This window comes from Miscanthus floridulus, chromosome 6, assembly GCF_019320115.1.
Source record: "Miscanthus floridulus cultivar M001 chromosome 6, ASM1932011v1, whole genome shotgun sequence".
NCBI lineage: Eukaryota > Viridiplantae > Streptophyta > Magnoliopsida > Poales > Poaceae > Miscanthus > Miscanthus floridulus.
This window is the reverse complement of record NC_089585.1, coordinates 802,950-875,038: the sequence shown is the minus strand read 5'-3', so window position 1 is coordinate 875,038 and position 72,089 is coordinate 802,950. Positions and strand designations below refer to the sequence as shown.

Genomic DNA, 72,089 nt, shown 5'->3' with positions numbered 1-72,089 from the left:
GATCAGCTACCTCATGTAGTCTGAGCAAGAGATCCCTCTTATAGGTGCCTAGAGAGGTTTGGTTTTATCCATCACACCCAAAGGAGGCATCATCCATTGGCTGGGTGCTCGACCTAACACTTCTTTAATAGATCCATCTCAGTCTAGTTGGCATGGTGGAGCTCTTGCCTTATTAGGGCTGGCAAAACTCTTCTAGCAGACACTAACGATCACGGTTCTATAGAAATCTTGGATGTTACGATGACTGTAGAATCTAGAACTCACTTGGCCATGAGGCACTCTAGATAATTCTTTATGGCTAGGCAACCACCTCAGATCCCCATGCCTAACCAACCAGATATCCAAGATGGAGAGGAAACCTTGTCCGACATCTCCCCGGACACTGCGCCACCCAATGGAGAGACGGATGAGCAGAAGACTGCTAGGGAAAGGAAGAACAGAGCTCGATAGGCTCGGTGCAACCATGCCCAACACCCAGGGGGAGTGGCAGTGGTATCAATTGGCTTGTCGAGATGTCGACTGATGATGCTTGGCTACAGAGATTTCATATGAACAACGTCTACGGGATGAAGAAGCAGAACGACAGCGCCAAGACCGTGATGCCACTAGAGCCTCTGCATCATGCAACCTTGAGCCTGAGTTCATGGAAGTAGCTAGCCATAGGGTCTTCACTAGGCCCTACGCCAATGTCTACGCCCTGGTGGAAGAGATGGTGGCCATAGAAAACCCTACTCTAGATCAGCAATGGCTCGAAGTCTTTTTGGAATCCACAGCCCTTCAGATGTAGGCTACAAAAGAGACATCCCAAGCTAACCCTTCCCAAGGACCAGAGGCACGGGCACCAGCCCACTCTCATCTAGGACCATAGGGTAACCAAGGAGGAGAATAGCGAGTATCGGCCCACTCCTGTCTAGGGCCACAGGGTAACCAGAAAAGGAATCAGGGTGCCACATAATCGCCCTACCATGGGCACCAATACAGCAACAAGGAAGATAGAGGCTAGTCCGAGTATAGAGGGGCCAGCATCCCACCGAACAGGTTCCCATATTTCTCTAACAGACTACTCTCTGTCCAGCTTCCCTATAAATTTAAGCCGTCCCACCACACCAAGTACGATGGGAAGACAACCCAACCAATGGTTGCGCATCTACTCTCAGTCCATCGAATTGGCAGGTGGTGATGATGACATCAAAGTGTTATATTTTCCCATGGCACTCAACACTGTGCCTCTCGCTAGGTTTGATATACTACTAGCCCGCTCCATCAAAATTTTTGTGGCATCCTCACCCACCCAAGTACCCAAAATGAGCTTAGAACTTGTAAATAAAAACCAGACAAAACCTTGTAGCGGTAGTTTGAAAAGTTCTATGATGATAATCTAGATATCGATGAGAAATTTAAGCGTACAGTATAGAAGATGGTTGCATCTAAAGAACATACTCACAAACGATTCCCACGTGGCCAACAAGACAAAGGTTATGATCCCAGAAGTAATCCGGGTGGGTAATCTACCAAAAGGAGAGGACCCGACAACACCCTTGCTTCCATGGACAGGTCCAAGAAGTCTAATAAGAATAACAAGAAGTTCAAATACCTTAAGAATTTACCCTGCCCTTTCCACAAGAATTTCAAGCACTGGGTTTCTATGCCAAAAGCAACAAGGGCAAGGGTAAAGCTGATAGCAACAAAGATGGAGATGATAACGATGACCCTGGCTTTCAGTAGTTGAAAGCTCTAGTTTGGTTTTGGTGAATTGATGAACCCTAAGTGCTAACCTAGTTTATGAAAGTGATTATGAGATAGGTAGCACTATTCCAAGTGATGAAGCAACAATGAAGATCATGATGATGGTGATGCCATGGTGATGATCAAGTGCTAGGATTTAGAAAAAGAAGAAAGAGAAAAATAAAAAGCTCAAGGCAAAGGTGAAATTGATAGGAGTTTTTTATTTTGGTGATCAAGATACTTAGTGAGTGTGATCACATTTAGGATCGATAGCCATACTATTAAGAGGGGTGAAACTCGTATCGAAATACAATTATCAAAGTACCACTAGATGCTCTGACTCATTGCATATGCATTTAGGATCTAGTGGAGAGCCAACACCCTTGATAATGTTTGTGAAAATATGCTAACACACGTACATAAGGTGATACACTTGGTGTTTGGCACATTTGAGCAAGGGTGGAGAAGTTAGTAAACTAAAGGAGGTGATTGTCACTGTGAAACAGTGACTAGATGCAGGTCATGTAGTGACTGGACTCGGGGGAGCAGCGTCTGATCAATTTTAGATGATGTTGGTGCGCTCGGGCTCTGTTGTTGAAGTGACCAGACACTAGGTCAAAATGTGACTAGACGTGATAGTGATGAGTCCAGTCAGAAGAAGCTGAGGCTATGTAACCTAGGGTATTGCATCGGACGCTGAGCTAGGTCCGGTCGAGGTACACCGGACACGTCCGATCAAGAAAATGTGGCTCTGGATACTCTCTAGAAGTGATCGGACTCCACATTATTAGAGCGTCCGATCATTCCATCGGTGTGTATGGTCACTGGGTGTTGGTGCATAGGCGTGTGAGGACCTAACGCGGGCGTGGTGTGTTCGGTCATCTTGCCTGTGCGTCCGGTCATGACTTAGGGGTTGCGCTGAGTCACTTGACCGTTGAGATCGTGCAGATGTCGTTAAACATGGGGGACACGTGGATGATGATTAGTGACTAGACACTAGGGCTGGTGTGTTTGATCGATCTGACTGGCATGTCCGATCGCCCCGAGTTGGGCTACAGTGAGAGCCTAATGGCTCTATTTCGAGGGGATGCTTATATAAGGCATTTGGCCTGCTCTAGCTCACTCTCTTGGCCATGTGCATTGACATAGCGACCTTGTGAGCTTATCCAAAGCCCTCCCACTCATCTCCATCATTGATTCATCATCTTTGTGAGATTAGGAGTGAATCCAAGTGCATTACTTGAGTGTTTGCATCTAGAGGCACTTGGTGTTCATGTTTCGCTGTGGGATTCACTTATTACTCTTGGTGGTTGCTGCCACCTAGATGGCTTGGAGTAGCGAGGATCGTTGAACAAAGGTTGGTGATTGTCTTCAGCTCTAATTGTGGTGATTGTGAGGGGTTCTTGACCTTTCCTCGACGGAGAGCCAAAAGGTACTCTAGTGGATTGCTCGTGGCTTGTGTGATCCTCATCTTGTGTTGGTTGTGCGGCACCTTATTGAGGGTTTGGCATGTGATGCCAATTAGCGCGTGAACCTCTAAGTGAGTGAATTGCCACAACGAGGACTAGCTTGTCGGCAAGCAAGTGAACCTCGATAAAAAATCTTTGTGTCATCGTTTGATTCTAAGATGATTAGTCTTCATTGGCATTCATTCTTGTGATTGATTCATTCATTCCTTGACTCGGCTATATAACCATCTTGCTCTCTCTCTCTTTATATTACCACAAACTAGTTGTCAAGCTCTTTAGTGTAGCTAGTCATGAGAGCTTGTTAGTTTGGTTAGTGTGGCTCTTTAGTTAGTCTTTAAGAGCATACTAACTTAGTGTAGTGACATAGACATTGTGTGGATAGAGACTATAGAAACTAAAATTGTGGTAGGTGGCTTGCATTTTCAGTAGGCTAGTACAACACTCGCTTCGCCTCATATTTGTCTAACTGGTTTGCTAAGTGTTGTTGTAGAAATTTTTAATAGGCTATTCACGCCCCTCTAACCATTAGGACCTTTCAGCAGTCTAAGGGCCAAATCACAGTAATCTTCGTAGGCCTATTGACTTCATCAAACAAGCGCTCTAAGAAGTTGGCTCTTCAGGACATCATGGCAGGAGAGCCGTCAACACCAAAGTACCTTAATTGGTCCGAGTATCCGGCCTAGTTTTCCACAAAAGATCAATGGACTAGCATGACTAACACCGACCATTATCCACTCATCTTGGGTCCAGCAATCATCGCATGATAGTCCCCAAGGTCCTGATCGATGGTGACACATGATTGACCATAATATTTGCAGATACACTAAAGAAGATAGGCCTAGACTTTACCAGACTACTCACCCAAACTGACATCCTTTTCTATGGGATAGTACTTGGTGAGGCTGCTATGCCACTTGGACAGATCACGCTCCCAATAGCGTTTGGCACCCCAAATAATTTTCAAATAGAGTTCATCAACTTCGAGGTGGCTGGCTTTGAATCATCATACCATGCTATCTTCGGTCGACATGCTTTGGCCAAGTTCATGGCCATACCACATTACCTGTACCTCTTGCTCAAGATGCTAGGTCCCAATGGTGTACTCTCCTTTTGAGGCGACCTCAAGTGCTCATATGACTACGACATGGAAGCTGTCTATATCACAGCCAGAACGCAACAAGCCTATGAAGCATAGGAGATTGCCAACATTACACAATAGACTAAGCCAGAAGACATGGAGATTCTAACTAAGAAGGTGAGAATCATTGCACCACCCTCTAAGACAGATACAATCAAGATTGATCTAGGTACTGGTGATCCCTCCAAGATGGCTATCATCAGCGTCCACCTCTCTAAAGAATAGGAACTCGCGCTCAGCAACGTTCTCAGGAAAAATAAGGATATCTTCGCGTGGAAGCCGGCTGATATGCCGGGTGTTCCAAGAAAGTTGGCTGAGCACAAATTGGATTTAAATCTCGACTTAAAGCCAGTCAAGCAACGTCTATGATGGTTTTCACCAGATAAGAAAGCAGCAATCGAGAAAGAAATCACCAAGCTATTGGTAGTCAAGTTCATTAGGGAAATTCTTCACGCTGACTGGCTAGCCAATCCTATACTCGTCTAGAAGAAGAACTCAAAAGAGTGGCGCATGTGCATCAATTACACAGATCTCAACAAACACTGCCCGAAGGATCCCTTTGACTTACCTCGCATCGATTAGATCATAGACTCTTCTATCCTTCTATGATTGCTACTCAGGTTACCATCAGATTGCCCTCCGAAAAGAAGATTAAAGCAAGACATCCTTCATCACTCTGTTTGGTGCCTACTATTACATGACCATATCCTTCGGGTTAAAAAACACCGGCGCAACCTATCAGCGGGCTATCTAGGCGTGCCTAAGCGAACAAATCAGTCATAATGTAGAAGCCTACATGGATGATGTCATCGTCAAGACCAAGGACCCTTCTACTCTGATCGCAGACTTGAAGCAAACCTTTGATAGTCTTTGTAAGTATAAGTGGAAACTTAACCCAACAAAGTGTGTGTTTGGAGTTCCTTCCGGACAACTACTGGGTGTCCTCATGAGCCATCAGGGTATCATAGCTAGCACAAAACATATTTAAGCAATCACTCAGATAACTCAACCTCACTGCATCAAAGATGTTTAGAAACTGATAGGGTGCATGGCTGCCCTAATCGTTTCATCTCGCAACTCGAGGAGAAAGGTTTACCCTTCTTCAAATTGTTGAAAAAATTGGGCAAGTTTGAGTGGATAGCTAAAGCTGACAAAGCCTTCTAGAAGCTAAAAGAGTACCTATCCACCTTTCCAGTACTTACCCCACCTGAGAAGCATGAACCAATTTTACTCTACATTGTAGCTACTACTATGGTAGTTAGCATGACAATAGTCGTGGAGCGAGCTGAAGAAGAGCACGTATATAAGGTAAAATGACCCATCTATTATATTAGCGAGGTGCTATCAGAATCCAAGGCCAAGTACCCACATGTGCAAAAACTCCTCTATGCCCTCTTGAACACTTCATGCAAGCTACACCACTACTTTGATGAACACAAGGTAATAGTGGTATCCGACTTCCCACTTGGTGACATCCTATGCAATTGGGACATAATAAGACGCATATCCAAGTGGTCAGTTGAACTCAGAGCCCAGAACATTGAGTTTGTCTCCCGCAAGGCTATCAAATCTCAAGTCTTGGACTGATTTCATAGCCGAGTGGACCAAAGCCCAGCAGCCTACTCTAACAGTTATCCTTGACCATTGGAAGATGTATTTTGATGGTTCCCTCAAGCTAGGAGGCACAGGCATTGGTGTTGTCTTCATATCTCCAAATGGAAAGCAGCTTAAATATGTCTTACAAATACTTTAGCCTACTACCAACAATGAAGCTAAGTATGAGGCCCTCCTTCACGACCTCCGAGTAGCAGTCTCACTTGTCAACAAGCGTTTGCTCGTCTATGGCGACTACTCGGTGGTCATCAACTAGGTCAACAAGGACTGGGACTGTACCAAGGAGACCATGGACGCTTACTACTTAGAAGTCCGCAAAATTGAGAAACACTTCCAAGGTCTAGAAATCCTTCATGTTATGCGAGACCTTAATGTTGCGGCTGATGTTTTGGACAAATTGGGATCAGATAGAGCCCAGGTACCCCTGATGTGTTTGTTCAGGAACTCCAAGTCCCTTCGATCAAACAAAAAGCCTCCACATCCACCGATACTCTGACTCCTAATGTCTAGGTACTAGTGGTTAACCCGGCATGGATGTAAGTATTTATTGATTACATCTGAAACCATAAGTTACCCAACAACAAGGTAGAAGCAGAGCAGATCATGCATAGAAGCAAGAATTATGTCTTAGTCGAGGACAGGATCTACTGACAGGGTGCGTCATCTGGTGTTCTACTCAAATGCATTACACCTAAAGAAGGGCACAATATCTTGGAGGAAATCCACTCTGGGTGTTGTGGTAATCATGCAGCCTCTAGGACTTTAGTCGGCAAGGCTTTTAGATCTAGGTACTATTGGCCTACAACACTAAAAGACGCAGAAGAGTTAGTACGACACTGCAAGGGATGTTAGTTTTTTGCCACACAAACCCACATCCTAGCTCACAACCTTATCCGCATCCCTCCATCTTGGCCTTTTTCATGCTGGGGGCTCAACATGGTTGGACCTCACAAACGAGCACCGGGTGGTTTCGAGTACATCTACGTGGCTATTGACAAGTTCACTAAGTGGATAGAGTACAAGCCACTCGTCAAGTTTAACGCTATAAAGGCAGTTGAATTCATGCAAGACATTATGAACCGGTTCGGTATGCCCAATTGGATCATTACAGATCTTGTCTCACCCTTTACAGCTATCGAGTTTAGAAGTTGGGCTCAAGATTGCAGCATCACATCGACTATGCTTCCGTAGCTCATTCTTAAGCAAACGGCCAAGTAGAGTGAGCTAACGGGCTACTTTTAGTTGGACTAAAGCCTAGGCTAATCGATGAGCTTAAAGACTACGATGGCAAGTGCATATACGAGTTACCCAAGGTAGTTTGGGGACTGCGTACTTAGCAAAGTAGAGTGACAGGGTACTCCCTCTTTTTTCTAGTTTATGGCTCAGAAGCCATCTTGCCAGTAGATTTGATATGAAACCCTCTCAGGGTTGAACAGTACAATAAAGGCAAAGCAGACAAAACCTGGTGGCTAGAAATTGACAGTGTCAAAGAAATCAAGCTTAACGCACTCTTTCAATCTGCCACGTACCTACAAGGCCTACGACGTCACTATGATAAGAACGTGTGCCCCTGCACCTTTCAAGTCAGAGACTTAGTCCTCAAGCGTATCCAAAATACCTAGGGACGACACAAGCTACTTAGCCCTTGGGAAGGCCCCTTTATCGTCTCTAAAGTTACTCGGCTAGGCTCCTTCGAGTTAATCATAGAGGATGGTAATCCCATGCCTAACTCCTAGAACATCGATCAGCTATAGGGATTTTATGCTTAAGTAGTTGTCTTGTTTAAGAAAATTTAGTATTCTAGCTTCTGGACTTAAGATTCTTTATTATTAATACAAAGTCAACGTTCTTTGCTAGATGAATCTATCTTCTTCAACCTTTATTACATCATATACAAGACATACAACTGACTAATTGTGCGGCTACACAACTCTCAATATGATAAATTTACTTGACATGCAGTTCTTATTCTGTATACTGAGTATTGGGCTATATTATACGAGATATGCCTCCAACCCGGAATGGCTTACATCTCCTTGGTTGGGAAGCCAATTACAGACATTTAGTCTAAGCTATTGCATGTTGTCCTTGGGTAGGGTGATTCCTAGAAGCAAGTAACCTAATTCATTGGCTATGAGACGGGATCCTAATAGCAAACAATCGTTATAAGGGTTCCTTGAACAAGTGACTTCGAACCCTTACATCGATGAAAGGGGCTAATATGATTCTAATCATAGCGACTACATTGATCACTCTTTACTTGGCTATTCAGTCTTATGTGCCCTTCTAAAAAACTCCACAAGACAAATTTATAGCCTAAGTAGACTACAATCTTACTTAAAAGATTACCAAGTCTAACCAAGTTGAAAAACTTGTCTTTGGAAGTTTAAGTACCCTAGCAAGACATATTACTTACATGCTAAGTTTTCATTCAACTAGCAGCCTACACAAGTAAAATAACATTGTTTCTTACAATGTGCCTACCCGGCACACATGCTTAACAAGTTTTCTTCAAACTTACATAGCCTATTCATTAGGCTTCCCTAGAGCATGTTCCGCTCTGACTATGCTCTCTCCTGCTGGGCCTTCATATCAGCACCTGATTTCAAAGCCTGCATTAGATCATGATCAGCTCCCCTCTTTATCAGCTTAGCTCGAGCGAGTTCTTCACTCGCTCGTTCAGTTACCTCTTTAGATTGGTTGTGCTAGGTTCTTAGGGCTTCATTCAGCTCCTTCACCTCGCCTTCCAACAACCAGGGTTCTGATCTACTCTTCTACAAAAAGGACCATAAATCGTCATCATCATGATCACCTGACTACTACATGTCATGAACTACAGAGAAGTATAGTTCTTTTTACCTTTAAGCTTTGTATCAAAGAGCTCGGCCTTCTCTATCATTTTGAACAAAGAGTCAAAGGCATCATTTTTCCTTGTTTTGGCGGCCACTTTTTGCTGCTTGGCTTCACCAATCTGAGAACGAAGAGGGTCTCTTCATGGCACTTCTATGTAGATTTCCACTCCACCTCCCTCGTGGCCTGCTCCTCCCTTAGCTTGGTGAGCTCTGGCTAGATCTTTTGGACCTCGACAGAGGCTTTTCAGATCCACTCCCTGAGCATATTACTATTTTTGGAATGAGAATTTGGAAGTTATTTACAGCAGGAAATGACAAAATGTGTTTACTTACCCACAACTGGTCATCGAAGATAGGAGCCTAGTTCAGTAGCCCGGACCATGACTTCATCAACCCGGCAAGCTCCATGCTATATGCCTGGAGCTAGGTACCCGATCCAATAACCAAGATGACATCATCCTCCTTCGCTTGTTGGGTGCTCATCATCTGCATTTTTGGGGTAGGAGCACTCGGTGCAGCAAGTGCTTGGGTCAGCCCTTGCGCTCCGCACTTCAGTCTCCAGCAATAGCCTCCGTGGGCTTCGGCCCCGATAGTTGGTGTGCTTCATCACCCATAGACACCGCTACCTAGTGGCTGTGGCACCTCCACACTCTCTGTCGTACTCGGCTGCGCAGGTTGCTTTGCATCACCTTCGGCGAACATTGGCCCCTGCACTAGGGGCATTTTAGTGGACTTGTGTGGAGACATAGGCCCACTTGTCTGGCCTTCTTCCACCCAGTCACCATCTGTACGCAGGCTCTCTTCAACCTAGGGCTTTTCATTTTGTGCCCGGGTACTCAGTGCCCTTTTTACCCTGATACGAGTAGCAGTCAAGTGATATCCTAGGAATGAAGTAACATACAGATGAAACTTCAACACTTACTTGGCACTGGACTTCTTCTTTAGGGTAGGCCTTCCTAGTGATATACCACTAAGTGATCCACCCAACTCTAGGCTTGATACAGATGCTAACAGCACTGAGTCCTCCTAATGACTCCTGCCAAAAGCAAATAAACTTCATCAAGTATACCTGTCGGTGCAAAAAGCGACCAACAAGTAAATATTTGTAGTTTTGTTGTACGTTGTGATCGGATGTGGCCTAGCACTCAATGACACAAGATTTATGCTAGTTTAGGCAATGTGCCCTACGTCCAGTTTCAGTCGGTCGATGACTTTATTCTTGAGCCTAGGTGCTTGAAGTTTGCTATGGAGTTACAAACGAATAGGAATGAGAAGGGGGTGTTAGAGGACCGGTCAGACTCTAAACTGAGTGGCTGAGAGTAATGGGGGCTCTAACGTATGCTAAGTATTGGAGCATATGCTCTATGTGTCTCTAAAGCTTGTTGAGCTATTGTGTTCTTGAGTCATCGAGAGAGTCTTTGAGAGAGAGAGCCAGCATCGTTTTTTAGGAGAGAGCGCATCTCCTTTTATAGTTGAAAGGGATAGCCTTACAAGTCAGAGAAAAAGAGAGAAAGTGTATATGTGTGCTGCCTAGTCTTGTTGCTTACGCCATCAGGTACGGGATGGCTGCTAGCGCCACAATACTATTTATGCTCAGACATGTCAGGCAGGCTCTACCGTGTTTGCCTAGTACGACAAACTGTCGGTGCCCCCAATACTGTTTGTGGTCTGACGCAGTCTAGAAGGTTGTATAGTGTCTATCTATCATGACCTAGGAGGCACCGTCTTGTAGGTGCGCAGGGTATGGCAGGGTACGGTCCTTGGTATTACGGTTGACTTGAGTGCCTTACCTTATCTGCTCCGCCTGCTCCCTAGGTCCACACTAGTGGGCATCCCCGTTCAGTCGTTCCCTAGTCGTCCCCGACCATGTTCGGTCGGGAAAGAGTAGCGAGCAAAGGTCCATTGTATCCTTGGTCAGAGAAAGGGGTCGGGTGTGGTAGAACTCGTGACCCAGAGGTCGGCCGAGGCAGAGCCTGTGAACCAGATGTCAGGCGAGTGCGGGGCCTGCCCCTAGAGGTTGGAGGTGTCGATCGAGGACCGGATCGTGGTCTTGGCCTGTTATTATGTATCGGGGCTGGCCCAGGCATGTGCTGTCATTACGCCGTCTGCTAGGCCGAGTTTTATAGGAAGTGGGTCCATTGGAGACCCTAGGTTTATGAACTCGACAGGAGCCCCCATGCCCCTTTGGGACTTCTATGAAGTCATGAAGGGGCTATATTGGAACTTCAATGTTTTCCCCCTTGGTTTGTTGTACCATGTAGGGTAATCAAGTAGGATTTAGGCACCCAGCCTCTATGTGGAGGACTAACAAAGGGGATACGGGCACCCAGCCTTCGTGGGGAGGACTAGCGAAGGCCATGGAGGTGCACCGGAGGGATATTAGCACCCAGCCCCTGAGGAAGGGACTAGCCAAGGCCACGGAGGCACGCCATGCAAACATAGGTGCTCAGCCCCTAAGGAGGAGACTCATTGGTAATCCATTTTCCATTTGGTGCGCACAAGCGCATCCGGTGGGTCTAGCCCCTGAGCCTGTGGCCGACTAGGGAGTCGGTCAGAGGCTAAGCACCTTGGTACTCTTTTTTGGGGTTGCGGACTCTTATGTCTCTTCTAATCGAGGTCTTTGCCTGTGTCTATTCTGACTGCAACCTATGTAGGTCAGGCTGGACTCTCGAGTCGAGGTCAGGTGGCCTGAGCCCTTGAGCCCCAGTTGGGCTTGGTAGGGGTAAGTCAAGTTTCATGCATCACCCCATCCATGGTTTCCTGCGTACTGGAGGGGTTGAGCTAACATTGCTTGCCTCGATGGCTCAAGTGATGCGCTCGGTGAGCTCACTAATGGGTATGTCCGAGTAGGAATCTAGGTTCATCATTCGTAATGGGGTCAGCATAGCCTTTATGTGGCATTCCACTACTCCTTAACCCACCTCTTGGTAGATGGCCAAGCTATTCTAGAGATCGACTCAGGTGGCCCGCTGGCCTCCCCTCGATGGAGATTCTGTAGACATGGCTTGAGGTCAGGATCAAACGAGAAGGTTGAGATAATCCATATTCACTTCTAAGTGGATCGAGCAAAGGCTACTTGGGCTCATCTACTGTTTTCTCCTCTAGCTCTATTTGATGCAAGGTGGACTCGAGCCCTTCACAAGCTGGCCTTCAAACCATAGTCGGTCGCTGCTCATATCGAATGAGACGACTACCGCTTCATGACACGTGACGCGAAGCATTGTGATGCAACAATTGCATATGCAATGCTTGGATGTATGGGATGAATGTATGGATGAATGTATGAATGCATGCATAAGAATGGATGAATGTATGAATGCATGCATGAGAATGGATGAATGAATGATCATGCACTGGAAAAGTAGAATGGGGGTTGGTAAAGTTATCTCGATGGCTCGAGTGATGGGTTTGGGGAGCTCTTATCAGATATGTTCGAGTAGAATCTAGGTCCATAGTTCATGACGGAGTCGGCATAACCTGCATGAGGCATCCCACAACTCCTTACCTGTCTCTCGGTAGTCCGCTTGAGCCGTCCGATCGACTTGGGTGACCAGTTGGCCTCTCCTCGATGGAGATTCCATTGGTGGGCCCCTCCAAACCCTACCTAGGAAGGCAAAGGGTCATTTGTGTGTGGTTGTGTCCTCGTTTCCCATGCCCGGGTTGTGGTAGTGGTAGGCCCCGCCCAAGGCGATGTTTCATCGGGCAGGTTCGCGTCTCGTCAGCTAGGGCCACGAACCCAAGGGGTTGGGCAAGGCGGAGCCCGTGACCCAGAGGTCAGGCGAGGCAGAGCTCACAACCCAGATGTCGAGCGAGTGCAGGGGCCTACCCCCATAGGTCGGAGGTGCCAGTCAAGGACCAGATCATAATCTTGACCTATTATAATGTATCTAGGGCCAACCTAGGCGTGTGCTATTATTAAGCCGCCTACTAGGGCTAAGTTTTATAGGGAAGCAAGTCCATTGAGGACCTCAGGTTTATGAACCCAACAATACCTATATCAAGAATTCAGTAACAAAATTTTACTCATAAAAGAATACTCACCGCCTAATAGAAAACAAGGTGTCTTCCTCCTCTGCTTTCGGTTGTTCTTCTACAGTCTCATCTGCAGTAGCTATTCACAAATTGGATTTAGCACAAGGTAACATTTAGACTATATGGAGATAGTTCAGACATCTTTTACCTAGTCTTAGTGTGTAGGCTCGATGGGACCTTTTGGGCACTGTTCCACTCCTAGCGGCAACATCAGCCTCTAATGACCGTTTCCTGCCAATGGCTCCCTACCTGGCACTCAGGATTGCCTGGACTATGACAATGTATGGGCTCTCTTCATACTCAACCTTGGCTTCCTGGTCCATAGGGATGACAGAGGTGGTGCTCCCTCCGACTGCTCCTCCAAATGCCATGATGTTTTCACCAACTCCTCTAGAATCGAGATGAGGATGGGCAGGAAAATCATTAAAATTCCACCCCAACTCCTGCAATCAACATACATAAGTTAGTTTCCCATAGTATTAAGATATTTACAAATCACAATGCCAATATACTTATAGCGGCTGGCGGATTCTAATGATCATGCTTTGGGTACTAGTATGGTATCACCTGTACCGACACAAGCACGTTCTAAATTCTCTCTAGAACTTCACCCTTCGTCAGTTCATCTATGGTCACCCAGGTAGGGCCCTCCATCCTGGTGTACTCAAACCATAGTGGATCCCCTCTTGCAGAGGCTATACTCGGCGCCTAATGAAACTAGCAACTACTCTGACTCCACTAAGGCCTTGGTCCTTCATGGCTCGGATTTGCTTGAGGAAAGGATGAATGCCCTCAAGTTCTGTCACACTCAGCGTCTCCTTATCCCAATGGTTGTTGGGCACTAGTGCGGTGTTGCTATGCACCTCTAGGGGGGCACATGTTCCTCGCATAAAACCACTTGGCCCTTCAGTTCTTTACAGAATCCACTAGGTTATAGTGGACATACTTGTTCTTCCTCCCCACAGCGAAATTGAATACCAGCACCCCCCCCCAAACACTTGGGCTTGGGCGTCCGGGTGTGGTTTCAATTTGAAAAAGTAGCAAAACAGAGTGATAGACGAGGGAATGTCAAGGAAACTTTCACAGAGATGAACAAAAATTGAAAGATGCAGGATGGAGTTAGGGTTTAGATGATTTAGGGTAATGCCATAATAATGCAAAAACCCATACAAAAGGGAACAAGCAGGCAACCCTAACCCATGCTAGATGAATGGTACGAAGAGAACAATCTCACCCGGCTCTAGATTGGGAATACAATGCTCCATAGGCACCTTCCATTCTGTAAGTCTCTGCTTCGGTAGATAGCCCTATTCATGGAGCTTCAAGAGATGCTTTGGCTTCGTTAGCGGCGCTGGCCAGATCTAGGCAGCGGTGGCCATCTCTGGCACCTCCAACGCCCTCTTCTCGACGACTTTCTTGGCGGCGACGCTTAGGTTCTTGCTCTTAGCCATAAAGCAGAGCTTTTTTATAGATCTAGGGTTTCAAGATGCGCAATTGGTAGCGCTCACAGTGGCTTGGGGGCTTAGGCAGAATGCAAATGGAGTAGAGGTAGATGATGCACAGGAATGGTTCCATTTTTATAGGGTTTTTATCATGATGTGGCCCGATAATCACACCAATGGGCATGGCGTTTTAGTTTCCCTTCCATTTTAATGCGGCTGCACGGTTGATACGATGGTTGCACGCCTTTTTAGGATTTTCAATGCGTACAATTTGTTTAGACTTATCCTTTGGAATTTTTCTTTTTGGGTACTGGCCATGCTACGACCGTTATCTACATGGCCACATCACGAAGTACCTAGCTGATTGATGCAGTACTCAGACAATTGCTTGACAGTATGTATTAAAAAGCGTAGTACCCACATGAAGATTTTTATTCAACAACTGTTCAACGGATACAAAGTTGCACACTTTGCAAGATTCAAGACCACTCAGAATAATGAGTGACTATTTATTTAGATAGCTACATGTATTGGATATAAGATTTTTTTAGTCAATAACAAAGATAACACCTACTCAGATAAAATAGGGTACTCATACTCTAAGTGCTTCTTAGTAGGTACTTTCGTACCCGATGCACCTGGATCCAAGAGGAGAAGAGTAATGCATCTGGGTAGATAATAGAAGTGCAGTGTGTCCTAGCCTAGAACCTTGGGTAGACTATCTGGCTATGAACATTTGTTGGCCGACTACCCTTGCGAGCATAGCTACTATAAGAGGAATCCTGTAGGCTAGTATGCAGCATGAGCTATTTGCACATCTTGCCACCTAGCCGACGCCATTTGTACACATTTGGGTCCGGGTATGACCCTTCATGGATAGACACCGACATGCACCCTAGAAGAACTGACATGGGACTGCTGGACATGCCACCCTACCGGTCATCACAAGACTTCTTCTAGTTATAGTTCCAGACTCATCTACTATGCACAACTACGGGTTTAGCCTACTTCTAAACCTTCTCATAAGAATTCTTCTAGTCACTACAACTCTTGGTTATACCAACTAAGTATTCCTAGGGGCTGGTCTACTTTGCTCACTACCATATTTGCAAGCTTCAAACACTGAGCTACTTCGCTTCTTCAACAACCGAGGTTCAAGTGCTCACCAGGAGGGGTTTTATAAGCACCTCGGTGTTGTCTATGAACTAGGTTCATGCAGAATGCATAGACAAGCTACTAACTCCTACATAAGTTCATGTGCTACACTACAAGGTTATAGTGCATCCCACTACACCTTTTTAGTGTACAGACAGCCTTTTCTCAGCACATGTGAAGTCATGGTACACCCGGTATCACCTTTGATGGCATATTCTCACGAATATCCTAAACATCTTTGGACCAACTGTACTAAAGTCTTGCATGTGACTTTGACATGTCTTACCTACTTCTGTACAAGCAGACAAGACAATAATTTTCACTGACACTCTTATTCTCGAGTATATTTTTTTAGATCCTTATCTCGAGTACAAGTACTTGAACATAGGCTTAGGGGGCTACTAGGGTACATATCCTCTACTAATGTTTTTTTCTTTTAAACCCTCTAACTCATTGTTTTGCAAACAGCAAGAGGCTCGAAGGCTACACTCAATGAGTGCACTTTTCAGAAAAGTGCACGTCACCCAGAGGCTTTACAGAGCACTTCATGGCTTCACTCACGAAAACACTCGGACTATGCTTGTTTCTACCTGGCAAGATCAGGATGAACAAGAAGGATTCCGAGTTCAACCATGACACGCTCGATGCTTGACGGACCAGGGTCCTAGGGGTTCCCCATGGGGGTACTACTTGGATGGGCCCTAGGATGGCCCATGATTTGTTGAAGGATGCAAGACAAGATGGCGTGGACTTCAAGCTATTCTAGATTGACTTAGTCAGCTTACTATGAAAGCTAGATTCTATAATAGGACTAGGACACTTCTCTTGTAACTGACTAGGACTAGATACGTGTCCTTACTTTATCCCCTATATAAAGAGAGGTATGGTGCATCCTCTGGTAACCCTAACAATTATACAATCAATCCAACACAAAAGGCCACATGTCGACTGGACGTAAAGGCTATTACTCGACAAGAGGGCCCAAACTAGTATAAATCGTTCATCTCTTTGCATTTATCGTCAAGTTCTGCGTACGCCGAAGCCCTCCGAACACCATCCTAGGTACCCCCGTGACGGGTTGCCGGTCATCAAACACCGACAATTACTCTCCTATACTTCCTATTCCATGCATATGTGCAAGCTTTCAAATCCAAACCCTTAGCACATATATAGGGGAGCTAATGCTACCAATTCAGGTTTATGAAACTTGTCCATATCCTTTACACATAGTAAAATACTTGGGCAAGAACCATGAATCCAAGAAAATTTCATTGAATATCTTTGAGAAAAAGTTGTCATCAATTATCAAAAAGGGGGAGATTGAAAGCCCTAATTTAGTTTTAGATAATTGATGAAACCTAGGACTAACCTTTGATCTAAGTGTATGAATTAGACAAGATAGTCCAATTCAAGTGGTGAAGCTAGATGATGATCATGGTGAAGGTGATGGCCACAAAAAGATGGATCAAGTGCTTCATATTTGGAAAAGAAGAAAGAGAAAAACAAAAATGGACTCAAGGCAAAGGTATAATGATAGGAGCCATTTTTTTGCACTCAAGACACCATAGAGGGTGTAAGTGATTTAGGATCGATAGTCGTACTATAAAGAGGGTAAATATTTGGCTAAGCTGGTTATTGAGTGCCACTAGATGACATGACTCTTGCATATGTATTAGGGACCTAGTGTGCTAACAACCCTTGTAAAATGCTTTGAAAAATGCTAACACACGAGCACTCAAGTTCTACACTTTATGGTTAGTAACTTAGAAGCAAGGGTGAAGTGGCTATGGAAATAGAAAAAGAAAAAGGAGGAGACAATAGTGACCAGACTCTAGCGCCGGGGTGACCGGACTCACCCTGGGTGTGATCGGACGCAGGCTAGGGCATGCGACCAGACGCACTGGGGCAGCGTTAGGTCACGCATGACACACACTGACAGTAGGGGCATGGTGCTCGGCCTGTGTCCAGAGGTGATCGAACTCGGAGCCGTGTCCGGTCGATGTCGACCTGACGTGTCCGGTCCAAGAAAAACCTCTCGGTGTAGTTTCTAGAGTCGACCTGACTCCATGTTGTTGGAGCGTCCGTTCGTTTGGCTGCGTGTCTAGTCTTGGCGTGTTGACTATGAAGGCAAGAGCGAGCGAACACTGGTTCACCAGCGTTCGATCGGTGACCGGTGCGCCCGGTCATCGGTTGACTAACAACGCTGACCGTTTTCGACCATTGGCGATCGACGTACGAGGTTCAAAGCACTGACACGTGGATGGCCAAGGTTGACCGAACGCTGGGGTGCATCCAGGGTGTGAGTCTGGTCACGCGCTAAAGCTCCAACGGCTCTCTGAGTCTTGGGGCCTCTATAAATAGAAGTGCTTCGGTGTAGGCTCACTCTCTTGGACATTTTCACCTATGATACATCCTTGTGAGTCTAAGCAAACACCTCTCACTCATCTCCATCATTGATTCATCATCATAGTGTGATTAGGAGTGATTCCAAGTGCATTTGTTTGAGTGATTGCATCTAGTGGCACATGTAGATCGTTGTGGCTACAAAGTTCTTGTTACTCTTGGTGGTTGCCGCCACCTAGACAGCTTGGAGCAACGGAGGAGCTTTGGCACGTGTTGGTGATTGTTCGTGGCCAGGTTCCGGTGATCGTGAGGGGTCTTGTACCTTCCCAGGAGGAGAGCCTAAAGGGAACTCTAGTGAATTGCTCATGTCATTGAGTTACCTCACTCGCAGGTAGGTTCTTGCGGTGCCATTTGTTGGCTAGGTGTGTGATACTTCATTAGCCGCCGAACCATCAAGTGTTGGTTGACACAACGGGGACTAGCGTGCCTGCAAGCACGTGTGAACCTCGGGAGAAAAATCTTGTGTCCCTTATGTGATTGGATTTCTTCCGGTGATTAGATTGTCTTCATATTATGATTGGTTCATTCCTCGCCACGGCGGTATAATAACTTCTACTCACTCCCTTACATTTCTGGCAAACTAGTTGCCAAGCTCTTTAGTGTAGTTAGTCTTTGAGAGCTTGTTAGTTTAGTTAGTGTGACTCTTTAGTTAGTCTTTGAGAGCACACTAACTTAGTGAGTAGTGATTTAGCTTTTGTGTGTGTCTAGTGATCATAGCAACTAGAATAGTTAGGATAGGTGGCTTGCAACCCTTGTAGAGCTAGAGTAAAATTGCATTACGTCATTTGTTGTACTAATCAATTGCTCTAGTGCTTTGTAGAGTTTTTAAATAGGCTATTCACCCCCTCTAGCCCTTTTCACCGGTAGAAAAAGTGCCCTTGATGTAGTGAAGAATGTGCTTGGCAAGGGCAAAGTGCGGCTCCTCGGGGTTGTCCATGAAGAGGCACAACATGACAACAGCTAATCTGTCTGTCACTCCATGGGCTAGGCTTGATTCCAGTCTGCTGCTATTGGGCCTAGTCCAAGTTCCAACGCTTCACGCGATCTCACGGACTGAAATCTTGGAGATGCTTGGCACCGGAGTTTACAAGGTAAGTCCAAGTCGTTGAAGTTGGGCTTGGGCTGGGAGATGGAGAGCTGCTGCAAATTAGGACGCAAATTGAGGCTCAGGACAAAACCGGAATGGAAAGCCCCCTGCGCCTCTCTTGGGCCCATGACATGTTTTTCGAGGCCCATTTTATTGATCTACCTCTATATGGGCTTATTTCCGGCGTGCATGCTTCTCTTGGGCTAGATAATCACAGTGCCTACAATCTCTTTAGTCTTTATACACAGACACTGGAAAAGAACCGGCTGGACTTTTTCTACATTCTCATGTAGTTGTATGAACTCTGAAATTGATCATCTGGATCCTTCATTTCTTTCAAGTGGTACATTGAAGGCCTCAGATGATCAATTTGAGAGTTTAATCGGTTTATGGACCCAAATGTGAATATGAAAATGTTTAGAGACCCACGATGCACTTTACTCTAGATTAAATTTAGCTCAAAAGATAGATAGCACTAACAAGGACAACTGAATACAATTGCGTACAGTACCTGCTAGCTAGCTGGACACGGACTAACCGACATGCATCAAGATGCAAGATTTATGAGCAACAATGCTGCACAAGAAAATACTTTCTATATCCCAAAGTATAAGGACGTTTTGACTTTTCTAGATTCGTAGCTTTTATTATGTACCTAGGCACAGCTATAATCTATAAAAGCTTAAAATATCTTATAATTTAAAATGGATGGAGCAAAACAACAATTGTATGGTTTTTTTATACCAAATGAAAGTGAGTGGTTGGGGCCAATCAGCAGGCTGCTTCCCTCGGTTTTACCTGCTCCTGCCATTATTTAGGCCTCGTTTAAATTCACGGGCGTAAAGTTTTGAGGTGTCGTATAGGAGTGTTAGGATACTAATAAGAAATAATAAATTACAGAATTCGTCAATAATTAGCGAGACTGAATTTATTAAGCCTAATTAATCCGTCATCAGCACATGTGTTACGGTAGTACCACATTGTCAAATCATAGACTAATTAGGCTTAAAAGATTAGTCTCGTAAATTAGTCATAAATTGTGTAATTAGTTATTTTTAGTCTATATTTAATATTCTATACATATGTCTAAATATTCGATGGGACAGTGAGTAAACTTTAGGATGAGAAACTAAACAAGGACTTAATGTCATTTTTTTTGTGGAGCAAATTAAAGGGGCTGATGTTCACCTTTTTGTTCTATACTATACTATTTACTAGTTTTTTGGAATCATCGTCTCGTTGCTGCTACTGTCTTTTTGACTTTTTGTTGTGGCTCAAGTGAAATTTCCCCCAAATAATTTAAACGTTGTGTCGTGGGTAGGGATGAAAATGGTACGAATATTTTCCGACCGTATTCGAAACCGAATCCGTTTAGAGGGGTTAAGATTTGTCCGTATCCGAGTCCGGATATCCAACATCGATACCGTATCCGTATCCGAATACCCAAATCATATATTTATGATGTCGATATCCAATCGTATCTTATCCGACATAGTTGACACTATCCGTATTCGAATCCGAATCCGGACAGAAATATGAAAATAAATGTAATATTGGTGATATCCGTCCGTATCCGATCCGTTTTCATCCCTGGTCGTGGGCATGACCACATCCCGAACGTTTTCAAAGACAGACACCCTAAACTGTCTCGGACAACTGCGATCCAAAATATAAGACTCATTTGTCTTTTGTGTAGCGCTATAGATAAATGGTTCAATACCTATTTTTTTTTGTCTTCTCCAACAACGAGACACAAAAGACAACCCTTTCTGCAAATGGGTCTTCAGAAGAGATACTTAGATTTAGGTTATGGCTCCCCTAACACTTAAAATAGATCTTACATATAAGTACTCTGTTAAAGGCTATAATACTAATGTTAGAGATCCATTTTAAATTTAAATTCCGTAACAAGTCTCCTGTTAAAAACAGCCTTATCCAGCTCTGACCTCGGCGTTTGGAAAAGAAACGGTTTGTCGACTAATTGACACAACACGACAATCATGGAGCCAAGCCAAACAAAGAGAATCTGCTGGCTAGGAATTGAAGAATGCAGCATGTTCTGCAAGCCGGCTGCGACGACTGTGCAGTGTGTACGGGCGTACGAGTCGGCAACTGTGTGATGACAGGTGTATACTGTACTGTAGAAGAGAGTTTCTGTCCCGCCCTAAAGATGAAAACGGATCGGATACGGACGGATATCACCGATATTACATTTGTTTTCATATTTCTGTCCGGATTCAGATTCGAATACAGATAGTGTTAACTATGTCGGATAGGATACGATTGGATATCGACATCATAAATATGCGATTTCAGTATTCGGATACGAATACGATATCGGATGTTGAATATCCGGATTCGGATACGGACAGATCTCAACCTCTCTAAACGGATTCAGTTTCGAATTCAGTCAGAAAATATCCATACCGTTTTCATTCATAGTCACACCTATACCTAATGCAGTATTTATTTATTTATTAATAAAGAGCGAGAGCGTTGCAAGCGGAGAGACGCCGTACGGACTCGATGGCGTGGGGTGGGGGCGGCTCCACTGCTTCTCTTGTGCCGTAGTTATTAATTAATACTCCAATGGACGGACGATGCTCCCAAGAGGCATCCATTATGGCCCCGACCGCTTCACTGAAAAAAAAAATTTATTATGTGAGATTAAAAAAACAAATTAATAAGTACGGACTATAACGGGCCTATATTGCAAGTGGCCATCGACTTACTCGACGACGACGACGACGACGACGACCTCTTCTTCGGCCGTCGCCATCAGGACACAGGCGCCCGTCCGAGATCGGAGGGGGGAACCTTACCTTGGGCTGCCGCGACGCGGTGGCCGGAGCAGCGGCCCAAGACAGCCAACTTGTTCGTCGTCGTCTTCTCAGCACGAGCAGCGTGCACGGGGCCTGCCCCACTCCCTGCTCTACACGTGGTGCTCCAGGCCCGGGCGCCACGCCACGTCACCTTCCGCATACCCGTTGTTGGAGTGCACCCGGCACACCCACCATTGCCTTGCCTTGTTTATATATATATATATATATATATAGAACTATTATCCTGTAGCTGGCTACAGAATAACTTATTCTGTAGCCACTTTGAGTTATGATAATTACTATATTAATTTACGAGATTATAGTAACTCCTTACTAAGTGATTTAATATAACATTATGGTAAATATCCCCATATGTTATAGTAACCCAACTATCGTAAATATGTATTGATATTATGGTAAATTAGTATATAAAATTATAGTAAATGAAGGTGGCTACAGAATAACTTATTTTGTAGCCGGCTACTGAATAGCCTCTCCCTATATATACATATATATATATATGTATATATATATATATTGCTACTGAATAACTTATATATATATATATATATATATATATATATATATATATTGCTACTGAATAACTTATATGTATATATATATATGAATAGCCGGCTACTGAATAACTTATTTTGTATTTATATATATATATATGCTAGTACTAATGTACTCCTGCTTGCTTATTAATTTACTAACTATTGCTGTGTTTGTTGTCGAAAATGCATCCACGGTGCACCACCGTGTGGTCGTTGGGGTTGGCGTGATGCAGGTAGCGAGCCACTTGGTATTTTTTTTGCTGCCACTGGTACGCGACAAACCAACCTCGTTGTTATCCAGATACAATCAATCAAGCGGCTCTCGTAGGTTTTCCTTAAAGTATGAAAACATAGCGCACCCACATGTATTTATATATGACAGTTAGTTTACATGCACTTGTATTTACTCCCTTCGTTATCACCCAAGTGTACACATCTACATGTCTGACGGTTCGATTCTTGAGTGATAGCAAGGTCCAGGAACACCGGTGTCATGTAAACACAATCACGATGGCATACATCGTTTTAGCACATACGTACATGTGCCATCTATCTAGGTTATTACCCATGACTGGGTATTTAATAAAAATGTAAAATGTATGCAACATCACTATGTTGATATGGAACACATCTTCTTATACCGAAACACATAATTCTATACTGTGTTAGTAGTCTCAAAGTGATGCTAAGATCTGTGATTGCTTTTTTCGTATATGGATCCTGCAAAGACACGTTAGAACTTCGGTATTGGCCACAACTATCAGTCTAACACAGCGGTAATGCAGATCCATTCACGTTAATCTTGCGGAATATTTTGATTCCGGACTCTGCCGACCCAGTGACTGCCCAGTCAACCGCCAATTAGTACTAGTTTTATTTATTTATGGCAGCACCCACCTGTGTAGATTCCGGGAGCCCCCGAGCAGAAATCCCCCGGCGGGAGAGGGATCCGGGCCCACTCCAGTTGTCGACAGAGGCAGCCATGGCATTATCTTATTCCGGTTCACCGCTACCTTCCCGACGGGCCGCGGCGGCACACATTTGATTCGCCCTCCACCCTCCCCCACATGGCACCGCGTCTCACCCCTCCACCACTCCCTCCCCCCGTCCTCCTCCCGTATCGCCGTCGCCTCCTGCGCCTCCTCTTCCTCCGCCGCCGCCGTCGCCGATAGCCGCCGCTGCCTGTCCTAGCTCGCCGCCGTCCGATCACACTAGCACCGCCAGGCGCCAGCACCAGCCAACAGCAGCAGCAGCAAGGTCCCCACCCATCCCATGGACATGGACCTCGACCCCTCCCCGGCCTCCGCCCACGGGGACGGCGGCGGCTGCGCCGACGCCTGGCCCTTCGACTCGCTCACCACGTCCATGCTCTTCTCCTCCGTCTCCGCCTCCCCGCAGCTCCCGCCGCTGCCGGCCAACTCCTCCTCCTGGCTCACCCCGCCCTCGCCGCTCTGGCTCTTCGAGGACCGCCACATGCTCCCGCTCGACGCCCCCGCCGCCGCGCCGGAGGCAGCAGTCGCCGCCGCCGTCGTCGAGGAGGTCCAGCGGCCACGCTCCGGTGAGCCTTCCTTTCTGCTCCTACTATCTTACTATCCACCTACTGCGCTTCCTTGCCATAAATCGTCTCGTCTCATCTTTCTTCCTGGATCGCACGCACAATTTCGATTTCGCTGCAGAGAGGGGGAAAAAAACACTCACCCGCCAGCCAAAGGGATCCAATTCAGGTCTCTCCGGGAGATTCCAATCCCCCTGAGATTTTGTGCTCCACTTCTTTGTGCGATTTTGGTTTGATTAGATTTGCGGAAAGTTGGAATCTTGCTCCTATTCTTGTCACCAATACGCTAGCACTAACCTTATCTATCAGTCTATCATCAGCTTCCCAGCTTGACGTTTGACTTTGGCATGCCACTCCTCTTTTTTTCTAAAAACAATCTTACTAATATATATATAATAAATTTACCTTCATTTCTCGTATGCCTTAGGCTTGCGAGTTATGGATGGAACAGAATCTTTGCGTCGCGCTCCTGCCATTGCGTTCAAAAAAAAAAAAAGAATCTTTGCGTCGCAAGAATACGGATAGGATGCTGGAAAGTTACCCGCGTCAACAATACGACTGCGTTTGTCTAGATAGTGCCGCGGCGACTCAAAAACCTCCCTTTCTTCCCGACCCTCGGTGGGGTCATGCTTCGTTTTTAACGCTAATCATTGTCAAGATTTGTTGATGGCAAATTGGACTCCACTACAAGGGGGAGGCTGTACTTGATTATATTTACTGTGCATACAGAAAGTGCCCTCTTTGCTGTGCTATTGTTGCCTGAGTCATTCGGTACTTTATGGTATATATAATGTGTGGACTTCTTTGCTCTGTCTCCTAGTGCTCGTGTGCTGTCTCTAAAGCTAGCTCGTGCTGTATTTACTAGATTTATTGGTGGGTTATGACGCCATGGGCCGTATGCTAGATTGCATGTATTGGAAGTGGAAGCAGTTGGATAACGCCTTGCTTGTCTCATTATATTGCTTATGGTTATTATAGTTAAATTAAATTACGACAATGAGATCAACTTTACTTATGTGCCAAATAAACTAGGACATCATTACTGCATGGGCTCTACACTCTCTTTTTGTTATGTGTCGAAGCATTGATGTTACTTAACTCTATTGAAAGCATAAATCAACTATGTTTTCTCCAGCTTCGATGAGCTGGTAAACTTGGTTTGTCCATAGGTAGAAACAGGGACTTAAACTATTCACATGAGCGCTACGTCTGGATCATATTGTCAAGCATAAGCAGAACTCGTGGTTCATTTAAATACAACAGCATTCCTTTCTTATTGGGCTAGGGTGTTATATCATCCTTCCTCGCCTTACAATTATGCTTCTATTATCCAGGGAATTCTGACACTTCAAGCAAGAGAGTTGAACAAATCAATCACAAATGGCAGTTTCATCTATCTCTGGACGAAGATGGCACAGATAACTCTAGCTTGGTCAAAGAGAAGCTTACACAAGCTCTTCGGTACTTCAAGGAGTCCACAGATCAACAGCCTGTTGGTCCAAGTCTGGGCACCAGTCAAAAACGGAGACCGCTATGTGCTTACTACTTCAGGACAACCTTTTGTGCTTGACCACCAGAGCATTGGCCTACTTCAATACAGAGCTGTATCCATGATGTACATGTTTTCAGTTGACTGGGGAAAATGTTGGAGAGCTGGGCCTACCTGGGCGTGTTTACAAGCAAAAGGTGCCTGAGTGGACACCAAATGTGCAGTACTATAGCAGTGGTGAGTATCAACGACTTAACCATGCGATCAGTTACAACGTCCATGGTACAGTTGCCCTGCCTGTTTTTGATCCTGCCACTCAGTCGTGTATTGCTGTTGTCGAACTTATAATGACATCAAAGAAGATAAACTATGCCTGTGAGGTCGATAAAGTCTGTAAAGCACTTGAGGTTGGTCCTTTTCCTCTTTTGCTTGCTGTATTTTTTCATGCACATTCAGTGGAGCAGCAAATTGCTTAAGATTGATGTTAGTAACCTTACATGTGAGCTATAGCAAACCACCTGTAGGCTGTAGCCTAAATTTTGTTGAGCTATCATCTTACAGTTTGACAATATTTCTGCAGGCCGTAAATCTTAAAAGCACTGAAATATTGGACCATCCAATTGTCCAGGTGAGCCTTCACTCATTACATTATGGTTATGGGTTTATGGACAAGAAGATTATTTCTGTCCATGCTCTAGGTGGCTTATATTTTTGTTCGCCGTCTTGTTTTTTCAGATATGTAATGAAGGCCGTCAAGCTGCTCTGGTCGAAATACTGGAGATCCTGACTGTAGTGTGTGAAGAGCACAAGCTTCCTTTGGCACAGACCTGGGTTCCTTGCAAGTATAGAAGTGTATTGGCACATGGTGGTGGTTTAAAGAAGAGTTGCTTAAGTTTCGATGGAAGTTGCATGGGGGAAGTCTGCATGTCAACTAGTGATGTGGCATTTCATGTGATTGATGCTCATATGTGGGGATTTAGAGATGCATGTGTGGAGCATCACCTACAGAGGGGACAAGGAGTTTCTGGAAAGGCATTTATCTCACACAAACCTTGCTTTTCAAAAGATATCCAGAAGTTCTGTAAGTTGGCATATCCCCTTGTACACTATGCTCGCATGTTTGGGTTGGCTGGCTGCTTTGCAATATGCTTGCAAAGTTCTTATACCGGGAATGACGACTACATATTAGAGTTTTTCTTGCCGCCCGATTGTATTGACGAAGATGACCAAAATGCCTTACTGGAGTCTATATTAACTCTGATGAAGCGGTGTCTTCGTAGCCTAAAGGTAGTTGGTGACAGAGATTCGAGTGGGGCTTCTCTTCAACTTAGTAATGTGCTAAAACTTGAGAATGAAGAATTCAAAACAGATGCACAGTTTGATAACTCTGATGGTTCCCTTCGTGAATCACCTGATGGTGATAGACATGGAGGAGCCCACAAGTTTGATAACGGGAACAAGAAAGTTTTGGATGTGACAGAGGGGCAATTGTTGACTGATGACTACTCTCAAGACAATGGTACTTCTGCTGGCAGGCCAAATGGTAGCGGTGCTTCTGATTCTTCGTTGCTTCACAAAACCAACAAACCCCCTGAAAGGAGACGTGGGAAAGCTGAAAAGACTATCAGTTTAGAGGTTCTTCAGCAATATTTTTCTGGGAGCTTGAAAAACGCAGCTAAAAGCCTTGGTGGTATGTTCTAATACTCAAGTTCAATGTACTCCTTTTTAGTGTCACACTGTTGCTGACCTAATGCTAACTCTTGGATGGTCATATCCAGCTCATTGCAGTTTTGTTTTAAGTTTTGAAATGGTAGTCTGGTACTGTGCATTTTTTTAGTTTCAAAATGATACCATATGCAAGCTCATCTGCTATACTAATTCTTTTTCTCGATAATTAAGAGGGCTTAGTTATAGTTGACAGGTTTGCATTTGAGATTTTCGCTTTATTTTGAGTTCATGGTGTTGACATGTCGTGAAGCCATGGTTAAATTCGTTGACCAAGTCGAATCTATTCTTAAAATATTGAACTTTATAGCAGATAGTGCCTGCAGTGCACAGAAGTGTTTGGATTTTAGAACAGGAAGAGTTGATTAGGGAAAATTGTGTTTCTCTGCAGTTTAGTGTTTTAGCCTTTTTGTACAACTGCATGAAATACTTGTTGAAAGGACAATGACTTGGTTAGACCTAATTGCCTTTGAGACTTAAAACTGGATCTCTGTCATTCTAGCATACTGCTTGGATAATTGGGATTTGGATGAATTGGTCGTGCAATCATGTATGCAGAAACAACGTGGAAAGAATTTCTTTCGATATCCCTGTACTTATTGGATGCTGCCAGTTGCCTCTATAATTTTGCTTGCTATAGTACTATTATTAGAAGTGTCCTATCCATAGCCGCATGTATTGCAGAGGAGCTTCTTGTGTCTTGTGCGTCTGTTGTCCGCTTGTTATAAACCCGTCATGCTGTCAACTTCTGTTTCCATCAATTGCCATTTATAGAGCTTAAAGAGGGAGTAGAGGCGGCAAAACAGTGGATTTTTCAGTTGTGATAACGATGTAAGGGGTTGACTCTTGGAGATTGTGACCATTAACTAGTTTCATTTTTTTGTATCTGGCAGTTTGTCCTACAACCATGAAGCGCATCTGCCGGCAGCATGGAATTTCTCGTTGGCCATCTCGAAAAATTAATAAGGTCAACCGGTCTCTCTCGAAATTAAAGCAGGTAATCGAGTCTGTTCAAGGCTCCGATGCGGCATTTAATCTCACATCTATCACAGGTCCTCTTCCTATACCTGTTGGACCCTTCATCGGAGCCTCTCAATGTAGAGAAATTAACTCAAAGTCAAGTGGCAGATCTTTCGAATCTTGCTGTTGATGGTGACAGAGATTCTTTGCAAAAGTCACTTGAAAATGATGACCATTTTGGTATAGTCATGGCCCAGCAAGGATTTATAGACAATAACAATGACACTGCAGCTTGAAGCTGACGAAGCTTCTCACTCGAGAAGTTCATCTGGAGAAGGCAGCATAAATTCACGCACTTCAGAAGGCTCATGCCAGGGAAGTCCAGCAAACCAAATATTTGTTTGTAAGCCAATTGCTTCAACATTCGCAGAACCTCAACTTAATCAAGAGTTCAACAAAGAGCCTTTTCAAGAACCACAACTACCACTTTCCAGGATGCTGATTGAAGATTCTGGTAGCTCCAAAGATTTGAAGAATCTCTTCACTTCAACATCGGACCAACCATTTTTGGCCCCTCCCAACAACTTGGTGTCAATGAAGCATTCAGGGACTGTAACGATAAAGGCAAGTTTTAAGGAAGATATTGTAAGGTTCCGTTTCCCATGCTCAGGTGGTGTTATTGTATTGAAAGAGGAGGTAGCGAAAAGGCTAAGGATGAATGTTGGTACGTTCGATATCAAGTATCTCGATGATGACCATGAGTGGGTAAAGTTGGCGTGCAACGCAGACTTGGAAGAATGCATGGAGATCTCGCGGATTTCTGGTAGCCATGTCATCAGGCTACTGGTTAGTGATATTGCAGCACACTTTGGCAGTTCTTGTGGAAGCTCTGGTTGATATGCGTGTCAGCCTTTTGCTCTGCTCAACGGGTACTCGAAAGTGCTTGTACCATGAGTTCAGTTCCACTTGTAGTTTTGTTGCTAGTTAGCATTAGCTGCTTCATTGTGTTTTATAAATGTATCATTGTATTTCCCCCAAAAAATACATGTAATTGTGCAGAATGCACTTGTAGTCAACTTTGTATATATTATGTGCTGGAAATTCTATTTCAAGTTATAAACTGGATTTGTTGTTGTCGTCTAGAATTTGCACAGAACAGTATTGGGTTAGGGATGATTATATTGTATTGGAAATGTAGCAGATTTTCGTAGGTCATAATTCCATGCTGTAAACACATTTATTCATTTTATTTATATCTTTGTGATCCATGACGTTGATGCATGCTGATTTTAACTTATTGCGGTGATAGAACTGACAACTTCATAAGATATCAGCTGCACTTTGCTCCCTCCACTCCTTTTTTTATTGGATGTAATATATTAAAAAAAGGCAAACTTCAAAGTTTTGATAAAATGGCTAAGTGAGTTAAATTAGATTAATGCTTAGTGTGTAAAAATCGTAATAATAAATTCACATTTCACATGTATTTTAACATGACATTGATTTTATAGCAATTGAAAGTGCTTTCTATGAGAAATTGGTGGTTAATATATATATATTTCTAAAACTTCCAAATTTTAATGTGTTCTATAAAAAAGAAATGGAGAGTACTAGACCTCTTGTGAATCCAGCATTGCTCAGGAATGGATCGTACTCCATTCACTGTCAATCAATTTTATAATGTTGTTAGTCAAAGTTAGAAAAGTTTGACTTAGGATGAACTTAGATGGACTCATATTTGGCATTTATGACAAGAGGAAGTATACATATTTTCATAGGCATATAGTTCAAAAGCATTCATATTGGAAGGGGAAAACAGAAGGCTCCAACTAAGTATTTCTACAATGGCTAAACAGGACCCTCGTGGGACCTTTAACAGGGGCATATTTTTCAAGATTCAATATTGTTGGCAGCAACTACACTACCACTTTACAACAAATACATATAAAATTTTGTTCAGCAATGGCATATGCATGAAACTAATACATGCATATGCATGAATCAGTACAGCCTTGAGCATAAGCCTGCCTGCCCTTCTGGCAACTAAAAATGAGCCATATAGTGAGCAAAACATTTCTTTCCACAGTTGTCGAATCATTGATGGCTGAGATTACAAGTACATGATTTCCTCAATAGCTTTTGACAACTTTCATGTATATGCACAAGCCCGACTAACCACCCAAACAACCGACATTGAAGACAAGTATTGCTGCCCTCTCCTGACATATAGTCTTGCTAGAAAGGTCCTGGCATCTGACATCTGCCTAACAAACTTTGTAAATCGATTCCAATTGTGAAACTCAAACAAGGTTTTGTTCATCCTAACATAGTTAAAGGAAAAAGATGTTCCTGAAGTACGACCTGAGTAGAGCCTTGAGCTTCTTATGACTTGATTCAGTGATGCATCATCTAGCCTTGTCACAGAATTCTCACCATTAAGAGGAAGGTTGCACATTGTTAGAGTACGTCATGAGCCTATTGGGCCTGGGCTGGCGGTATAGCCCGCTAGTGTTAGGGTTAATTTGAGATAAAGATCGCTTGCTTAAGGGTCTAAGTAAGCCTAGTTTGGGAGTCAAGTAAACCTCTCTATATAAGGAGAGGAGATGTATTATTCTAATCAAGCAAAAATTAAGAAGGAAATCCCTTCCCTCTTGCTCGGCCGGGGGCCTTCCCCTTCCCTCTTGCTCGGCCGTGGGCAAGGCCCCCGGCTTCCCTCGCAGCCCCAGCCGCCACAATTACGGTCGTAAACAGTACCCATCTTACTGTAGCCAGCCCGTCGCCACCTCTCCCTTGGCTCTCTCTCCCTCTCAATCCTAGCAGCCACATAACACACATTTTAGCAGCACCTGCAAGGTGCCGGAGAGTACCTTCTGGACTGCTTTCAGAATTTGTTCTTTCTGTGTCCCTCAGGTCGAAAGAACCGCAGCACAATGCAGCTTTGTATTTGGCAAACATTTGAGCTATAGGAAGATAGCCATCTCTTAATAGTGTATTATAGTAGCCAGCTGTCAGTTCAGATGGGTGTGAACAAGTATAATAGTGCCAATGTATGCCAGCAACCTTCCCTGAGATGGTCACACCAGTACCAGAGAAGATTGCATCAGCTATCATGCATAACCTCTCTCCATGGAGGAGAAGCATTCCAGAATACCACTCAAGGAAAAAGTGACCATAAGGTGTATCCCAATAGCCTCCATCAGAGCGAAAAAAACTTGTTTCTTCAAGGTTCTGCTGTGAACCATCTGTGCCAGTTGAACCGCCATTACCCCATTCTTGTAACCCAAAAATCTGTGCACGAGCACTCAATGAAGCTTGCATAAACTGTCAACAGATCACATCTATCAGAAGTTAAATCTTGTAGTGGTAACGTAGCATCAGATGCACGAATAGGATATGTGTTTCAATCATTTCAGAAATGCAGATGTTGTCCTTGTTTATTGCATGGCTCAAAACAACAAAGTAGAACAGAACATACAAGTCATTTCTACAAATGCAAACTCACATATAGAAGATTCAGTATAAGCCCAAATGGTAGGGAGCTAACCCATACTGGTACTACTTACAAGTTGAAGATACAAATAGACATTGCATATCGAATTGCATAAGTAGAGTAAACAACGTTGAGACTGATCATCCAATATGTCCTCCCGCTCTACCAAAAACATTCCATTTTGTAGTGAATTTAGAGAAAGAATTTTATTTCCCTATCATACCTTGTCATAACATTGAAATTCCCCAAGTTCAGATGAACTCCCTGGCTGATTTAGCTTCTCAGTTGGGCATGATGGATACCTAAGCTCACCTCCTGGACCCATTCCAACTTGAACTTCCTGAGAGACAATGTTATAATAGGGATACATCCTTTGGTGGTTCAGAATTAATTGTATGTGTTTAAAAAACAGGGAGAATACAAACAGTTACTATGGCCCCAAGGTAATCTTCGAAAGTATTGCGGAAGCTTCTCATGAAGTCGGAGTAAGCTTGCATAGGTGATCTTCCTTTCAGAACAGGAAGAATATCACATCCCAGCGATGTATATTCTTTGTTTCTCTTCTGGTATCTATTGGTATATGACAAGTCTGGAATCTTATCCATCTCCTCAAGCACCCATTGTGGCAAAGGAATCCTGGAAAGGTAGGAAATTCCAACCATGAATTAAAAAGGAGATATACTTGTGTGTGCATCAACGCAAGGCCAAGTGATTAAACTTTTACACTACAGCAACAAAAAGCATTAATAATAGGTTGGCTGTAACAGGACAACTTGAAAAAGCAAGAAGGGAAAGCAGTTATTAAATGGCAAATTCATTAGGGATCTATTCCATGAACAGCTGATATAATGTCATGTAGTTTCGCATTACTAGGTAGACGATTTATTGTAGCTGCCATTTTGGGAAAGGATTGTTACCAGCACATCCGATATAAAAAAAGAATGATGTTTTGAGGCAATCCATTGATTAAAATACTCAGATTGAAGTCACAAAAAAAAATCAGTTAGGCTTTTGATAGTTACATCAATGATCTGAAACCGAAGCATCATAAACTTTCTAACCATGTACCAACAAGGTTCCATTTTTATCACATGAGCGAGCATATTGAAGTGGCCCCTAATGATATGAGCAGTTGAGTTGAGCCCCAAAAAAGCAAAATTTGCAGCGATATCACTCTCCTTCTGTTACGGTGCCTTGACTTGCTACGGAGGACGTAGGGAGGGGAGATGGCTGGCCGGGGCCTGGCGACCCGGCGGCGAGCGGGCGCCGTGCTCGGCGCGGGAATAGGAGAGACGACTCGGGGCTGGGAGCCCAAGGGAGATTAGATCTCAAACCCAGGCTAATCCATTCATTCGGGACTGTGTGTGCCATATAGGCAGGTTACAAACGTAACAAACTTTCCTAAATTCACTCCTTGCCAACCATTCAAAGGGAACAAAGCAAATCGACTTGATCAACTAAATGAACCGAGTAACCCGGCTTCAGGAGCCGTGGTGACCGCGCCCCAGGCGCTGTGCCGTTCGGCCAGCCTCCTTGGTGATCAGCTCTAGCCACTGGTGCGATCCCGACGGTGGTACTGTTTTCCCACCATAACATCTCTCCCCCCCTTCGGGAACAGCTCGTCCTTGAGCTAAAACGAGGGGTGGGCAGCACGGAACGCGTCGACTGGCTCCCATGTTGCCTCTGCTGCAGGCATGCCAGCCCACTGCACCAAGATGTGCCAGGCTCCACGTCGTAGGCTGGAACGGAGGACGCGCTCGGGCTGCTGCAGAGTGCGTCCATGTTGGAGTGGAGGTAGTGTCGGAGTAGTTGCCACATTTTAGCAGCACCTGCAAGGTGCCGGAGAGTACCTTCTGGACTGCTTTCAGAATTTGTTCTTTCTGTGTCCCTCAGGTCGAAACAACCGCAGCACAATGCAGCTTTGTATTTGGCAAACATTTGAGCTATAGGAAGATAGCCATCTCTTAATAGTGTATTATAGTAGCCAGCTGTCAGTTCAGATGGATGTGAACAAGTATAATAGTGCCAATGTATGCCAGCAACCTTCCCTGAGATGGTCACACCAGTACCAGAGAAGATTGCATCAGCTATCATGCATAACCTCTCTCCATGGAGGAGAAGCATTCCTGAATACCACTCAAGGAAAAAGTGACCATAAGGTGTATCCGAATAGCCTCCATCAGAGCGAAAAAAACTTGTTTCTTCAAGGTTCTGCTGTGAACCATCTGTGCCAGTTGAACCGCCATTACCCCATTCTTGTAACCCAAAAATCTGTGCACGAGCACTCAATGAAGCTTGCATAAACTGTCAACAGATCACATCTATCAGAAGTTAAATCTTGTAGTGGTAACGTAGCATCAGATGCACGAATAGGATATGTGTTTCAATCATTTCAGAAATGCAGATGTTGTCCTTGTTTATTGCATGGCTCAAAACAACAAAGTAGAACAGAACATACAAGTCATTTCTACAAATGCAAACTCACATATAGAAGATTCAGTATAAGCCCAAATGGTAGGGAGCTAACCCATACTGGTACTACTTACAAGTTGAAGATACAAATAGACATTGCATATCGAATTGCATAAGTAGAGTAAACAACGTTGAGACTGATCATCCAATATGTCTCCCGCTCTACCAAAAACATTCCATTTTGTAGTGAATTTAGAGAAAGAATTTTATTTCCTATCATACCTTGTCATAACATTGAAATTCCCCAAGTTCAGATGAACTCCCTGGCTGATTTAGCTTCTCAGTTGGGCATGATGGATACCTAAGCTCACCTCCTGGACCCATTCCAACTTGAACTTCCTGAGAGACAATGTTATAATAGGGATACATCCTTTGGTGGTTCAGAATTAATTGTATGTGTTTAAAAAACAGGGAGAATACAAACAGTTACTATGGCCCCAAGGTAATCTTCGAAAGTATTGCGGAAGCTTCTCATGAAGTCGGAGTAAGCTTGCACAGGTGATCTTCCTTTCAGAACAGGAAGAATATCACATCCCAGTGATGTATATTCTTTGTTTCTCTTCTGGTATCTATTGGTATATGACAAGTCTGGAATCTTATCCATCTCCTCAAGCACCCATTGTGGCAAAGGAATCCTGGAAAGGTAGGAAATTCCAACCATGAATTAAAAAGGAGATATACTTGTGTGTGCATCAACGCAAGGCCAAGTGATTAAACTTTTACACTACAGCAACAAAAAGCATTAATAATAGGTTGGCTGTAACAGGACAACTTGAAAAAGCAAGAAGGGAAAGCAGTTATTAAATGGCAAATTCATTAGGGATCTATTTCATGAACAGCTGATATAATGTCATGTAGTTTCGCATTACTAGGTAGACGATTTATTGTAGCTGCCATTTTGGGAAAGGATTGTTACCAGCACATCCGATATAAAAAAAGAATGATGTTTTGAGGCAATCCATTGATTAAAATACTCAGATTGAAGTCACAAAAAAAAATCAGTAGGCTTTTGATAGTTACATCAATGATCTGAAGCCGAAGCATCATAAACTTTCTAACCATGTACCAACGAGGTTCCATTTCTATCACATGAGCGAGCATATTGAAGTGGCCCATAATGATATGAGCAGTTGAGTTGAGCCCCAAAAAAGCAAAATTTGCAGCGATATCACTCTCCTTCTGTTACGGTGCCTTGACTTGCTACGGAGGACGTAGGGAGGGGAGATGGCTGGCCGGGGCCTGGCGACCCGGCGGCGAGCGGGCGCCGTGCTCGGCGCGGGAATAGGAGAGACGACTCGGGGCTGGGAGCCCAAGGGAGATTAGATCTCAAACCCAGGCTAATCCATTCATTCGGGACTGTGTGTGCCATATAGGCAGGTTACAAACGTAACAAACTTTCCTAAATTCACTCCTTGCCAACCATTCAAAGGGAACAAAGCAAATCGACTTGATCAACTAAATGAACCGAGTAACCCGGCTTCAGGAGCCGTGGTGACCGCGCCCCAGGCGCTGTGCCGTTCGGCCAGCCTCCTTGGTGATCAGCTCTAGCCACTGGTGCGATCCCGACGGTGGTACTGTTTTCCCACCATAACATCTCTCCCCCCCTTCGGGAACAGCTCGTCCTTGAGCTAAAACGAGGGGTGGGCAGCACGGAACGCGTCGACTGGCTCCCATGTTGCCTCTGCTGCAGGCATGCCAGCCCACTGCACCAAGATGTGCCAGGCTCCACGTCGTAGGCTGGAACGGAGGACGCGCTCGGGCTGCTGCAGAGTGCGTCCATGTTGGAGTGGAGGTAGTGTCGGAGTAGTTGCCGGGGGAGTCCCGATGAAGGGCTTGAGGACGCCGACGTGGAAGACGTCATGGATCCGGGCGTTCTCTGGCAGTTGTAGACGATAGGCCACTGGCCCGACACGTTCCAACACCTGAAAAGGGCCGGCGTATTTGGGGCCAAGCTTCTTGCGGGCGGCCGGAAGCAGGGACTGGGTCGTGCGGTTGAGCAGACGAAGCCAGACCCAATCCCCGACGGCAAACTCCAAAGCACGGCGATTAGCATCGTAATGCTTGCGTGCATATTGCTGCGCCTGCAGTAGCCGGTCGCGGACTTCCGCGAGGAACGCGTCGCGTCACGCGAGCAGATCATCAATGGCTTCGGTGTGAGCTGAGCCCTGCTCATACGGTAGCAGGGACGGAGGAGGCCTGCTGTAGACAACCTGGAACGGCGATGTGCGCAGGGCGGAGTGAAACGAGGAGTTGTAGCAGAACTCCGCCCAGGGCAACCAGTCAAGCCAGTCGCGAGGACGGTCGCCGGTGATGCAACGGAGGTACATGGCGATCACTTTGTTCACCGCTTCGGACTGGCCGTCGGTCTGAGGATGGAAGGCAGAGCTCATGCGCAGCTGTACCCCGGAAAGCCGGAACAAGTCTCGCCACACACGGCCTGTGAAGACAGGGTCGCGGTCGGTGACGATCGACTCCGGAAAGCCGTGGAGGCGGACGATATCGGCGAAGAACGCGCGAGCGACGGAGGCTGCCGTGTAGGGGTGTCCCAGCGGGATGAAGTGCGCGTACTTGGAGAACCTGTCAACCATGGTGAGCAGCACACTCTTACCATACACCTTCGGGAGGGCCTCGATGAAATCCATCGATATGTCGACCCACACTCGCGACGGCACGGGCAATGGCTGGAGAAGGCCGACCGGGTGCAGCGCCTCGGTCTTGTTGCGTTGGAAGGTGAAGCAGGCCCGTACGTAGTCGTGGACGACCCGGCGATCATGTTCGACGGCGAAATCAGCACGGAGGCGCTGGAGGGTCTTTTGAATGCCCTCGTGCCCCACCGTGTGGGCGAGCTGGAGGATGTCGGGCAGTAGCGGAGACGCCTCGGGCACGAACACTCGTCCGTGGTGGAGAATGAGACCCTCACGGACACGCCATGCCTCGCCGCGATCGCCGGTTGCAGCGGCGTCCCTCAGAGCGCTGAGTTCAGGGGACGTCGTGATCTCTTTGCGCAGCTCGTCGAAGAGGTGGAAGGACGGGCTGGAGAGCGCCGCGAGCGATGCGGATGCCAGACCGCGGGCTGCACCCTCCAGGCTAGGAGCAGCGCCTTCCTGGCAGGCCATAGCGTCGCCATCACGACGGGACAGAGCGTCGGGGACCGTGTTCAGCCGGCCCGGTCGATATTCCACCCTGAAATCAAAGCCAAACAATTTGCTAATCCAATGGTGCTGGGGTATCGTGGAGAGGCGCTGGTCCAGCACGAACTTGAGCGCGTAATGATCTGTGCGCACGATGAATGCGCGACCCCACAAGTATGGCCGCCAGTGGCGCACTGCCTGAACCAGGCCAAGGAGCTCACGCTCGTAGGCGGCGACTTTCAGGTGCCGCGCCGCAAAGGGCCGGCTGAAAAACGCCAGCGACCCGTCTCCCTGGTGCAAGACGGCGCCAAAGCCAGACCCCGATGCGTCGCAGTCCACGATGAAGTCCTTGGCAAAATCTGGGAGTTGGAGGACCGGTGCAGTGGACAGGGCGGCCTTCAGTGCCGCGAAAGCCGTGGTGGCCTCCTCTATCCACTGGAACCCATCCTTCTTGAGTAGCAGCGTCAGTGGGGCGGCGATGGCGCCGAAATCCTTGATAAAACGCCGGTAGTATCCGGCGAGACCGAGGAAGCCGCGCAGTCCACGCGCAGAACGCGGCAGCGACCAGGCGGTGACAGCTTCCACCTTGGCGCTGCCCATGGCCACGCCATCGGCCGAAATAACATGGCCCAAGTACTGGACCGACGAGGCTGCAAACGCGCACTTAGAACGCTTGACGTGGAGATGGTGCGCGCGCAGGACGTCGAGGACGGCGCGGAGATGTTGGAGGTGTTCGGTCCAGGACGAGCTATAGATCAAGATGTCGTCGAAGAAGACGAGCACACACCGGCGAAGGAACGGCTGCAGGACAAAATTCATTAGTGCTTGGAACGTGGCCGGAGCGTTGGACAGGCCGAAGGGCATGACCAAGAACTCGAAATGGCCATGATGGGTGCAGAACGCCGTCTTGGCCACGTCGTCGGGGTGGACGCGGACTTGGTGATAGCCCGAGCGGAGGTCAAGTTTGGTGAAGAAGCGTGCCCCGCGGAGCTCGTCCAAAAGCTCCTCGACGACCGGAATCGGGAACTTGTCCTTCACTATGGCGGAGTTGAGGGCGCGGTAGTCCACGCAGAAGCACCACGACGCGTCCTGCTTCTTGACTAGCAGCACTGGCGCGGAGAACGGCGATGCACTTGGGCGTATGATGCCCTGTTTGAGCATGTCGGCGCACTGCTTCTCCAGTTCATCCTTCTGGAGTTGAGGGTACCGATAGGGCCGCACCGCCACCGGTTCTGTGTTGGCCTTGAGGTAGATGTGGTGGTCGCACGGGCGTGCCGGGGGTAGACCGGCCGGAGAGGCGAAGACGTCTTCGTACGTGCTGAGCAGCCGATCCAGCAGTACCGGTTCGAGCCCACGCGCCGCGTGGACGCGCGCGGCGTGGAGTCGGCCCGTCGGAGGAATGTCGGTGCGGGTGGAACCAAGCCCCTTCCAGAGGACTCGCCGGCTGTGGTGCACGAAGGACATGCATAGGTCGTCGAAATCCCAGAGGATGGGACCCAGTGAGCGTAGCCAACAGACGCCGAGCACCATGTCGTGGCAGTCCAGGGGGATGGCGAAGCAGTCCACCGTGAAGAACTCCTCCCCGATGCACAAGGCGACGTCACGGGCGAAGCCCTGGCACGCGACGCGGTCGCCATTCGCCACGGTGACGTGTGCGCCGTGGCTGTCCCGGAAGCAGAGGCCGGCGCGTCGGGCGACGGGGAGGCTGACGAAGTTGTGCGTCGACCCGGAGTCCAGGAGCGCCCTGAACTCGTGGGCACCGATCTGGACGCGGAGTTGCATAGTGTCCTCCGTTCGAATTCCTGTGATCGCAGAGAGGGAGATCAGGGGCTCCTTGGGGTCGAAGGACGACTGGGATGGTGTCGCGGTCGCCGGCACGGTGTCAACCTCTTCGGGTTCCTCAACGAGGTAGTCCGCCGCCTCGAGGAAGAACAGGCGCGCACACTTGTGACCGCGCACATAGGGCTCGTCACAATTGTAGCAAAGCCCTTGCTTGCGGCGCTCTGCCATCTCGTCCGACGACAGTCGCTTGAAGGTGCGTGGGGCCGTTGTGGTCAATGATGATGACGATGACGAGGACGCAGCACCCTGGGTCGACGCTGGTGCCGGCAGCGTCGGCTGTCCCCCAGTAATGCGGCGCGGTGCACGACCCGGCGGCGCAGGCAGGGCAAGGAGAGCCGGAGCATTGCGCCTTTCGTACACACGCGCCAGCCTCATGGCGCGCTGGAGATCCTGCGGGTCATGCAACTCGACGTTGACGCGGATGTGGTCTGGCAGTCCGCCGGTGAAGAGCTGTGCCCTCTGGAGTGGCGAGAGGTGGCCCGCGTGCGCCGCACGAGCCTGGAACGCGTCCATGTACGCGTCCACCGTGGACGTGAATGGTAGCCGCGCCAGGTCGGCCAAGTGGTTGGTGCTGAGCGGAGGTCCGAAGCGCTGCTGGCATAGCCCCTGGAGCTCCTCCCACGTCGGCCGACCGGTGTCGTTCTCCAGGACAAGGTACCACTGCAGCGCCGTACCGGTGAGATGGTATGAGGCAAGCCAGACTCGATCGGCGTAACGCGTTTGCTGGCCAAAGAAGAACTGCTCGCACTTGTTCAACCAGCCGAGCGGGTCCTCTTTGCCATCGAAAGTGGGAAAGGAGAGTTTGTGGAAGCGAGGAACGGTGTTGCCGGCTGGTTCGGGTGGCGGGTATGGTATTGGTGGTGGGAAGTGCCTGGGGGCAGCGGACATGGCAGCGGACGGTGGAGGAAAAGGAGCACCCTGCATGATGGAAGACAGGGATGGAATTGGTGAGGGTGATGGTGGGAAGGGGATGTGCGCGATAGGTACCCCCATCGATGGTGGTGGCGGTGGAGCGGTCGACACGATCCCCGCCGTGGCAGAGGGTGCGGCTGTTGGTTGGATCGGCTGCTGGAACTGTGGTGCGGACAAGTAGCGCGAGGATGGATGGCCGGGCGCCTGCAGCGCCGGGATGCCGCCATACCCAGGCAGCCCGAACGGCGAAGGCGCACGTGGCGATGGCTGGCCCTCGAGGGCCGAGACGCGCAGCGACAAGTCGCCGATCTGACGCTGCATGCCGTAGATGGCCGTCGTGAGTTGGTGGAATGCCTCCGCGGCCGAGAGAGGCTGCTGCGGTGCTGGCGCACCCAAAGGCAAAGGCGCCGAGGGTACGAGGGCGGTGGAGAAGTTGGGAATGGAGGGCGCGGCGGTGGAGCTGGTGGGATCGGCATCCGTGGTGGCGACCGGTGTGGTGGCGGAGGCGGCGGCGGAGGGCGGGATGAGAGGGAAAGGTGCCGAGGACGACATGGTCTCCGATACCAGGTTGTTACGGTGCCTTGACTTGCTACGAAGGAAGTAGGGAGGGGAGATGGCTGGCCGGGGCCTGGCGACCCGGCAGCGAGCGGGCGCCGTGCTCGGCGCGGGAACAGGAGAGACGACTCGGGGCTAGGAGCCCAAGGGAGATTAGATCTCAAACCCAGGCTAATCCATTCATTCGGGACTGTGTGTGCCATATAGGCAGGTTACAAACGTAACAAACTTTCCTAAATTCACTCCTTGCCAACCATTCAAAGGGAACAAAGCAAATCGACTTGATCAACTAAATGAACCGAGTAACCCGGCTTCAGGAGCCGTGGTGACCACGCCCTGGGCGCTGTGCCGTTCGGCCAGCCTCCTTGGTGATCAGCTCTAGCCACTGGTGCGATCCCGACGGTGGTACTGTTTTCCCACCATAACACCTTCTCTCTCCACTAGATTCCTCTACTTCAGACCATAACTGTAGACTTATTGTTTTTTTTTTAGAAACACAGAGCTTTCATTAATCATTGACAGGAATACAATCGGTGTCAGCTAACCCCACAAGCCACTCAGGGATATAGTCTAGCCAAAAAAGGGCATGCTCGGTGAATGACACCATAGTAGCACAACAATGCACCACCGAGTTAGCCTCCCTACGTACCCATACAATTTTGAAATCAATAAAATTCCTGCCTAGCTCTATGATATCAAAGCAAAGACCTACAATAGCCGACCTCATTCCATCAGCATCAGCAAGCAGTGTCACCAAGCTGCTACAGTCAACTTCAAGGATGACTCTGTCATAGCCGTTCTCCATTGCCAGCTCGAGTCCTTCCTTGGCCGCCATTAACTGTAGCCTTATTGTTGAGTGCACATGTGTGTAAGGGAAGCAGTTCTCTCCAATGCAACGTGAATAGTATCAGCACGATGCACTCATGCTTAGCATGGGAATCTGTTATGTCTAGATAGGGAATCCATGAGCAAGGCATGCTCATGACCATTTAGTGCTGTATAGAATACCAGTGCTCAATGCTAGTAGTAAATAAAATCCAAATGATTGACAGGCATTACATGCCTCCTGAGCTAAAATAACAAACCATAAATTGTGAGCGTCAACTAATAAAGAACTTTTTTACTAAATGTTTTGTGCCACAAAGCGGGACAAAAGTGCATGTCACGTGTAGCAAAGGATATAACCACAAGTATCAATAAATTCAGTCAATTCTGAACAGAAACCATATCACCACATAAATACTAGTTACACAACCCAGAAGAATAGTAATGAATTGAATTGAGCATCAATCTTCGAGTTTGGCAGCAGTCAGCAGATGTGTTCAATTCCACGAGATGTGAATTTAAGTTAAGTGATGTGCTTGACCATACTTGCATGTCCAATAGACATTAATAATTGTTTCCTCAAAATAGACATTAATAATTAACAACTGCTTATAGCAGTATACCACCGAGAAGTATAAATGCAGCCTTTTTTATCTACAATTTTGTTCCAAAGAAGTGAGTTAGAACATATGTAAATATTCCACATGCACAGCCCGTCAACCCCACTGGGATGTGAACATACATATCCTGTATGTATAGTTGAACCTAACAAAGGACGTGAAGAGAAGAGCAGGGGTGGGGGTTGAAAAAAGAGGGATCTTTTTAGGAGCAAGATCGGAATAGCTGATGATGCGGGCAAGGGGGTGGGGAGACGCACCAGGGCGGGTCATGCGGGCCGGCGCCACACTGGTGGAAGGCGAGGATGGCGCGCACGCGGAGGCCGTGGCGTCGGGGCATGGCGGCGAGCTCGATGTAGCCGGCCCAGTCGTACTCCCCGGGGCGGTGGCGCTCGACGGCGACGCCGGCGGCGGCCAGCGCGGCGAGCGAGGCCCCCATGGCTCGGCGGCGCGCGACGCGGCCCCCCAGGCCGACGGCGTCGGCGGGGAGCGTGACGTAGACGGGGGACCCCGGGGCGCGGCGGGCGGGGGAGGCGGCGAGACGTGGAGGATCTCGCCCCCGCCGCCACTGCTGCTGCTGCTGCCTGCTGCGCCAGGGAAGGAGGAGGAGGAGGAGGATGGGGACGAGGAGGAGGAGGAGGCGGCGGCGGCGAAGCGGATGAGTGGTGCGTGGCGGCGGAGGAGACGGCATGAGGTGGAGGCCGGAGGAGGGGCCGGCGGCGCGGTAATCGCCGCCATTGGAGAAAGAGAGAAGAGTAGAAGAGGGAGGGAGGGAGGAGGCGCCTCCCCGCCGGAGCCTCTGCCGCTCTGCGTCTGCGTCAGAGGGAGAGCCTTGAGAGTTGAGACTGAGAGGGAGGGAAGGGAATTGTGTGTGGTCGGTCGTCCCTCTCGCCACGATCAGCGTCACTCCGTCCGTCACTAGTTCACTACTGGACTAGGTGGTTCGGTTTCGGTTTCGGTTTCGGCTTCGGCTTCGGCTGTCTTCACTTTCCTCTTTCCAGTGTTGAAGCCCTGCTCGCCCCTGCCTTGGCCGCTCCTTGGCACCTCGCTCTTTTTGGGTGCTTGTCTTGCCTCGCCTGCTTTTGGTAGCCTCTCCTCTGTGTTTTTCTCTTGATTGATCCCTCCAAGCCGCAACTCAAATGTTCTTTTAAAAGAAAGGACGGCAAAAGCTTTGCCCCGATTTTTATTAGATGAAGAAAAAAAAAAACAAATGCCATATCAGTTTTTGAATGGAAACTGGTAAAAAAAAACCATACAACTAAGGAGAGTGTCCCACTATTTGCAACTTGATCGAATCGACCCAACTAACAACCACTACCCAACAACAACTTGGCCGAAGAAAAGACCCAACTAACTACTAAGACACCTCAACTAGAAAAAAACAACTTGGAGGACCGAGCACCATCACCTTTGGAGCACCGAGCACCATCACCCTTGGAGAAGTGCCATGACAGACGACAAGAGGTTCACAACGGAGACTGAATCGCCTAGAAAAGCATTCAAGAAGGAAACGGCCACAAGAGCATCGACAAGCTAGCTCACCGAGGGGAGGTTTTCACCTACACAATCCAGCACGGTAGGAGGAGAGGTAGAAAAGGACGCCTCCAAGGAGGGCACGACGTCCGCAGACGTCGTCGTCCAAGCTTTCGCCCCGACCTCATGCAACCTCTACACCGTCGCCGCCGGAGACCCACAGAGGTAGCCTGACCCGAGGAAACCAGCCCAAGCAAGGTGGAAGGCAGGTGGCAGGGAGAAGAGGGCCGGGATCAGAAGAAGCCCTAGTCTCCCAGCCCACCACCATCCCACCCCGTGCCGAGCAGTCCCAGCATCAATCCCCGCCGTGGAGTCTCCAGTAGCCCCTGTAACGAACTTCCACCATCTGCACGCTGGATCTAGCAGAGGAGCACCGGGCCCGACCAAGTGTAACACCTCTGGTGTTACGCCCTGAGAGATAGATCTAATAATATAGTGAGTTCGGTTACTTAGCGTAAAGAGGTGGTGATGAAAACTCCTAACAAAAAGAAAAGAATGAGTTGTGTTAATTGTTGGCATGAAAATAATTTCTAGGAACAACAACCAATTATAAGTGAAGTATAGTGTGGAAATAAAGATTTGAGGGCAAGTTACGTAGCTGGGCATGCAATTTTAAAACTTGGAGAATAATAATATCAGCTAGTATTTTTGGGAAGCTCGGAAATCAAATTAAAATTAAATCCACTCTTCACGGTTAAGTCGGCAAACAAACGATTTAAGTTTAAAGTGCTATCTTTGGTAAATTATATAGTGGAACATACTTAAATAGTGCTTTTATATTTTGTTCCTACGAGTTAGTACGAAGTATGGACTAGGTCAGGTATGTTAGTTAGTTGAAATTAACAAGGCTTAGACCTTTTGGAAATTATGGCAAAAGTGTTAAAAGTTGTAGATCAAACTAAACCCTTAATTTTTCTAAGTGGGAAATGATAGACAGTGTCATTTTTGGCGGTTAAATTCCAACAAAAACGGAGTAAGCAGTATGTCTATGTTTTTGCACAATCGATTGCACCACGACGAGTACATCAGCGTAGTATGAGTAGTTGTGGTGTGGGTAGAACGTTGTTCTCACAAAAATTAACCGAAACTCGTCAGAACACGCTGTGAACTACGTTGTGGACATTCTGTTCGTGAACCCATGATCGGGCGACGAGTTCATGTTGGCGGGCTTGTATCTTCATCTCTAGTCGCTCTTGGGGCGTAGGGATTACTTCGTTGGCTAGCTGATAGTCCCAGTTGTGAGTTGGGATAGCTAGTCAGTCTCGGGTCAGGTTAGGCATAGTTTTTCGTTCACTTTAAAACTCTTGTCACCCTTGTCACTTTCCCGTCCGGGCTCTGGGCTCGGCTGTTGTCGACCACGGCTTTCTTCTCGAGCCTGTGCGAGTGTCGTTGCCATGTGTCGGTCTTCCTATGGCGCGCCCCTCGCCTTCCTGCGCCCTCGTGCTATCCTAGCCACGCTGTGCCGCTGTGCGACGCGCAGGGCCAGGCCAGTGCCTTGGTGGCCGCCGTTGGATAGACATGGCGCTCTTCTCGCCGTCCAATCCAGCTACCATCGAGTCGCTAGCGGTCTTCCCTACCTCGTCGCGTGCCTGTCCTTGTTGGTATGTCGTCGCTCCTCTCGCGTCGCGTCGCACCTTGACTCCACGCGACGGCTTGTGCTTGGCTCTGTTTCACTGTAGCAGACATTGTCCGCCTGGATGAGCCGTCCCATCTCGGTAGCTCGCCACCACTCCCTCCGAGCCGCGGCGTGAGCTTGTCCTCGCGTATTTATTGTGGCCTCGGTCGGGTTTGGCTAGGTCAAGCATAGCCATCGCTGCCTGCCTTGATCAGTAGAGCTGCGCCATTTTCACCTTGCTCGCGGTCTGTTGCACGCCACCCTGGATCAACGCTCCAGCAGCTAATTAAGAGCGACCGCTTGCGGGCCGACTCGTATCAGGGCAAAGGTGTGCCTCGTAGGCGGCCAATTTGGCAATTTGATCGTCGCCGGCCATAGGCGCCGCCGCAGCCATAGGTTTGGGGTAAGTCCCACTCCGTGGGAAAAGAATCAAATCGAGGGTGTTTCTAAGCTCGTGTTAACTTCTGCTATCCAGTGCTCGTTTTTGTTTGGCCAGGGCATGCGTCGCCGACGTGCTGACGCCACCTTGTCCGCACCGGAGCACCGCCGTGCCCGCTGGGCGCACGTGGCTAGCTCGTCTTGAACTCCCTCTGACTCAACCGTCATCGCAGCGGAACCGTGGTGAGCTCCTGATGCCTCCCCGCCATCTCGACCGCCTTGTTCGAGCTCTAGATCACCGGAATAGCAGCGTCGTCATGCGATTCCGCCCGCCGTCACGGATAGCATTCGGTGGTGCACCGTGGAGCTCCGTTTCGCTCCTCGTCGTTGCGCGTTGGCTTGTAGTTCCCCGTTGGCCCGCTTATCGCGCCGAGTCGGTCCCTAGTGGTCGGCGTGGCCGTGCAGCGCCGTCCGGAGCGGCGCCGACGAGCAGCGGGTGTCTCGGGGACCGACTTAGTGTGAGGATGGGTTTGTTGGGGGTGCTAGATGAAAAATGCGCCTCTTGTGCAATAGTGAGCAAAGGCAACAGGAAATAACCGCGTAGTACGGGGACTTTTCTGCAAAAGCGCGGGCACGTGCGCGGGCTCCCCGCCATGGGCCGCTTGCTTGGCTGGCCTACTGCGCGCGTGGCCGCTCCGCGCGGGCCGCGTTGGACTGCTGGGCCAAAGTGGTTGTCGTTTACCCATTTCAAATTCTAAAACATTTTCTAATTTAGTTTCTAAGGCAAATTGTAAATTCAATAAAGAGTAAAATACACCGGAGGTCCATTAACTTTCGGTGAAGTGTCATCTAGATCCATCAACTTTGAAACTGCATGTTTGGGTCCATTAACTTTCGTTTTGTGTCATCTAGGTCCATCAACTTTGACTCATGCATTTTTGGTCCATGTCCTTTTAAAATGGTTCACTGCAGGTCCACGCATTCATGCACACACGTTGACTTTTTACGTCGGTGGAGCCATGCCTGCACTCGCCGCAGTCGCTCGTCTACCGGGCATGCATGCGTGTTTTCCTGCTCGAATCATGATAGGGTTAGTGCTTGCATGGCCTTGAGCGGCGTGACCATGCTAAGCGACGTGCCGAACCGGTCCGTGACGTCCACGTCGGCCGGCTGCATCCCCTCGGGTAGCCTCCACTCGAAGGCGTGCAGCATAGAGGCCAGGAGCAGCGTCACCACCCTTGTCGCCATGGGCAGGCCCGGGCACTCCCTCCGCCCGGCCCCGAACGGCATGAACTCCAGCCGCCGTCCTTGCTACGGAAGTCCACGTCCGTGCCCACAAACCGCTCCGGCACGAACTCCTCGGGCCATGGCCACGCCCCTGGGTCGCGCATGATCGCCCACAGATTGATGATCACCTTGGTGCCGGCGGGCACCGCGAAGCTGCCCACCTTCGCGCCGTCGGCCATGGCCTCGTGCGGCATCAGCAACGGGCTCGACGGGTGCAGGCGCATGTACTCCATCACTACGGCTCGGAGGTACGGTAGCCTATCGATGTCCGACTCGTCCGGGTGAGGCTTGGAGACCAGCGCGTCCCGCAGCTCTTCACGGACCTTGGCCATCACGGTCGGGTGCCGGAGCAGCTCGGCTATCGTCCACTCCACCGAGATCGTGTTTGTGTCCGTCCCGGCGGCGAAGAGATCCTACGCGTGGATGGAAAAGTAAAATAAATGCTCCTGGCTGATTAGTTGAGAGTATCAATTCCAAGCGAGCTGATTGCTCACGTACCAAAAGAAAAGATTTGATCGTTTCAAGGCTGAGTTGATCCGCCGAGTGAAGCTGAAGCAACACATCCAGGAAATCATTTTTCCTGTCGCCGTCGCCTGCGCTCAGACGGCGGCCGATGATAGGGTCGAAGAAGTCGTAGAACTTCCTGACGTGCTCGGCGGTGCGCCGGCGGCGGCCCTGCAAGTCGAGCACGGAGAGTGCAGGGAAGAGGTCCGACAGGTTGGGCTTCACGACTTCCTCCACAGTGTTCCTGACCAGCGTCTCCAGCTCCTGCACGCGATCAGAGCTCAGGTCCACTATGTCCTCGGAGAAGAGCACGTTGGACACGAGGTTGAGCACTCCCGAGAACAACACGCGCCACACGCCCGGTGCGGCGGCTGAGGCAGCGGACAAGCTCGCGAACCTTCTCCTCCCCCACGGCGCGCGTCGCGCTGAGCCCGCGCGCGGAGAAGAGGTGGTTGGTGCACACGGCGCGGAGCCGCCTCTAGAGCGGGCTGGTGCCGGGGAGCCACAGGATGGAGCGCTCGTGGTTCCCGAGCGCGCGCGCGGCGTCAGTGACCGACCGCCCCGCCAGGAGGTGGTCGTACCTGTGTAGCACGTCGCGCGCGGGCGCGGCGGTGGAGGCCACGACGACGTGGGTGCTGCTACCGAGCCGCAGGGACATGACGGGGCCGTGCGTCTCCGCGAGCCGGGAGAGCACCTGATGCAGCTCGCCGTTGAGGTTGTGTATGTTGCCGAGAAATGGCAGCGCTGCGGGGCCCGGCGGCCGCCGTGCTGCCTTGCCGGAGATCCTCCTCTTCGGCTTGTTTTTTGGTGGAAACAAGCAGTTTGTAGAGGACGCAGGTGGAGAGTGCTACGCTGCAGATGAGCCATGGTAGGGTCGGAGCTTCCATTTTCGTCATGATTCGAGCAGGAAAACACACATGCATGCTCGGCAGACGAGCGACGGCGGCGAGTGCAGGCATGGCTCCACCAACGTAAAAAGTCAACGTGTGTGCATGCATGCGTGGACCTGCAGTGAACCATTTTAAAAGGTTATGGATCAAAAATGCATGAGTCAAAGTTGATGGACCTAGATGACACAAAACAAAAGTTAATGGACCTAAACATGCAGTTTCAAAGTTGATGGACCTAGATGACACTTCACCGAAAGTTAATGTACCTCCGGTGTATTCTACTCTTCAATAAAAATTGTGTAGTGGACCAAAAATTGTGAAATTAATCTTGTTAGGTTCCTAAAATCATGCTCCATCCGTTAGTATATCTTATCCACAAAGTTTTATAATATTTGCAGGAGTTCTTAAATTAAACTAAGATGCTTAAGATGCATATATGTGGGAATTTTTGTGATAGAATGATGGTAGTGTTAGCTTTGAAAATTTTACAATAGCTCCATAGTATTGTTATGTGCCATCTGTAATTTTTGTAGCTTCAGAATAATTAGTTTGCTAAGGTAACTAATGAGCCCTAGTTTATATATATAGTAAATAAAAGGAAATAAAGAAACACCTAGGGATTTTATAACTAAAACATTGTGGGAAATTAGCGCCTAGTTTGACAACTTGGATACGTAGTCTAGTATGTTAGTCGTCAGAGCTAGCTCGTTAGCTTAAGAGGCGTAATCATATTTTAAGAGTTGTGATCGCTGCTGATTATTTACATCTCTGCGTTGCATCCACGAATATCATAATAGGGACAACGATGGATCGTGGAGTCGACCGAAGTAGCAGAGAAGATGGTGCCTTGACGATCATGTCATCATGATGGAACATTAACTTTGGTTATATCTTACCTAGGCAAGCCCCGATGCATAACCCCTATTATTCTGCACTTTATCTTATACTTGTGCATTAAATTTTAAGGAGTTGAATGAAAACCACTTGCATATATATATATATATATATATATATATATATATATATATATATATATATATATATATATATATATATATATATATATATATATATATATATCATTATCCTATGAGTACTACTAGTATGTCAGGATCATATAGATTGCTATGTTATAGGATCCGATAGAAGTCGAGTGATTACCTGTCAGGCTGTCACTCACGAGAGATATGAAAGATATTATTGTTGTTATTATATTACTATCGCATAGTGTATATATATGAGTGATAATTGGAGATCGGATGGAATGGTACTTTGGATCTAGACTTGGTTAGGCATTCGAGCGAAGCTTGGATTGCACTTGTTTCGCCTATGTCGATTGAGGACCGTCTGTTGCTGTGGATGGTAGTCAGGTCACAGACTTATTATCCTGAGCACATACTTGCTTATGGGAGCGGAAAGGCTCGTTGCTCTCTTGTCGTGGGTTTCGGCTCTTTCTAGATCGGCTGACTGGAGATGGGGATGGTGGAGGTCTAAGCACCACACTGGGTCCAGGACTCGGGAGTAGGGGCTTGAAGTCCAAGTTTGGACGGGGACCTAGACCCTTGACATGAGAGTGGTGGGTTAGTCTTGCTTGTGCCTGGGGTACAAGCGGGGCGTGTGTTTCGAGGTACCTAGCTGGGATACATCGGTTCACGAATCGCCATGTGATACGGTACGACTTGGCTATGGTCTAGCACCGTAGTAAGAATTAGAACTTGAAAGGTGATAAAATGGTTCTGATTGCTTACCACCTGCTTGAAAGTAACATATGTGCTTACATAGAATGGTTAGTTAATGAACTAATGATAATTGCTAATAAAATTAAATATAAGGACACACATTTAGTAATGCTCCTGTAGATACAATAAATTCACAAGTTAGATATCCTTGCATATCCTTGGAGTCTTTTTTTTTCTCCTGACGGGTAAGTCATGCGGAGTACAATTGAGTACTCAGGGTTTGTTCTATCCTGTTGTAGGCGACAGGAACATGTGGAGCTGACACTTATGTGTGGAAATCTCCTGGTGGGCTCAGCGAGGATTTCCTAACGTTGTGGACATAGAGTTTATTTGAAACTTCCACCCAAAATGTTTTACAATGAAAAAACTTATAATCTGTTATGATGTATATAACGGATCATCATGTTAATGTTTAACTTGTCATTAAATGATATTATTTCCACTGAAACTCTGATAACATGGCTATATCCCGCTGTTATAAATAATAAATATTATACTCTGCTGTTGCATGAAAAGGGATGTAAGAAATGGCTAAAATGTTGTAAGCTTTATTCTCCCATTTATGATCTTGTTGAAAAATGTGGATTTTTTTGTTCTTCCATGGGGTGTGCTCGACAGAACTATTTAAATTAGCTCGCTCTTAGGGTGTTTAGTGTCTAATGGAAGGCAAGCACCTCCGGAAGTGAGTTATTTTAGTCGGTTCTACCACACCAAGGAGGCCAAGGCCGACTGCCACCACTGCATCCGTCCCGACCCTACCAGGCCCAAAAGGCACCGCGGACTAGTCTGCCACCCCCGACGTCGGTGAAGGCCGAAGAGCACCACCCTAGCCTCGCTTTGGCTAAAACGCGCGGAGGGGACGGATTTGGGCGGGGGATGCTAGATCCGCCCGCCCTAGGATCGGTTGCGTTGTGGCACGTCGGCACCGCGCGTATCCGGCCTCGGACAACCAGATCTGGCCGTTGGGGAAGGGAGGGAAGAGAGGGCCTTGCTGCTGCTCTCCTAGCGTCGTCGAACCACCACCACCAAGACCACCTCCAAAGACCAGATCAACTCAGGGCAGCGACGGATCCGTCCATGGGAGCAGCAAATCTGGCCGCTGCAGTGCCAAAGCAGCCACCAGAACACCGGAGAGATGCATCACGCCGCCCACACGACACATACGCGCCGCCCAGGACGAGGAACACCCTGCCACCACCTTCCTCGTGGACCTGCAGCCGCAGGCACCTGCTCGGGCAACGACAAGGATGGGAGAGTGGGATGGAGGACACCCCGGCGGCGGGTCAACGAGGAGCCCCCGTGCCGCCTGAGGGAGCGACGATGGGGGAGGGGAAAAGCGCGTACTCAAATGTTTTTTTAGGAGATATATTTCCACATATACATAGAGTGAAGTGATGACCTATGGGAGAGGTTCCACGTAACACCTACACGCCCTATGCTATTATAACCCTAAACCTTACTGTGCTGGATGAGTACGAGTTCAAAATATGGTTTCGCTAAAGGCTTGTTCTACCGGTGCTTTGGGCTTCATAACATAAGCACCGATGCCTTAACTGTTTTCTTGTTACTCGCGCTAATTGTAACGATCCCCCCCTCACAAATACAAAAGAGATTGCAAACCACATTACACAATGCATGTCGATAAACAGCATGCTCCAGATCAAGTAGCTCGTATCCTATTTAATCTATTATATGGAGGCACACACTAGCCCACAGACCGCGTTACAAGTAACAATAATGATGGAAGTTTCTTGTTCACCTGTTACAAGCTATCAGGGTAAATTATTGGCAAATTAAAGGGCTTGTTGTGGTTAAAAAAAAGGAAAAGACTTGCTTATTAATTTCGATGAGAGTCCCAAAAACAGTGATAAGTTACGTCTGTTTAGTGAGAGATGAGATAAATTCATCCTTAACATTAAGAATGGAATGGTTCCTATAATGTCTTTATTTTTTTCTTGCATGACCCTATATGTGGACCGCCGCGCCTTAGTCGGACTCTGTCTCCACCTATAGCTGCTCTAGACACTCCTTGATCATGTTGATTCTAACCTCCTCTGTTTATGCATCCACACTAGTAGCTCCTTTGAGCTTGCGTGACAAGCTCATCGATTTATTTTTTTCGGGAGGGCTATCCCAAAAACCAAGTCAATATTCCACTTGAGAAGCTGCTCAATTCCGTCTGTCCCTAAACTAAAGACTAGCAAGAACTAAACCTCTTCATCCTATTCCCTTCCATCCCACCATCCAAACACACATACACTCGTCTGAGTAGAGGTTTCTAAATATCAATCACTTTCTATGTTAGTTTTAGTAAAGGACTGTGCTCTAGTATCACATGCTATGCATATATAGGAGACTGATTGTCACGACAATACTCACATTCGGCTTGAGTTGCCAGATGTTGAGAGATAGTGGTAGTTATATGTCCCAAGGTCCTCTTGTCTTCAACCAAAAAAGGATGGGCATCCTTACGTCCACGAGGAAGGATCATCACCTTAAGGATATGTCCTCCATACACAATTTCATTGGATGTGAATGGGAATACAAAGTACACAAACCACATGGTATCTTAGGGGTAGACTTTACTCGGAGCATACTGATGCACACACCCTATGTAGTCACTCCATCTAAAAAGAGCGCAATTCTCACTTTCGAGGAATCAAACAACTTCAACTTTAACCACACCTCTATATGAAAAAAGTACTAACATTTTTATCAAATAAGTAGCATTAGATTGATTATGAAATATATTTTTATAGTAAATCTAGTTGCAAACATTAATGCTGATATTTTTCTATAGAATATATCAAATTTGAGAAAGTTTGACTAGTTTCAAACCTATAATTGCATTTTTTTGGATGGAGAGAGAGAGAGAGAGAGAGAGAGAGAGCTATTCTTCAAATTAAATTCAATCATAGCTCTCAGGATTCATAGGTAGATTACACCGGTTATCAAGTAATAAAGCAACAAATTAATTATGTAATGGACAAGATAAAAAAATTCAAGTGATCAAATTCATTCATTTAGAAAGAAAATTCCCAGCTGATTGGTCGTGGTTTTATCTGTGTGGCTCGCTCATGTGCACATGATATCATCAATCTCCTATCTTAGCATCGGATCATCGATCCGGTCCTGCAATATTCCAACTCCATGGTAGCTTACTACTACTCAGCTACCCTGATCGCTGCCCTGTCGCCTGTTGGCCCACAGGATCACCGGCTCAGGTGAGTGAACCACTCACGAATCTTACCGAGCACCCGCTAGTGTTGCCGAGCATCCACTAGCCGTACCGACCACGAACAAGCGTTGTCCGTCCCCACACACTATGACTAGAGCTAAAAGAAGAAGGGAGAACAGAGCATGCACCCACAGTATAAGACACCAGCGTTGGCCAAAGCCCTGTCTGAGATATGACAAATCTGAACTCTCTTTACTGAGTTACCGTGGTAGTCTATTTATACAACTCTATCCATCTAGTCCTAGTACAACGTACATGCTACAACAGTAACTAGATAACACAGCAGGACTGACTCTGCGTCGGCCTCTGCATGTGGCTAAAGTGCTGCAGGTGAGCCGTGCGGCGCCTGCACCTGCAGCGGCTACAGTATCACAACAGGGGGCCTTTTCGATGTCGTCTTCCCTTGCTGTGTTCACACAAGATAGCAGTAGATTATCTAACAATCTTCCCCTAATCCTACTGCTAACCTGTGTACCCCATCCATGACAATCATCTCCTTCAGCTTCGTGAGTCGAAGACGTCCAAGCGGCTTGGTGAGGACGTCCGTGAGTTGCCGACCAGTTTCGACGAACTCGATGACGATCTGCCCTTCATCGACATAGTCCCTGAGGAAGTGGAACTTTACGTCGATGTGTTTGCTCCAGTCGTGCAGAACCAGATTCTTCGCGAGGGCGATGGTGGGCTGGTTGTCCACCATCAGTGCTGGTGGGTAAGCTTCCACGCCGGTCAGCTCGCCTAGCAGCCGGCACAACCACACAACTTGGCACGCCGCTGTGGCCGCCACTACGTACTCTGCTTCGCACGTAGATAGCGCCACCACCTTATGTTTCAGCAACATCCATGAAATTGGGGCCGACCCGGGGAAGACGAGCACTCCAGAGGTGCTCCGTCATCCGTCAATGTCCCCCGCCATGTCTGCATCACTGAACACAGTGAGCTGCAGCCTACTCCCGCCGATCTTTGGGAAGATGATCCCTTGATCCACCATCCCCTTGACGTAGCGCAGTAGCCGCTTCACCGCAGCTCAGTGATCCTCTCTGGGATCCTCCATGAAGCGACTAACGTAGCCCATGGCGAACGCAATGTCCGACCTCATGTGGACTAGGTAGCGTAGACCGCCGCCGATGCTCCGATAGAGTGTTGCATCCACCTTTGTCGTGGTGCTGGCATTCGTCAGCTTCAGCCGCTCCTCCATCAGAGTCACGCATGGCTTGCACTCAGTCATGTCGCTCATGTCCAATAGCTTGGAGGCATACGCGCTCTGACCAAGTGTGAGTTCCTCCTTCCCCTGTCCCACCTTGATGACGAGGTAGTAGGAGAGTGCGCCAAGATCGCTCATTCGAAAATGAGCCGCCATCTCACGTTTGAAGTCGTTGATGTCCTTCGTGCGCACACCGATGACGATCAAGTCATCCACATACACACCGATGATGAGCTCCTCCTTCCCCCATCGCCGCGTGTAGAGCGCGTGCTCGGTTGTGCACCGTTGAAATCCAAGCTCGCCCAGCGTGGCATCAAGCTTGGCATTCCATGCTCGTGGGGCCTGCTGCAGCCCGTAGAGCGCCTTGCGTAGTCGGAGCACCCTGTGCTCCTCTCCCTTAACGACGAAATCTGGAGGTTGCCTGACGAAAACCGTCTCCTCTAGCTCGCCATTGAGGAAGGCCGATTTAACGTCCAAATGATGGATGCGCCAGTCCTTTGCTGCTGCCAAGGCTAGTAGCAAATGGACCGACTCCATACGCGCTACTGGCGCAAAGACCTCCTCGAAGTCTATGCCCTCGCGCTGAACAAAGCCTTAGGCGATGAGGTGCGCCTTGTGCTTGACAATGGCACCGAGCTCGTCCCGCTTGACCTTGTACACCCACTTCTGGCTAATCAGACGGCATCCTAGAGGTGGATCGATAAGCTGCCATGTCTTGTTTTCTTCGATCGCCTTCATCTCCTCCAGCATCGCCCGTCGCCAGTTTTTGTCGCGCTCGGCTAGCGTGAACGTGGGTGGTTCCTCAGCACTGATGAGTAGTAGCTCTGCGACATTGAGCAGCTGACCAGCCAGTCCTGAGGGTCCTGTGCCACCGACGATGTCGTCCAGCCTATGGAACCGTACCTCCTCACCTTCGTGGAATGCATCCACGAACTCAGTGATGTCACTTGGAGGTGAGGCGAACTCAATCGGCGTCAATGGAGTTCCCTGTTCCACTGGAGTGCTCAGCACAGCACCTGGAGTGCTCGGCACCCTAGTTGTAGTGCTCGGCACTACTTCTGGACAGCTCGTCATAACTCCTATAGTGTTTGGCCACACTGTAGGAGTGCCCAGCCTCAGTCTTGGAGTGGTCGGCACCACTACAAGACGTCTTGGCTCCACCACGGGAGTGCTCGGCACCCGTCCTGAAGTGATCACCACCACTGTAGAACCTCCCAGCACCACTCCTTGCGTGCTCGGCATCCCTCTAGGAGTGCTCGGCACTCCTCCTGAAGTGCTCGACATCCCTCTCGAAGTGCTTGGCACTGCCCCAAGAGTGCTCAGCTCTACCGTCGGAGTGCTCGACACTTCTTCCCCAGTGTCTCCACCACCGTGGATGACCAAGTGCTCGACGATGAAGGTGCTGGTGAAGCCGCCAGCTTCCCCTGTGCTCAGACTGCTCTAGTCCCAAGCTGCCTCCTCATCGAACACGACGTCGCGCGAGACAAGCACCTTGTCTCCGCATGGGTCATAGAGCCCGTACGCCTTGGTACCCTCCATGTAGCCTAGGAACACCATCGATGTGCTCCTGTCCTCTAGCTTGGTGAGGTTTGGCTTTGTCTTCCTGACATGGCTGATGCAGCCGAATATCCAGAGGAAGGACATGCTCGCCTTGTGCCCATACCAAGCTTTGAACGGCGTCTTGCCCGTCAGGGCTTTGGTCGGCGCGCGGTTGAGGATGAACACCACCATGGTCACCGCCTCCCCTAGAACCTTGCCAGTATGCCTTTTGCTTTCATCATGGATCGGGCCATGCCGACCACCGTCTGGTTCCGTCGCTCCACCATGCCATTCTGTTGTGGCGAGTACGGCGCGGTGTGGTGTCGCTCCACACCCTGATCCGCGCAGTACGCAATGAACTCCACCGAAGTGAATTCGTCACCGCGATCAGTCCTCAGCACGCGGAGCTTCTTGTCGCTCTTGGCCTCCGCGCGCATCTTGAACTTCTTGATCGCCGCCGCCGCTTTGTCCTTGCTCGTCAGGAGTTGCAGCCATATGTAGCGACTGCAATCGTCCACGAGCAGGAGGAAGTACCACCGACCACCATTTGTAATAGGCGTGATTGGCCCACAGAGGTCGCTGTGGAAGAGCTCGAGAGCGTCCTTGGCCCGATACTTGGCCGCTTTTGAGAAAGGTAGCCTTCTCTGCTTCCCGACCAGGCAGCTGTTACATAGCTCACCTCCATGCTTGATGTGGGGTGGCCCTTGGACCATCTTCTCTAGCCGACCAAGTGCGTCGAAGCTGAGATGTTCGAACCGGGCATGCCACATCCACGGTTCCTCAGAGTGCCTTGCCGCTAGGCACACCAGCTGCTCTACCTTCAAGTCGAGCAGGTACAACTGATTCAGGGACCTCTTCACCTTGGCGAGAAGTCGCTGCTCCCGGTCCCTGATTCTAAGGATTCCATCCTTGATTAGTACCTCGCTACCGCGCTCATCCAGCTGACCAATGCTGATGATGCTGAAACACAGCTGCGGGATATAATATACATCCGTTAGCGCGAGGTGCTCCCCATTCTGGCACCTAAAGATGATGGTGCCATGCCCTTGGATAGCCACCCTTGAGCCGTCACCAAACTTCACCGTACCGGTAACATCATCGTTGAGCTCAGAGAAGGATGCCTTGGAGCCCGTCATGTGGTTGCTGGCACCAGAGTCCAGATACCACCGCTACTCTTGGTCGGCGCCCACACGTCCGAGGTGGACTTGGCGCATGGTTCGTCGAGGTTGATAGTCTTCAGGGCCTTCCCAGGTCCTTCTACCGTCGTCGCCTCTTCCTTCTCCTCGGCCTTGATGTCGTGCAGTGCACAGAACGTCGCCATCAAGATAGTGGCCTCATCCTCATCATCAGCTTACGCCAGATGAGCTTCAGCCTTCTTCTTCTGCTTGTGATTTGGGCACTCCCGTGCCCAATGGCCTATCTTTCTGCAACGTCGACATGCGTTGGGGTCGATCTGCTTCTTCTTCTCCGAAGAAGCCTTACCGCGGCGCTTGCCATCGCCACCGTGGCTGGAGAAGGCTGCCTTCCCAGAGTTCCTCGGAGCAGCCCACTCCTCTTCTGTCAGCAGCAGTTTGCTGCTGTCCTTAGTTGCTGTCGCCTACTCTAGGCGCTCGTCCACCGCCCGCAGAAGGCCTGTCACATCCTCAATGATGATGGTGGACAAGTCCAGCATCGTCTCTATGGAGAGAGCGATATGGATGTACTTTGCCGGCACGAAGTGGAGGTACTTGGAGACCGCTTCCACTTCGTCGATGGTGACGCCGTGGCTCTTCAGCTTGCTGATGAGCGTCTGCAGGCGGAGGGAGAAGTCCTCCACCGTTTGACCATCCTTAAACTTGAGGTTGGCGTACTCCTGCTTCAGAAGCTGGGCCATCGTCTTCTTTGCGCGATCGGAACCGACGCGCATCGCCGTAATAGCCTCCCACGCCTCCTTAGCCGAGCTCTTCGCCCCCAACGGCTCCTTGTACTCCGCTGGTACAACAGCGATGATAGCCTCCAACACTGATATGTCATCTTCATCATTGTCGGTGCCCTTGTCAACAGCATTCCAGAGTCGTCGGGCTCTGAGCTTGACTTTCATGGTCACCGACCACTCTCCATAGTTGGTGCGAGTCAGCATCGGGCAACTGGTGCCGTTGACCTCCCGCACCGTGCGAACAACGATTTCCGATCATGGCTGGGCAGCCACAACAGTGCCACTGCTGTCGTCCATCTCCGAACCGACTGTCATCGCCAGCGGTTAGTCTGGCGACAACGCTTGTACGGCTCCGATACTATTTGTTGGCCCACAGGATCACCGGCTCAGGTGAGTGAACCACTCACCAGTCTTGCCGAGCACCCGCTAGTGTTGCCGAGCACCCACTAGCCGTGCCGACAACGAACAAGCGTTGTCCGTCCACACACACTATGGCTAGAGCTAGAAGAAGAAGGGAGAACAGAGCATGCACCCACAGCAAGACACCAGCGTTGACCGAAGCCCTGTCTGAGAGATGACAAATCTGAACTCTTTTTACTGAGTTGTCGTGATAGTCTATTTATACAACTTTATCCATCTAGTCCTAATACAATGCACATGCTATAATAGTACCTAGATAACATAGCAGGGTGACTCTACGCCGGCCTCTACATGTGGCTACAGTGCTGTAGGTGAGCCGTGCGGCGCCTGTACCTGCAGCGGCTACAGTATGACAACAGGGGGCTTTTTCGGCGTCGTCTCCCTTGCTGTGTTCACACAAGATAGCGGTAGATTATCTAACACCGGCACCGCCACCTCACCTGGACGACCGGTGTCACATCACAGGTTCTTCGTGGTGGCAAACGTACGTCGTCGCCTGCCCCTACAGCTTTGCTCGTCCTCATGGCCGACGTGGTGACAAACACTGCAAAAGCTAGCTATGTATTCATCCTCTGGAATCGTGCTCCGTGTGCTATTTCGTTTTGGTGAATTTTCCACAGATGGTGGGCATGCTGCTCACTGTCACTAGTGCCATGCATCGCTGCCGCGGGCGCCATATCGGACCTGGGGAAGAACGATGGGCAGCTACAGACGTTCTGCGACCATGTCAGGGGGCTCTCATCTCCGGCTTTGTCGCAGCGCAGTTGTCATCTGCTTCTCCCTTCTCATGTATTCCATTTACACACTCGCAAACGCTCCGCTACCATGACCATGAGCACAACTGCATTTTTCTTTCTGATATGGTAGATTGGATTGTAAGATCAGATCTCTTTATCTCATTCTAGCTACAACTGCATTTTTTTTCCTCATAAAAAACATGCTGTTAGTCAACGGGAAGGATACATGCACACCAGAATCTCCTTCTGGACTAATCGATAAATAAAGCATCATCAACGATAGTCACTTCGTTATGTTTTCCGTAAATTTCAGTGAAAGTCCTGCAAAATTCTTCAGTCCGAAACAAGTTGTAATTGTATCAGTCCTTCAGAAGGCTAGGCATGCATATACCAGCTGCTTAGGCTAATAGCATCTGAACTGAACTGTACCTTCTAGGAGACATCCCTCTCAGAAGTCAGAAACACCTCTTCAGGGAGTATATGAGCAAGCACATTATAGATGGAGATGACTAGTTCCTCAAAGATCAAATGACTTCGATTGCATGATTCAGTTTACATTCACGTACGTGGACAATCACATCTGACAGGAGCAATTTGTGTAACTGTAACCTATCGTTATGCACACTACGGTCACATTAGTATTTACCAAAGCCATTTCAATAATGACTTGTCCTATAATGGAAGTGTAATAATATACAAGGTAGGTAATGTAATGCAAAGAGGGGCAAAAGCAAAACTAGTACTGATAGGTGTGATCACTGTACAAGTGTGCTGTCATGTTGAGGGCTTGAAGCATAGCTTCTCCTTGCTTGTTGACCGTGAAGACACACATGCCACCGTTGTTTACATCAATGGCACGAAACCTGCATTGTTCACTAGCTGGAGTATTTGAGGAAAGGGGGAAAACAAGTTTTTTTGCGAATAGCGATGCATAGATCTTGGTGACATAACTCTGACAAACAGTTTCATCAAAATTTCCCAACCATGAACGTGGGACAAATAAAGTTCAGAATTGGTGCCACAGAAAAGTTCAGACGACTTGCCTCTCAGGAGGGAGACCTAGTGCTGTGCAGATGAGCGCGCGCAAAATGGATTTGTGTGTAACCACCAAGAAGTTTTCTCCCTGTCGTCCCCCAAAAAGAGAAAAAAAGGGGTCAAAGCCGGAGTTCAAAAAAAAAGGGGACAAACAATGGCACACCCTGAACCTGAAGAGAAGAAGTAGGGAAAGGTTGATGTATTATACCGGAGTGAGAAAGATTTGCTCCCATGCTTGTCTTGCTGTTCCCCACACCTCCCTGAGCGGGTATATGCCATTGACATGAAAATGTGCTGGGTCCTCCCTCCATCTGGTGTACAACTCCGGATATTGCTTCTTAGCATCCGCTGCCTCCAAGCATGTAATATGGTCAATTTACTGAAACCGAAATGGACAACAAGATATATAAAAGGAGCTACTCCTAGAAGATTCTCTAATTTCACACCATTGGTCATGCCCTCTAAGAAGAAGAGATGTGCCTCTTTCAATGTATCGAGAAACACAAGGGGCTCCTCCTTGTCTTTCCAGATAATTTCTGCAGTTGTCTGCATAGAAATGCCACTTGCTTATACATTACACAGAATATAGGCATCATGCATGCATATTAGTAACTGACATTCAGATTTGTAGTAGACTTGGAATTAACCTTTGCTCGTGAAATAGGACTAGAGAAGCAAACGTCGAACTTGATGTTTGCAAGAGCATCGCGGCATTTCTCTGCCTGCTTGGTGCCGGTTTCTGTTAACACAGACAGATTTGAGCTTCCCTAGACAAAAGCAACGATTTCAGCAATGAACTCGAAAAGGTTGAACATATTTTTTAACCCAGAGTCACACTAGAATAGAATAGATAAAAAAAAAGGTATGATGACTCATGAATGAATTGGTAAAATGATTAGTTCAACATACTTTCCAGCGTGTAACTAACTAAACGCAAATTGTGGACGACAGACACTTCAACGGAGTATGCATCTACGTCGTGTGGAATTTGTGGAAAGAAAGGAATCGGCGGATTTTCTAAAACGATTGCTCCACGCCTCTATTGGTTGCGCTACATACAAAAGAGAGAGGACTTTGATCAACGACAACGTGCTTTCCAAAACTAGTTTTGGGGGCTTTCGTCTTGTTTTTGTTTCTTTGCGGGTTGGCTCTCTCAAGAGCTTGTGGTTGTCCTGTAGCTTGCTGAGGCATGTCTGCCATCGAGGCAAAACCTTCTATTTTCCTTAATTCAATGCAAGGCAGAGCTCCTGCCACTTTCTTAGAAAAGAAAACTAAATGCAAATTGCATTTTAGAATCCGACACAGAAAACAGACCTTGTGATTTCTGAATGATTGACAAGTAACAGTAAACCAACCTGGTCACGGCTTTCTGCATTCCAAGTGCTCAGGCCATGCCTGACAAGAATAACCTTCTTGAAGGATGTTAGGATCCTGTTGGTGAGTGACGTCGTTGCTCCTATGAAGCTGTAAGCAGCACCGGTGACTGGAGCTTCATTATCAGGAAGGGGAAGGCTCTCTACGGATACATCGCTCAGGCCACTGTGACTGTGAGCTGCTCCGATGGAAAAAGCCCTCCTCAGTTTGCCTGCAGCAGCAGCAGCAGCAAGAATGGCAATTAATTAACTGTCAGCGTCAAACACACAAGAACCTGTTCTGTTCTGAACATGCTGAAGTGATAACACTCGTTTGGAGTATTTATTTTAAGAAGGCACTGGTCGTCAGAGTAATAATAAATCCATGCAGGAAAAAAATGGTGCTTCAGTAGGATTAAAGAGCAATCCCAAAACGGTTAATTATGAACAGATTCAGCACGCAGCTCCAGAACTGAAAGGCAAAGATCCCGATCCCGATCCCGTGTTTCTTTCACCAATAATATGATCGCCCAGGTTTCTTTAATTGATTCCTATGGTAATTGGTAACAGTGATTGGAAGGGAACGGGAGCAGTATATAGAACAAAACGACTAAACGAGGGAGGAAGCTAAGACTAGAGATAGCGAGGCACCTGTGGTGGTGGTGGTGCAGCTGCGGAGGCGACGAGAAGGGCGAGCGTGGCCGGCGGCGAGGAACGCCGTCGGGGAAGGCCGGGTGGGCAGTGAAGCGCAGCCCATTTCAGTTCCCTTGTCCGTGCGTGGCGCCTGCGGACGGATAGAACGATAGGTGAACACGCAGCAGCAGAATTTCCTTCTTTCCTTGTATCAAGGATCATCGAATGCATAACATGTCGCTGCTGGTGGTGGGTGACCACACGTTCAGGTAGATATTTTTTGGCACGGAAATAGAATGACAGCCGCGGCATATTCTACTTGTACTTGTAGTAGCATCCCTGGAGCAAAAATCTCCATGACGCAGTGCAGTGTGAACCAACAGGCTCGTCATATCCCAGCCGGCATGCATTGGCAAGTACCCCCCATGTTCAGAGAAGAAGAAGAAGAAGCTGTAGAATTTATTTATATATATATTATATAGAAAAGAAAAAAAAAGAACAGCTTCTAAGGCTTGGAAACTAATTCCATGCCTAACCGAGCTCATCCATGGTCAGAGAAGAAGAAGAAGCTGGAGAGCCTGCCTAATCGATGCATTGCAGCCCGCAGCGTCTAAAAAACGGATGTCGGCCCGAACTTAAAAGGCCCATGTACTTCTCCACGTCTCGGTGGCCCACGAGAACGCCTGAGGGTGAACGCGTTCGTTCGTTCGGTACCGCCTCGCCAGCCAAAGGCAGACGCGCCACGAGCTGGTGGTCAGCCATCGCCTGCCTTGGGAATTGGGATTCCAAGATGATCTTGCCGTCTGTGACGAGGAAGAGTCCTTGCTCTTTAGCTTCTTCCACTTGTTAGCTGTTGTATTACTTTTGAGCTTCTCATTTTGTGGTGCCTCTGACCTTGGACGAGTCTGACCAAACTAATCCTGATAATACGTACCAAAAACTCGAAATATCTCGGATTTAACGTGTGAGTAAGCAGCTGAGTAATCAAGATCAAGTGCGTCACCAATGAAACGGAAGGCAATATCTAGGGGTTGTTTAAATTCAGAGGTTAAAGTTTAGGGGTGTCACATCGAGTGTGTAATAATAAAATAAATTACACAAGTCCTCAGTAATCCGCGAGATAAATTTATTAAACATAATTAATCCGTCATTAGTACATGTTTACTGTAGCACCACTTTGTCAAATCATGGGCTAATTAGGATTAAAAATTCATATCACAAATTAGTCTCAATCTGTGCATTTAGTTTTGTAATTAATCTGTATTTAATATTTCATGCATGTGTCTAAATATCCGATGTGACAGAGGCTAAAATTTAGGAGGGGGAAATAAACACAGGCCTAAGCCATCTAGCTTCTTGCGTGGATCAAATACAACAGCAAAACAGTACAGATGTGGAACAACATCGAAATATTTCAAATATTTTCTTTCATTGCAGCAACAATCGAAGCTAATATTTCATATGTACTATTTTCTTCAAAAGTTTCAACAATTTTCATAAGCCATTCAATAACTAGAGGAGAGGTAGGATAGTAAATACCAGACAATTGCATCGTGCCGTTGTAGAATGGTTCAAGGAAATCACGAAACCTCGTGACCACTTTCCAATCTGTGTTAGTAAGCACAACACCTATATCTTGAGCATAAATACAAGTGGTAAAAATATTCTCATACCCTTTTACCTGCTTTTGGTTAGAGCATTGTGTTCTCAGGGCCCAGCTAGTTTATCGATATATAAACTTGTTCGCTATATAGAAAAAAAAATCATTAGAGTGCCATTATTAGGATTATTGGATAAACAAAATGATTTATTTGTGTTAGGTATACAAACCTTTGTATATGGTATAATGAGAGAGGGAGCAATAACAAAGAGACCTAAGTTTTGTGATCAATTGAATAATCTTAACAAATTATTAGTCATTGAACTTCTCTTTTCTAACCACGTGCTTGCAACATATTCATGCATGTATAATTATTTTGACCAACATTGTATACATGCAAAAAAAGGTGAATATTGCAAACATTTGAATAAAACGTGATATACTTTCCTTTTATATCCGGGTGGATTGCATTGAAGAGGGACGATATTGTTTTCATAGAAGCCATCATGGGGCTCTTTTGTGTTTGTAGAGACTCACACCATATACAAGTGGAGTACTATCCAAGAGAGAAGGCCTAGCAATACATCTTGATCTATAGGAACCACTGATGTCGACATTTCAAATAAAGGAGGATGTCGAATAATTTGGATTCAGACAGCCTGCAATTGAGGCAAGATTCCATGGTAAAGCACAAACCAATTAAGCATAAGTGGATAGCGATTAGCAACATAGATGGACTTATATTTATGATAAAAGTACCCCTCTATTCTAAATTATAAGATATTTTTAGCTTTTCTAGATACATATTTTTTTGTTACGCACTTGGATATAGTGTATGTCTAGATACAGAACAAAAACAATATATATTTAGAAAAGACAAAATGACTTATAATTTGAAATGGATGAAGTTTAATACTTATTTGCAAAGGTGCACAACACACTTAAAAAACACAACAGACCCGATCGAGCGCATGACGAACGTGCAATAGGTAGTAGGAAGGCACAATAACGTAAGACGTACAACACAAATGGGCAATGCAGCAAAATGCTATAATCGACGATCGGTCATGAAATTAATTGACCGTTAGGCCCTCCTTGAGACCGTCAAGGTAGTCGTGGATGGTCATATAGTTGTCCCGGTAAGTGGCCTTTGCCTTATTCCTTTGCGCTTATCTCCATTGCGTTTTGTTTGAATGCGCCTTTTGATGTATTTTCCACTGTATTTGTGTATAAGTCCTGCAAAACAACAATCTCCAAATACATGAGGAACTTTATTAATAACAAAGGCATATGTGCCTAAGTTTGCTTATTTTTCCTCTTTTTTGTCTTAATTGGCGATCGGATTTGGTCGTTAAAGACCGCCAACACTGAGCTGGCGAGCGTCAGCGGCTGGGGAGGCGAGCTAGATCCGCCGACGGCCGAAGCGTGCGCGCGGTGCATGTTGGCGACGAGCGGCGAGCCTAGAGGGCAGAGGCGACGAGTAGGGAGTCATGCAATCAATACGTGCCATGCTAAACACGCTGCTAGATACGAAATTTAAATCAGAAATACTGCTTATAGGTCGTCCATCCGTCCGGATGGACCCCGTATAAGTCGCCCGCTCGCTATGCACCTCACCCGCGTCGCAACCACCTGCGTCGCCTGCTCGCTCAGCACGCCGTGGGCCTCTACTCCAGGACGAACCCTACCCGCGTCCCCGCCGTGCGCCCGTGCCTCATGCCCCCGGCTAGACCCGCGCCTCCCGTCACGGCCGCGCTCCATCCGCCTACCCCTGCCCCAACTCCTGCTGAGGTCCTTGCCACCGACGAGCTCCACACTGGCAACCTCTACGCCACTCCATGGCATCTAGCTCCATGCCGGCGCCAAGCTCCACGTCGACGAGCCTTCATTCGTCCAAGCAGCAATCAATGCTATGTTGAAAGTGCATGTTGACATGTTTAAAGTATTTTAGATATTTTAGTGGTATGCTGCAAGTGTTGTATATTGATGTTGCAAAAGTAGATCGGAATATTGCACATGTTGTAATGGATATACACACATGTTCCAAGTGTATGTTCCAAATATTTCCTCTGTTCCAGACGAATGTTGCAGTTGTTTTATCTGGATGTTGTAAAAGTAGATCTGGATGTTGCATATACATGCATGTTGCAACTTTAACAACCATTAACAATTTTTATGGTACGACCTCAAACAAATTTAGAGTAGCACCATATATATATATTATATATATATATATATATATATATATATATATATATATATATATATATATATATATATATATATATATATATAAAACTCAAACTAGAGTAGCAGTTAATAGAGTTGTAACCATTATAATTCCAGCTAAATCAAGTCTGTCCATCACACTTATATTTACAGTAACAAAACTAAACATATGCAGAAAATCAAGACATCAGTAGAAAACCAACTAGTGCCACCTCCTAATTCTTTTCATCATCATATCATTGGCCTAACTAGATCTCTAACGCTAGAATGTTTCTTATCTACCTCATGTTCAAGCAAGGACCAAAACAGTAAAGCGAACAGAAAAAGGCGAGAAAAGAGACCTGCGGATCGGATCTGTCGCCTCTGCCGTGGCACAAAACAGACACATACGCCAATACAGCCGCGCTCCACCGACAAGCCCCGCCACCTAGCCTCCAAAAGGACGACGGAGCCACCGCAGCACACTAGGATCCTCCTCCTTCGCCGCCCCTAGTCTAATGGGCACAAATTTGTTTTCACTTGAAGGGAAAATATCCAATATAGGTCAACATATAGGGTATCCACACAGAGAATATAATACTATAACGACTCCAAAGACATGTCAATACAACCAAACATCTAGCGCAATGGTAAAGACCGTGCATTCCTTCCTCTGGGTCTCGGGTTTGACTCCCAGGCATTGGGTTTTTTTTGAATTTATTAGACCCCAGTGGCACAAAAGGTACAAGTGACACGCACGCCGTCGGGTCCCACAGGTCGGATGGAGATGGAGAAAGGTCCCACAGGTACACGTGACACGTGAGCCATTGGGTCCCACAGGTCAGATGGTCCCACAGGTACACGTGACACGTAGGCCATCGGGTTCCACATGTCGGATGGAGATAGAGAACGGTCCCATAGGTACACGTGACACGTAAGTCATCGGGTCCCACAGGTCGGATGCTAAAGGGTCCTATAGGCACACGTCGGATGGAGAAAGGACCAAGCGAAGACTTTTATGATGAATTGCAAGCGTCATGAATGAGTAACTGCATGTCCCATAGGTACACGTAGCATGGAGATAGGATCAAGCGGAGATTTTTATGATGAATTGCAAGCGTCATGGATGAGTAATTGCAGATCCCACAGGTACACTTTAGATGGAGAAAGTATCGTGTGGAGATATATGACAAAGCCGTTCATTACAGATCGAATATTGTTCATCATAGATGTGCAATTAGTTCAATAACGAAGCCTTATTTGTCATAATTTTAAAGGAGACCATCACATATGAGTCACAAGAGTGATATGTGATGAAACCCTGCGCTCTTCTATGATATTTTTTGTGACGATGCCTGATTAAGTCATAGAAAGGGAGGGTTGCAGGATCATCACCACTGATCTATGATGAAACGAAAATATTAATCATAAAAGCTCTTCTTTGACAGTTTTGGATTCATCATTAAGATTTTCGTCATAGAAGTGGATATTTCTAGTAGTGTATGTTTACGAGTGTTGTAGAATCTCTGGTTAGCCTAGAGGGGTGATAAGGCCTGTCACAACAAAACTTGAATGTTTGTCAAATTCAACCCGCGGCATTGCCGCTCTGAGCTCGCGGCACTACCGCTCTGCGACACTGTCAGGCCAGAACAGCAGCACTACCTCACCTACAAACAACTTCAAGGCACAAATCAAAGTTTATCGATGGAAACTTAGATCGAAGAAATTATTGAGCTTCCTGTAGGTGTATGGATCACAAATCAACAGCTAGAAGTGGTAGGAATACCATACATAAGTAGATCGGCCTCAAACCCTAAAAACTACCTCAACAACAATATGAAATGCAAGTAAAGTAAATTGAGCACAGGGCGACACAAGGATTTATCCTGTGGTTTAGCTCGCCACCAAGGCTTTCCTAAGTCCATGTTGTTGAGGTTAGCCACTAAGGCTTTGGGCTTTGCAACCCTTCCTCGTTCTCAAGTCAAGAGGGTTAACTCTTGAGATGAGGGGTGAGTTTACTAGCTTCAAGAGATGGTTACAAACCTCCCGGGGCTGCCACATGAGTTAGCAAGCTCCACGGGCGACGTTCTAGCTGGCTAGGAGCCAAGCTCCAAGAGTAACAAATACAACCGCCGTCCAAAACGTGAACCAAGTGCTCTTTAGAGTTGAAGGATCAAAGGATCTGCTCTCTAATCGAGTTTGGGACCTTTTTCTCTCAAGGATTGATGAGGAAATAAATGGAGAAGCTTGGGAGCTCAAGGTCACTAATGAAGGAGAGAGAGAAGAGCACTTTTATGTTCTTCCACAAACTAAATGGTTAGGAAGAAGGAGAGAGCCATGGGAAAGGAAAGGGAAAGGTATAAATACCCCGGGGCCCAACGATCAGTTATGTCGCGGCAGTGCCGTGGCTCAATTGTGGCAGTGTCGTGGCCCAACCATCAGCATGCCTGTGGCCAAATCGCATGCCTAGGGTCCTTGCACACGCACCAGGGATCCCACTGACCGGGGACGCTCGTGCAGGGGCTCCCACATGCCCGAGAGCACCGGAAGTCGCGCCAGGGGGAGTTCGGCAACACGTGTCCGCATCGGGTTGCAGAGCGCGCACGCTATGGAACCCAGCTACCACCTACACTGTGTGAAAGGTCCTAAATGGCTAGAGGGGGGTGAATAGCCTAATAAAAATTCGGTTAGTAAAACAAATGGCGCAAAGCGAGTTTTACTCTAGCTCTACAAAGTGTTGCAAGCCACCTACCAATATGCTAGTAAGTTGTGATCTCTAAGTCACACACAAGAGCTATGTCACCACTTCTAAACTAATGAGCTATCTAACACTAATTACTGCTAAGAGCAAAGCTACACTAGCTAACAAGCTACCACTACCATTACACAAGTATGACTATGAATGTAATGCAAGTGATAGAGAGTATTATAACAAGCCAGGCAGGCGTCAATCACAAGAATACCAAGAAATCCAATTGACACAATATTTATCCCGAGGTTTACTTGCTTGCCGGCAAGCTAGTCCCTGTTGTGACGGCCGATTGTGGTTCACGCGCTAATAGGCACCACGCCTAGCCCAACACTTGGGCGTCGTAAGAACCAACACAATTGAAAGCACTCAACATCACGAGCAATTTACTAGAGTTGCCTTTGGCGCTCCGCCAGGGAAGAAACAAGAACCCCTCACAATCAATTGATAGGAGTCGGAAACAATCGCCACTTCCACTCAATGATCCTCCAAGCTCTGGGCCGGCTAGGTGACGGCAATCACCAAGAGTAACGAGAGCACCACCAGCCCAACTCGCCCTTTCTAGTGCCACAAGATACAAGAACTCGACGCAATGCACTAGAGGCTCTCAATTTATTTTAAGAAATCCTTATAGTTTATATTATGAAAGTATTTCTCATACGAATCTAAAAATATAAATCTTATCACATTACTCTATATAACTTTTTTGAAATTAATGGTAAAAAATGTAAATATTTGACTTACAACAAAGCTAATATACGACATCTAATAAAAAAATGAGAGAGTATGTTGATAATCGCTATCCACTTATGCTTGTTTTTTTAATATCATCCACTTATGCTTAGTTGGTTTGTGCTTTACCATGGAATAATCTTGCCTCGATTGTGATTGTTGACACGTAGGCTGTTCGAATCCAAATTACTAGATGAACATCCCGCGCGCATTGCTGTAGGATTTTCTTAGAAATAAAATGGTTGTACTGTGTAAGCTAATGAAAGCAAATAAAAACAATTATAGAATATTAGATCGACTTATAGGAAAATGTGACGGACAAACAAATAGTACAACGTAGATGCCCTGTATGTTGACAATAAACTAAAAATAGTAATTGCATTTAGTTGAACATGTTATAGCACTTACTAGGTGGATGATGTGGTATTTAGTGGAGTATGACGCATGGACAACTTGCACGTGGGGATTGAAAGGTTGTGGAATTTGCTTTTATAAGAGTTATAATTCGAATTCCTCCTTTATTTGAAGTGTCTTGGTCATGAAGATGTTTTACTGGCTGCTTCTTCCTATTGGCCTTCTCTCTTGGACAGTATTATCCACTTGGGATATGGCAAAAGTCTCTACAAACACGAAAGAGCCCCATGATGCCTTATATGAAAACGATATCGTCCCTAACAAGTATACATGAACATATTCAGCCTATTCGCTTGTTAGTTTCAGCCATCCCAAGTCAGCCAGCCAATAGTATTTTTCTCTCACAATAAACCAGCACCAGCCAGCCCAGAAACTAACCAGCAAACAAGTCGATTGCAAGCATGCATGAACGGTCTCAAGGAGGGGCCTCACGGTCAATTCATGACCGGTCGATTATATTTTGGCATTTCGCTGCATATAATCAATCCACTTGTGTCTTATGTTACTGTACCACTTTTTTTTTACAAAATAAGTATAAAAATGTTTCTCTTTCACTTTTTATCAGAAATAAAAGTCTACCTAGTACGTTGCTAATCGCTATCAATTACCACGTAATAATCTTGCCTTGATTGTTACTGTCCACACACACACACAGGCTGTCCGAATCCAAATTATTCAACTTCCTCTTTTATTTAGGGCACGTACAACGGACGCCAGGGTGCCGTCTATAAAGATGTATATTTACAAAAAAAACACCCCCTCCAGTGGCATTGAATGAAGCAAGAGAGGGAAGCCGTCCTCTCGTGAGGCGACGGCAGCGGCGCATACTCCGAGGCTAATGCGACGGCATAAGCGCCGTTGTACGGGACGTCGTCTCCCAGCGGCGTGCGTGGGGATCTACCTGCTACCAAACTTGGCGCGAGTTCTTCTCCATTGCCCTGTCGATTCGCAACAGCAGCTCCTTCCCTCCCCAAATCTGCAGCGACCATGAGGCAGCGGCGGTGCATGAGCAGATGGTCGATCTGACTACGGCTTCCTCCCCAGCGAGTTCTATAGTCATCAATCTTATTGTTCTGTTCCCTGTGAAGATCTATTCTGACGAAAAGAACTGTTCTGACGAGATATGAATTATTATTCCTCTATCAGTTCTAAGATCACTTTTTTTTTTGCTATGTCTCATAACTATTCTGCTGGAAAACTTCTTGTGATTCTTGGTGTTGAGTGGCAGAATATTTTTCTTTGTTCTTGCAACCAGTTAGATTTCTGAAAAATACTGATCATTGCTGTGTGCTCTATGCCTGCCGTGCTGTTTAATGGACGAGCAAGATCACACCCATGTCACCTTGCCGTTTTCCTATAGAAAAAACAAAAGAAGAAATACACCTGGAATATAATTATACGTACCCTATACAGGCAACAAGCATGTGAACCATCCATCTCTCGATGCTATATTTGGTTTATGACGAGGAAGAAGACCTATGTTATATTTGATTTATGATGAAATATATTATATTACATTATATATAATATATATATATGATTTACTTTGAAGGATTTGTTTTGCACCAATTAGCAACACAATGGTATATAGGATTGATATTCATAAGTGATCATGGCAACATGCAAGCATTAAACGGTTTGTGGACAGCCAAATAGACAGTAGCTGTCTGTGGGTTGTACGAGCTGTCTGTTTAACCGTCTGTGTTATAAATTCCAAGAACTTGAACACAGCAACTTGTTGTACATGTCCTTAAGGGTCGAGGTCAGTGATCTTTCTATATAGATCAAGATGTTTTTTGCTGCCTGCTTCTTCTTATTGGCCTTCTCTCTTGGATAGTATTAATTATCCACTTATATTGGTATATGGTGAAAGTTTCTACACAGACAAGAGCCCCATAATGGCTTATATGAAAACGATATCGTCCCTTTTCACTGCAATCCTCAGCTCCTGAATATAAAAGGAAAAGTATATCACGTTTTATTCGAATGTTTGCAATATCCATTTTTTTCGTTGCATATATATACAATGTTGGTCAAAACAATTATACAGGACCAATGTTGCAAGCACGTGGTTAGAAAAGGGAAGTTCAGTAATGACTAACAATTTATTAAGATAATTCAATGAATCACATATCTTAGGTCTCGGTTATTCCTCCCTCTCGTTATACCGTATACAAAGGTTTGTATACCATTTCTTTGTGAAACCCACCGAAGAACTGAGTTGGAGCAGCAAATCTTGAAATTGACAAAGTCACCACATGCGCCTCACTGTCGCCGGGCACGTCGCCTACCACTGAGGGTCTATTTGGAACACAGGATTGAGAAACGTGGGAAAGGAAGAAAGGTATGGTAGGAGTAAAATAGAGGAATGAAAAAATACAGAACTTCTAATAGAGGTGTTTGGAACACAGGAACGGAAAAGTATATATTGAATTGGAAATGAATGTCAAAGTATCTTCTAACCTTGAAATGACATAGACTAGACATTACTAATCGTATGG

General features: G+C 47.1%; 2 protein-coding genes and 3 pseudogenes across 2 annotated transcripts; 1 reads left to right on the top strand and 4 right to left on the bottom strand.

Annotated features, from left to right (window-relative positions):
• The first annotated feature begins 23,320 nt into the window (after positions 1 to 23,320).
• LOC136461485 (protein NLP3-like) lies at positions 23,321 to 29,243 on the top strand (annotated as a pseudogene).
• Positions 29,244 to 30,486: 1,243 nt separating this feature from the next.
• LOC136461484 (beta-amylase 3, chloroplastic-like) lies at positions 30,487 to 32,231 on the bottom strand. Its single transcript, XM_066460748.1, has 3 exons — positions 31,941 to 32,231; positions 31,739 to 31,855; positions 30,487 to 31,346 (listed from the first exon to the last, which is right to left on the bottom strand). The coding sequence occupies exons 1-3, from the start codon at positions 32,175 to 32,177 to the stop codon at positions 30,654 to 30,656; spliced, it is 1,047 nt and encodes a 348-aa protein (XP_066316845.1). The 5' UTR covers positions 32,178 to 32,231; the 3' UTR covers positions 30,487 to 30,653.
• Positions 32,228 to 42,773, bottom strand: LOC136457329 (beta-amylase 3, chloroplastic-like; annotated as a pseudogene).
• A 3,702-nt stretch (positions 42,774 to 46,475) lies between these two features.
• Positions 46,476 to 48,073, bottom strand: LOC136457328 (cytochrome P450 76M5-like; annotated as a pseudogene).
• An 11,316-nt stretch (positions 48,074 to 59,389) lies between these two features.
• Positions 59,390 to 62,067, bottom strand: LOC136457377 (probable 2-carboxy-D-arabinitol-1-phosphatase). Its single transcript, XM_066457406.1, has 7 exons — positions 61,904 to 62,067; positions 61,256 to 61,485; positions 60,548 to 60,667; positions 60,347 to 60,446; positions 60,109 to 60,248; positions 59,909 to 59,988; positions 59,390 to 59,728 (listed from the first exon to the last, which is right to left on the bottom strand). The coding sequence occupies exons 1-7, from the start codon at positions 62,007 to 62,009 to the stop codon at positions 59,602 to 59,604; spliced, it is 903 nt and encodes a 300-aa protein (XP_066313503.1). The 5' UTR covers positions 62,010 to 62,067; the 3' UTR covers positions 59,390 to 59,601.
• Positions 62,068 to 72,089: the final 10,022 nt, after the last annotated feature.

Excerpts from the sequence above, each read along its gene's own strand:
- LOC136461484 (XM_066460748.1), bottom strand. The coding sequence starts at position 32,177 with ATGGTTGGAATTTCCTACCTTTCCAGGATTCCTTTGCCACAATGGGTG. Across the intron at positions 31,856-31,940 it reads ACCTTGGGGCCATAGTAACT|GAAGTTCAAGTTGGAATGGG; the intron begins GTTTGTATTCTC and ends ATTGTCTCTCAG. Across the intron at positions 31,347-31,738 it reads AATTTCAATGTTATGACAAG|TTTATGCAAGCTTCATTGAG; the intron begins GTATGATAGGGA and ends ATCTGTTGACAG.
- LOC136457377 (XM_066457406.1), bottom strand. The coding sequence starts at position 62,009 with ATGGGCTGCGCTTCACTGCCCACCCGGCCTTCCCCGACGGCGTTCCTC. Across the intron at positions 60,447-60,547 it reads GTCCTATTTCACGAGCAAAG|ACAACTGCAGAAATTATCTG; the intron begins GTTAATTCCAAG and ends ATTTCTATGCAG. Across the intron at positions 60,249-60,346 it reads CTTAGAGGGCATGACCAATG|CGGATGCTAAGAAGCAATAT; the intron begins GTGTGAAATTAG and ends GCTTGGAGGCAG.